General features: G+C 37.3%; 1 protein-coding gene and 1 long non-coding RNA gene across 3 annotated transcripts; one reads left to right on the top strand and one right to left on the bottom strand.

The window, feature by feature from the left end:
• Positions 1-16,408: 16,408 nt before the first annotated feature.
• Positions 16,409-20,760, top strand: LOC147616376 (uncharacterized). Of its 2 annotated transcripts, none has more exons than XR_015262488.1 (2): positions 16,409-17,069; positions 17,192-20,760. It is a non-coding gene; the product is annotated as an uncharacterized LOC147616376 (long non-coding RNA). The 2 variants fall into 2 exon arrangements; XR_015262487.1 differs by having other exon boundaries at positions 17,187-20,760.
• A 12,164-nt stretch (positions 20,761-32,924) lies between these two features.
• On the bottom strand, positions 32,925-37,416 carry LOC147616375 (BAG family molecular chaperone regulator 1-like). The gene is made up of 3 exons (XM_086777442.1): positions 36,687-37,416; positions 34,706-34,965; positions 32,925-33,285 (listed from the first exon to the last, which is right to left on the bottom strand). Exons 1-3 carry the CDS (start codon positions 36,982-36,984, stop codon positions 33,163-33,165), a joined length of 681 nt encoding a protein of 226 aa, XP_086633568.1. The 5' UTR covers positions 36,985-37,416; the 3' UTR covers positions 32,925-33,162.
• Positions 37,417-72,089: the final 34,673 nt, after the last annotated feature.

The raw sequence follows: 72,089 nt of genomic DNA, 5'->3' as shown, positions 1-72,089 counted from the left end.
GTGGATAGACAAGTTGTCATTTTCTGTGACAACATTAGCAGCATACAGTTGGCCAGGAACCCAGTTTTCATGCTCGCACGAAGCATATAGAGGTCCACTACCATTTCATCAGAGAGAAGGTCTTGAACACTATATTGGGGAATATGGGAATTTCCCACAAGTTTGGGACACGTGGTCAAAAGTTTGGATTAACCATAACTTGAACACCACTAATCCAAAATGAGCACTTTATAGCTCTTTAGATTCCATTTTTCAAGCGCTTTCCAACGACACGTCATATGATAGGGTTTTGAGAAACTTACAAACATGTTATCCATGTCCCCTTTTTTAAGTTATCAAAAATGGGAATTGGGAAATTCCCAAATTCACTAATATGGTGTTCTTGGCAAGAGACCTTGACCTTGTTTATGTCAGCACAGAAGATCAGGTAGCTGACATCTTTACCAAAGCATTGGGTACAGAGAAGCTCCGTAGATTCAGGGCTTCACTTGGTGTACATGAGATGGAGTTGAGCTCGAGGGGGAGTGTTGAGATATCGAGCTCATCTAATGAGGCGGTGGACACTGACAACCCGCCTGGGGGATAGGCCCCACACTTACACCACTGACATGGTTGGTGAGATCTTGGGTGATATGTGGCCAGTGGGATGACAGGCTGTGTGACAGCCATTCTAGAGACTGGCATAGTTATAGCGCCAGCTCATTTAGTTGGGTTCACACTATAGAGAACCCTTGTATATATTTGGTTGAGTACCTTTCATATTATGTGTACTCTTATCTTGTATATGGTGTGTTGAGTGTTGAGTGAAGAAGAAGAAGATTTTCAGCCTCTCACCTTGTGTGTTCTCTATTAGGGTTTTGTGAGTGTGTGTGTGCTTGCAAGTGCTCAAGCTCTCTTCCCCCCTGCATCTTTTCATGAATTTGGGCATGGATCTGGTTGATTGACCTTGCTGGTCCTCAATGGATGAGTCCATGGCCCTTTTATATGGATCCGTTGGTTGATCTTGCTGATCTTCAACAGAGTTTTTATTTTGATATGTGAATATATTGCCGGTTACTATGAGCTAGGAACTATCAAAAAGGCCCCTGAGTGGTCAAGTGGTGAGCGTTCTGGTTGCCAATGATGCCATAGATACACCAATGAAGGAATGATTGGAAATAAGGATTCAACTAAAGATTTTAAGGATTATGATCAGTAAGACAATGGTTTTATTAAATGATTGTTTTTAAAGATAGATAATGCTGAAAAAAAGGCAATTTCATATTGGGTGTGTAAGTGGTGTGACTAGTTTTAAGTTTGCATGAATATCCAGGCTAGGGGGCCTAGGAACTCTTTTCCCCAGTATTGGGGACAAAACCTAACCAAATTTTTAATTGGATCCCATCACTATAGTGGGTGGGCGGTTGGCTAACCCATTGGACTGGATGGGGTTAGGCTGGACTGATGGATCCCTAAATTGAGACTCAATTCTATTATGGTACGATAGATGAAGTAAATCCCGGACAAAAGTTGTTCTATGGAAAGAATCAACGGCTGTGCCTCTCAATGAGGAAAAAAGCGTTGGTCTCTATGATCCAAGTGCAATATTTTCCGTGATCTGACTATGGGACTTACGGGTTTAGTCAGATGAGTTCTGTTAGATAAGGCTTTTGACTATGTTAGAGAAAAGTTGTCCTCGAGGAATCTCCTGTGCTTTCTGGGCAAGGAAAGTTTTTCTGGGTACGATTTTGGAAGAACCGATGGATTAGTCTGTTGTCCAGATATCCGTGCACGAGGCCCCGAGTGTGGGACCCTACCCCGTGCAAGAAGTGCTACTTCCACTGCTAGCACCCCTGAATACGTTGTGCGGTGGGGACAAGGATCTCACAGCAGGTATGCCTTGATGGAAAGGCCACCCCCTTCTCTTCTTTACAATTCAGCCCTTCTTAAGCCTAGAAAGTTTAATTAGAAGATTGATTAAACTTATTTCATTGTTTACTCTCTTGATTTTTGGAAAATGGAGTAGATTAGAGATATTAGAATTAAAATTAGATTAATTAAAGTCATAAATTGAATGTTAAAATTAGATTAATTAAAGTCATAAATTGAATGTTAAAATTGAGAAATGGTCAGCCATACAAAGGAGGTTATGGCAAAATTTTCTTAAATTTTGTGGAACTAAAGTTTATCATTAGGTTATTCTAAATAAGTAATTCCTTCTGTTTGTGCATTCTAAAAGATTTGTTTTTATTTGAAAAGTGTCATTCCCATTAAATGATATGGGATATGAGTGAATCAGAATGTAAATGAATGATATGGGATATGAGTGAATGGATGTGATGATAATGGATGTGAATGTGTATGAGAAGAATGGATGTGAATAAGTATGTGAAAGAATGGATAAGGATGTGTATGAGAAGAATGGATGTGAATGTGTATGTGAAGAATGGATGTGAATAACACTTTTATAAAAATCCTTTTATGCATAAATTCAATATTACGAAAAAGAACACTTTTGAAATAAAATTAAATCCTTTATGCATCTTTCTATGCATAAAATCAATTTTAATGAGAATAACACTTTTGAAATAAAAATAAATCTTTTATGCACCTTTCTATGTATAAAATCAATTTTAATGAAAATAACACTTTTGAAAGAAAAATAAATCCTTTATGCATCTTTCTATGCATAAAATCAATTTTAATGAGAATGACACTTTTGAAATAAAAATAAATCTTTTATACATCTTTCCATGCATAAAATCGATTTTAATGAGAATGACACTTTTGAAAGAAAAATAAATCCTTTATGCATCTTTTTATGCATAAAATCAATTTTAATGAGAATAATACTTCCAAAATAAAAATAAATCTTTTATGCATCTTTCTATGCATAAAATCAATCTTAATGAGAATAACACTTTTGAAAGAAAAATAAATCCTTTATGCATCTTTCTATGCATAAAATCAATTTTAATGAGAATAACACTTTTGAAATAAAAATGAATCTTTTATGCATCTTTCTATGCATAAATCAATTTTAATGAAAATAATACTTTTACTTATTGTTTACTCACTAGAAAGTGAAAATTGAGTAGATTAGAGTACTTTACTTCAAATTGGGGTTAATTTTAAATTGAAAATAGAATGTTAAAATTTGAGAAATGGTCAGCCATACAAAGGAGGTTATGGCAAAATTTCAGTAAATACCATCATATCTAGACCTCAAGCAAATCAGGGATTCCATACAATTGTGGTACTTCCATCTGAAGACCTAATTTCCAATTTATGAATCTTCATTCTGAGTATCAATTTGTATGAATTTCATCACACAATTACAATCTTTTACTGGCACTTCATAAATTTTTGACATTTCTTGCTTCTCCGTTGATCCACTTTAGCCAATTCGCTCTGATACCAGCAGCAGCAGCTGAAAGATCCCTGCCCCCTCCACGCAACGAATTCTTGGATACTAGCAGCGGAAGTAACACTTCTTGTGCAGGGTAGAACCTCTCGCTCGGGGCCTCGCCCACGGATATCCAAACAAGAGACTAATCCCTTAGTTCTTCCAAAATCGAACCCGAAAAAACTTCCCTTGCCCAGTAGACATAGGCGATTCTTCCATGATATCTTATTCTAACGTAGTCAAGGTCTTCACTAACCAAACTGATCCAACCAAATCCGTAAGTCTTATGTTCAGATCAAGGAAGAGACTTGCACTTGGATCATAGAGACCAACGCTTTTTTCCTCGTCAAGAGGCACAGCCATTGATTCTTTTCCATAGAACAAGGACTATTCAGGATTTACTTCATCTATCGTAATATAACAGAATTGAGTCTCATTTTAGGGATCCATCAGTCCATCCAATCCCATGGGTTAGCCAATTGCCCAACCACTGTAGTGATAGGATCCATTTAGAAATTTGGTTATGTTTTGCCCTGTGGGTACCAGGGAAAAGAGTTCCCAGGCCCCCTAGCCAGTGCTTCAAACAAACTTCAAGATAGTCACACCACTTACACACCCAACATGAAATTGCCTGTTTCACAGATTCAGCTGTGAAACAGCTGAATCTGTGAAACAAACTTCAAGATAGTCACACCACTTACACACCCAACATGAAATTGCCTGTTTCACAGATTCAGCTGTGAAACAGCTGAATCTGTGAAACAAACTTCAAGATAGTCACACCACTTACACACCCAACATGAAATTGCCTGTTTCACAGATTCAGCTGTCTTTAAAATAATCTTTTAATGAAACCATAGTATCATTGATCATAATCCTCCAAAATATCCAACTTGAATTCTAAATTCCAATCATTCCTTCATCGGCGTACCTATGGCATCATTGGCAACCAGAATTCTCACCACCTATTCAGTCAGGGGCCTTTTCAATAGTTCCTAGCTCGTAGTACTCGGAAATATAATCACATAGAAAAATGTAGATAGACTCTCCACTAAAGATCAGCAAGATCAACCAATAGATCCATATAAAAGAGTCATGGACTCATCCGTTGAGGACCATCAAGGCCAATCAATCAGATCCATACCCGAGTTCAAAAAACAACTCTAACTCCTTATTCCATTTTCCTCCCCCACACACACATGGGTATATTCGGTGAGCCAGAGCTCGAGCACCGTATGGTCAGCACCCTCTAGGCTCCTTCGCGCAGGTCACCTAGCGGTTCACTCATAGGCCGCTTCCTTGGTCCCTCCTCCATCGTACCGGACGCTCACCATTTAAATCAAGGCTGGTCAAGACCTCGGCCGACCTTGCTATGCGATACGTCCTCCATTGACTCTCCATCAGTTGTTGCTTAGGTCTCCACCACGACCTCATTCACAAGATGGTCAAAATGCTTTCCCAGCATTCTTGACATAAAACAATCATTTAAAAATAGGTTTCATAAATACAAATTCTAACAAACTCTCATCTTTCCACATTGTTCCACATTATTTCTCGTTATTCCACATTCTTCTACATCAATTCACATTGCTCATTCGGCATCCAATCATATGTATTCCCATCGTCTTTCATCCATTCTCATCCAATCACATCATATTACATCTCATCGCATCTATCCACATCTATCCTCATCACATCACATCACAACATATCCACATCACATCTCATCCATTCATATCACATCACATCCATCTACATTCATTCAGATCCGCAACACATCCACATATCATCACATTACGTTCACATCTATTTACATCACTTCACATCCATTCACATCTATCCAAGTCCACATCACATCACATCTCATCTATCCACATCATATCTCATCCATTCATATCTAACCAGATCCACATCACATCACATCTATTCACATCTCATTACATCACATTCACATCTCACCACATCCACTCACATCTCATCACATCCATCACACCCATTCACATCCCACATTCATTCACATCTCGTCACATCCATCCTCATCTTATCACATCTCGTTCACATCCATCCACACCATTCCATCCACATTACATCACATCCACATCTATACATATCACACCATATTCATTCCATCCACATTACATCACATCACATCACATCACATCTCATCACATCTCATCACATTCACATCCACATCCACTTACATCCACATTCATTTACATCACATCTCATCTACATCTCATCACATTCACATCCACATCCATTTACATCGCATCACATCTCATCTCTCATCACATCCACTCACATCTCATTCACATCTTATCACATCACATTTACATCTTATCACATCACCACATTTACATCTCCTCTTATCACATCACATCACCACATTTACATCTTATCACATCACCACATTTACATCTCCTCTTATCACATTCACATCTCATCTAATCACATCGCATCCATTTACATCTCGTCACATTCATTTACATTCATTTGGCTCCACATCACATCTTATAACATCCACTTTTAGTACTATTTTCTACTTTCGATACCGATGGGACTTTTCTAAGTTTCTACCAATTACTTGGCCTAGTTAAAGGTATTTTTTCTCAATGGATATTTTCATATTCTTTCTCAAATTTCTCATATGAATTATATTCAATATTCTTCTTTTTGAGTAAAAGATTCATAGGATTTACAAAAATCAATTCTACCCATATTTCCCATAAAATTAATAATGCTCAAAATTTCACTTTGATAAATACTCATAATTTGAATTATGCCAAAAATTACTCTTTTACCATTTAATTAATTGGATCTCAAATATCATGGAAATTCCTCTTTTTGCATAAAAATAAATTTACCAAAAAATCCCCTTTTACCATTTAATTATTTTATCTCCAAGTTTGGCTTGATTCTCTAATTGCATTGAAGCCCCCGACCAATCAATTGGTCCACCAACAGGACAAGAACAACTCCAAGAGTTGTTGTGGAGAGAGAGAGCTCCAAGCTCCCAAGAGAGGAAAATTTAAGAGATAATAGAAAATATGATTATTTTAATATAATACTGGCATGGTATAGATCCAATATTTAATTACAAATGACTGAGGGTCTATTTATAGGTGAGGGAGGCCACTAACCAAGTAAGTCCAACTGGGTTCTAGAATTTTCCAGGTTCAATTTGACTCAATTTGGACAAGATTTGGACCATCCCTTTTTTATTTGGTTTGATCAAGGAGAGAGGAGAGATAAAAATATCACAAATTTTTTTAAATTAAAAACCCTTCCACACATGTGAAATAGGCGCCTACCTCAAGAGTCCCCCTTTCCTTACCAAGGTGTCAAAAATGCATCATTATTCCAAAATATCTCATTTTTTAGTAATATCTCATAATTTTTAACTAATAAACCTTGTACTCATTCAACTCTTCATCTTATGTGAGCATTTACTCATTTTTGGGTATTTTCTTTTATTCTTTTGGATTTATCTTATCCCAACACTTAGATTAATCCAATTGGCCTATTAGAACCTTAATTGGACCATAATCCAAAAATTTCTGAAAATGTAGACCCTTAGGCTAAGGTCCCTTATACCATTTTCAATTAATTCCTAATGCACATTGGAAAGTTCATTTTGAACTTTTGTTTTAGGGGAATCCATTTTAGACACTAGGAGGAATTTTATATCCAAAGATATCTTAATTTTGGATTCTCTCTCTAGACATTTTCTCTCTCTGGCCGAAACAGGGTAAAACAATATCTTTCTTCTATTTCAGAGAGGGGAATAATTACAAGAATAGAAGGAGAGGTTCGTACACCTTTACGCCTCAAAAGGTGAAGGGATGAATCTTACAAGAGGGGAAGGGAGAAAGGGAAAGAAAAGGGAGAGGAAGGGGAAGAAAAGCTCACATTGAGCTATGTCCAAGATTTCCATGAAAGCTTGGAAGAAGACAAAGATTGAAGAAAACCATTAAAGCCTGAAGAAAGCAAGAAAGGGCTTACCTTGGAGAGGAAACTTGATTGATGCAAAACCCTTGAGAGGTGTGGTGGGAGGAATAGTTAGGCTACAAGCGTAGGTTGTGCATGTGCAGGATAGGGAAGTAGGGGTATTGACACCCGTTATAGCGGTGATTTAGGCGGGAGTCACAATTCACAAGTCGCTCTGCTCAGCAACAAAATTTCTCTACTAGCTTCGTTGGCTGGGTAGCGTATTGGTTGATGAAGTGGCATTTGGTTGATAAATTGGCATTGTGTGGTGTTGTTCATGTTCGATAGATGTTTTTCCTTGAAAGGTTCATGAAAACCTTAAAGGACTTTGTGAGACAAAGAGCAAGGCCAGAAGCAAGCATGGTAGAGGGATGGTGATGCAAGAGTCTCTTGTGTATATCTCAACACATCTATCTCGCATAGATCCTTCCATGCCACGTGCGATTGTGGAGCAACAAGGGGTTGATGATCGACTAATCACTAATGTACCTCATGGAAAAGGAAGGCAATGAAGATTGGCGTTAGGAGAATTTTAGACTCAACTTAGGGCCCTCTAAGAAGTGCCAACTAAGCTTAGAGAGCGATAATCCAAAAGGCCTAAATAAATAAGGTGAAATTGATTTTGGCGTATTTTCTCTTGGTAATTTCTTGAGATATAAAAAATACATTTTTATCCTTAAATGTACATAAAAATGATAGAATATTGCTAGTTCTCCAAGTCTTCAATCTGTTCATGTACTATATGTACTACGTGAACAATGAATTGGTCAATTCTCCAAGTTTAGTGGCTTATATCTCAAAATCTCTATGTACAAGCCGAAATAGAATATTTCTTGAAATTTGAACCAAGGATCATCCAAAAATAGTTTGAGTTCTCTCCCTGCAAGAAATTTCACCTCAAATTTCAAAGGTTTTCGAGTTCCCTCCCTGCAAGGAACATTACATCAAATTTTAAAGATTTTACATATCAAAGTTTATAGGTATTGCAATGTAACTTCAAAATCAAGGTTTTTTCTTACAAATTAGTTGGACTCTTTACTTCTTTTACTATTTTGGCACCTTTCTCTTTCCATTCAGATTTTTCTACTAATCAAGAGTAAGGAGGAACACAGAGAAAATCAAGAGGATGGCAGAGGGATCAAGAGCAAGGAGGAATACAGAGAAAAGAGACATTTACAACCTGTACATCGAGCTTGATTATGAATATGAACCTCTAAGTAAGAGAAATAAACCTAATACTTTGTGTACTGCTTCTAAAGAAATGTTGAGGATGCAAGGGAGAAAAACATAGATTTATGGATTGATGGGAGGTTATATCCAAAAGACCCTTTTACAAACTCCACACCCCCATTTAGGAATACGACATCTCTACTTAACTTTGTTGGAGATGGCCATAATGGGCTCCTAGGATATACACATCATTTGGAAGCAACAAGCAATGTTCTTGAATTAGAAAGAGATTTGTTTGAGAAGGACAACATTCATTTGAAGAAAACCATGGAGCATTGTGTGCAAAAATTATTAAGTAATAAGGAAACCATTTCAGGGCTTGAAAAGCAAATGTCTGAATTAAGACATCAGTAGACCTTATTAGGTCTCCATTAACGACAAAAAAAACTAAGGGATATTGAGCAAATGAAGCTAGGAGGTGGTGGCATCAAGAAGAGAATACATACAATCAAGTAAGCTCCTTTCTATTAACTAGTTTATTGTTTCTATTGTGATATTTTATGAATAACAATCATTATTGCATATGTTCATATATATCAATTTTTGCATTTCAATATGATATCAGATCTAATTACACCCTAATAAAGAATCAATGACAGAACCTTCTGGCGCACATTTAAGTCTTCTTTTTTAGATCGCCAGTATGTAGAAGCACTGATGAACGAGAAGAAATATAAGAAGGTCTCAGAAAAGCAAAGAGAATCAACTCAATCCATAGGATATCTGGGTAATACTTGATGAGGCTGGTATATCACACAGAGGGTACTCAGCCATTTATAAGACTTTGCATGAAAAGATGAAGGATTCTAGTAGGATCCTTATTGCCAAATCCTTCTTTGGTTTTAAAAAAAATGCGTAAACAAGTAAACGAAGAGGTACTGCAACTTGGAGGCCTTACAATCATATGATGTTCAATTGTTTGAAGTTACTCATGAAGAATGTGATGGTGTCCTCAAATTTGTGCTAAAGCTTGATGAGTGTCAAATTGTGAAGGAGAGAAAGTTAGAAAGGGTTACCATCACACTGATGAATAGGGCACTTGATACATCTATTCTAAAAGATTATCCTAGATGGTTTAGTGTTCAATCAGATAATAATATATTGTCATTGGGATCATTTGAGGTAAAATTTATTAGACTCAGATATGTTTGTGAAAAAAGAATTACATATAAAAAACACTAACGAGTGCTGCATTCCTATGTTTCTTATGTATTGCAGGTAGAATCAGAGAATTTTGATGTTCTACATTGGGTCTTTCATAAGACATTGATACCCGAGATCATCAGCGTGAGCAAAGAAATGGCAAAATCTTGGATGTGGAAGGCATGGGACAATATAAGGTGGAGTGGCATATGGCGGGTGATATTAAAACTCTGAAATGTATGCACAATGTGTCAAAGGGTGCCAATTCAAAAAGTCCCTACTTATATTGCATGTGCAGTACAAAGGTGTTTGATAAGAGGTATTGGAAGAAGGCACCGGATAGGCACTTTTGAAAGACCCAAACTTCAAGCCAATTCTCGATATTCCATTGTGTCAAGTGTCCATTGTCAAGTGTCCACATTTGTACAATGCATGCTCTTTGCAGAATCATTGAAAAACTCTTGTTTTAATACATATGTTTTGCATGGACTCTACAGCCTAATACAACAAAGTTTACATCCATCAAAGCACTAAAGAATGTTCTATTAGACATTGGTTTGCATGGTGGACATGCAAAAATTGAACAAGAGGAAAAAAGGTCTAAGGATGGGAAGAATGTACTTAAAAAACCTTCCATTGGGGGTGTTAAAGCAAGAAGGTTTCTATTTGAACCAACACCAAAAGGTCTAGAAGAAGACGATCAGTGTAGGATCATAAAATACAATAGATGGAAGTGCGTTCACAATGCAGTAGTAGACCATGCAGACAATGGTCAAGCAAGAACACGGAAAGCCAAGGTGTGGAAATCTCTAGACACTATGTTTAAGTTCTGTGACAAGAAAGTGTGGACAAAAGAGGACCATGAGATATTTCAAAAGTGCTAGATGAGTTCAAGAGATCAATGATTGATGCATGGACGGATCAACACATCACCCACTATATGGTATTAGATTGATTATGCATTGAACTAGCTTTTATACCGTATATTGAAAAATATACTAATTAATGTATTCTTTTATTCTCTTGAAGCATATTATATACCATCATACCCCTTGGTTTGTAAAGAAGTATGGTAGTTTATCAATATGGTCAACCCAGGGAATGGAGAAAACACATTATCAAGCACACTCTGGGTATTTCAATTATACATAAGACATGGTGGAGGAGCAAAAAAAGCTAACAGTTTAGAGGAATTACATCAGTGGACATATAGAAAGCTTGTACACAAAGCCAAAAAGAAGCAGTAGCTCAAATCATCTGAAATTAATCAAGCAGTAAAACTTGTGAATAAAGAAAGAAAACAAGATATATGGAGGAGATCTAATGCAAGTATTAAGCATGCAGAATGGCGAGGAACAAAACAAAGAAATGGGAAGATTTGGATACCCATAGATCCATGATTAACATTTCAAATTCAAAAATGATTATATGCAAAACTGTCATGACATTACACGAGAGAGAATATTATTACAAGAGATAGGAATATACAACTACTCCTTAACCTTCTCACTAACATCCTCGGGTGCATGAAGCCTTGCCCTTTTTGAAGATGGCTCTGCAACATCCTGTAACTTATAAACTGGAGGAACCCTCGGTTTTGTGAATCTGAGAAGCTCCCTTTTGCCATAATCACTTAGCATATTGGGATCCTTAATCCCACACGCCAATCCACAAGCAGTATAGGCTAAGTAATATTTACTCCTTAGTGCATAAACTCCAAGGCCCTGCCCAAGGATTCGCAACGCTAACTGCTTCTCCAAAAGTATGACTTTGTCTGCATTCCACCACCTGAGAGGATATGCCCCAAGGCATCCGGATAATGTCTTGATTACAAACAAAGGAAATTTTGCATTGTCTTTCGAGAATTTCTTGTGGAATATAATGAATTATGGAAACTTCAATCGGTTTATGTACTCTCCTAGTGGTGCTGAGTCCATTCCAAGTCCTCCCATGCGTTTGCCTGCTCCACGCTCGAGAAACTCATCCTCAAACACAACCAGCTACAAAACAATATTGTTGATGAGACAACACAACAAATAGAATAAGCTACTCAGAATGATGAAAAGTAATTAACAAGTAAACACACCTTCTGATTTTTGTCATTAACAAGTAAATCATCTGTCCATATATTGATTGTTGAGTTGGTGTCCTGGACCGCCGATGAGGACACCCCTTACACATGTGTGAAATATTAAGTCTTTGCTGAATAGCCTAAAATTTCCCTTCAGTGGGGAAGGTTGGATTCATAGCTTTTTTCATCCTTGTACATCATAGATAATGTGTCGGCGGCAACATCCCTGTTTAACTTTTGTTTCAAGGTTGTTAAAGGCACAATATCATTCACGTGCACGTACTGGGCGCCGTGACTGTACCACTCAAAGTGATCTGCTGAAATTGCTGCCCTTTCTCCTCAAGATACAAACGAGTAGAAACGATCATGTCTTCGATGGAGAAATTGAAATTAAACATGTGTGAGATTTCAGGATGGCAATGATGCTGTTGAAATTTATAAAGGAAGTCAAACAACTTTTCATCTGGGGTTTCTTGAAGGCCAACACATCAGACTCAACCTCAATCTCGAAAGGTTCCATCTACAAGCCAGGAAATATGTTAGGATGACGAAAGTTCTGTGTAAGATAATAAAGGATTAGGCAAGATCAGTATAACGTGATAAGCGTTGGACAAATCTCATCAACATCTCTAGTCACGTTATAGTAATTTGATGAAATATTAGTGAGAAAATGAAATTGCAAAGAAAAATGTGCCAAAATCACTGTAACACGATACGTGTGGGAGAATTCCCAAGGAGCCCTCTCTTCATGTTATAGTGATTTGGTGCAATATTTCAAAGGCAATGACGATTGTAAGAAAAATCACTACAAGAACGATAGTAGGACAAATCACTATAATGCGATATGGGTGGGAGAGTTCTCACTGACTCCCATCTTTGCGCTGTAGTAATCTGATCAAATATTTGTAAGAAAAAAATTAATTTCTTAAAAATCTAAACGACGAAATCTTTGAAAAAGAAAAAAAAGAACGGCAGTATGACAAATCACTATAACGTGATATGCTTGAGAGAGTTCGCACAAGACCTCTTCTCACGTTGTAGTGATTTCAAGAAATTTATGCAAGAAAATTACCACTCTGGGCAAAATCACTACAACGCGACATGGGTACGTTAGTTCTCACCGAGATCCCTCTTTGTGTTGTAGTGATTGATGAAATATTTGTGAGAAATAAATGAAATTATTAAAAATGTAAAAGCCGCAATCTTTGATGGAATATTTATAAAACAATTATACAACAGCGGCTATTTGGGAAATGCATGTCCAATGTGAGAGCTTTGAATTATTTTATCCTCTCGATTCACGTTAGACTTCCGGTGCGAGCCACCGGGTAATTTTTTCCTTTTGATGTGGCAGTGATTAATGTTTTATCCAATGTTTTCCAATTAACCCATTTGTCTTTTACCCATTCACACTAGGGTTGGCCATTTACACTACCCATTTACCTTGTCTATTTACCTCAGGGTACATGTTTTTACGTATTGTGGGTTTTATTCACATGCCTTGAGCTTCCCTGGTGATTTTTCATGCGTGCGAGTTGTGCCACACATGTTGATGCATTATTTGGGCTTGCTTACATGTGGTGCATTTTGTGCATTGTTAGTCACGCGCACTTTGGCATTGCTAGCACTTTCTCGCACTATTTGTGCTTTTATAGCCTTGATCACACGTGTTAGCACATTGTGGGCTTGTTTCACACATTTGGGGATTTTGTGAGTTTGTTTACACGCCTTAGGCCTTATTGGTGGTTGTTCACACATGCCTCACACTTTGAGCATTTTGATGTTTGTATAACACCGAGGTGCAACATTGTGTATGTATGCCATACAAGAGAGCTATATGCATATCATGATTATTAGATGTCTAGTTCAGATGAGCAGGCAGCATTATCATGCTATTTTGATAAGCGCAAGGCTATGTACAGGTATGCATCCTTACATCTCTTTGTATGGAATCAGATGAGGAGCTATGGTGCTTACTTGGATTTCATTGGTCGATTTGGGACCCTTTGCACATACCAGCACTTCTGGGAGGAGTGGTGCATGTGCAAGTATGGGTTTGATCCATATCATTCCGCCAAGGATGATGATGATGTTCATGATGCAGCTATGGATGATTATATGGGTGATGATGCTTATGGTGATCATTCATGGGATGCATTTGGTGAGAGTTATGGCATGATAGGTTTGGATCCTTGGAGGACACGTATCGAGCTTGCTTACACGACTCACCCGGTTACTATATGTGCGAGGTTATTTTATGAGTTATTTTTGTTGGCCATGTGCTAAATGTTTGTACTCTGTTTGTACAAATTATTTATGCACACTTGTGCATTGGTGTTGCTATATTCCTAGCACATATGCTAGAAGAGTTTTGTTGATTATTTACACTTAGTGTGTGAACAAGCTCTAGTGCTTGAGCTATTTTTGTATGGGTGGAAAAGCAAGCCCAATTTTGTACACATAACTATTAATAGCTCCTTGGGCTATATATTGAAATGAAACACTTATGTCGTGGAAGTGGAGCTATACGCATGAGGGGGAAGAGTGTCTTGATAGTGATGTTAATCTATTTTTCTCTTGTTTTATGCTATGCTATGCTCTATCATATCAATTTGATTCAAGTCTGTGTTTTAATTTTTGATGTATTTGTGAGTTTTTAATTATTTCTTCAAGAAGAACATAAGGTCTCGTAACATACATGGACTTCATTGAGATGGACACAGACCATGCTCATGATGATGACTTTAGAGATTGTGAGGATGACATGGTCAGTGATTTGGTGGATGATGCCACTTTCATCTCATGTGTGGATACACTATCAATATTTCGTGATGATGATGCATATGGTGATCCTATTGATCATGCTATTGCTTTGGAGGACAACACATATACAGAGGGTTTCACGCATGCCATCATGTTGCATATTTTAGATTGTGCGTATACACACATTGATGCAGTGGATCATGCCTCTGATGATTTGAGCATGCCTCTGATGATTTGAGCTATGCTATAGTAGATGACGGCATTGGTTAACATGGGTTCCTGCACGATGCTGATTCTGAGATGTGTTTCTTTGGCTTCCATGATTGTCTACACAACCCTAGTTTCTTTGGAGCCGGGACATTCATTTTTAGGTGCATCATATGCCACTTGGGATATATGGAAAGTGATTTCATGGCATACCATTTAGATGCATTTGTGACATCTCTTGGTCTTGATCTACATAGACCATTCGATATTCCAGTTAGGAGTTTTGCTTCCATTTGACGGTTACCTTGGATGTTAATTCCATGTTATGGTCACAAGGATGGGCTTATGAGCTATCCCTCGGACTTGAGCTTTCCTTTTAACCTGGGAGCTATTGTTACATTGTATTTGAGGGTCTGTGATGCATACTACATTTCTCCATTTTACCCAAGAGGACTCATACCTAGCCTCCTAAAAAATAGTGACTTATGTCATGATTTTTGGCTTCCATACATAGCCTTTTGTATATGTTTGATTTTTGCACGACCACTTTTTCATTTTGAGGATGAAATCATTATAGGAGGAGATGTTTTGTAATGAAGCAACAACTTTTAGATTAGATCTAGGACCATGGTCATGGGCTCAAGTATAAAAGGGTGCTCATGGGCCACTATTGTATCTTTTGGATATCTTTTGACATGTGACTCTTGGAGCCTCTTGGCTTTCATACATTGGCTTATGGAAGGCTATTTCCATCCTTTTGGTGAGAGGCTAACTCACTGAGGCATCATGGTTTTTGTATGAGATTATCTCCTTAATCTTGTATTGATCCATGGTGATTATCCTATATCTCAGCTTTATGATCACTCCATTTTACGCGATGTAGATGTTATGACCATTGACACCAAAAGGAGCGAGTATTCAAGAAAGTAGCCTTATCAAATCTTACATCACTCCCTTTCATCATAAGTTGAAGAGGAAGTGATATTTTGAATGAGTATTTTCCTCATACTTTCAACCAGTTATAATTGAAACTTGAAAGGTAGAGACGATGGGGATATTCCGAACCTGGAACCCATCAATGAGGAATCCAGAAAAACTTTTTTTGTCCGCACTTTTAAGCAATGGCCTTTATTTCGAGCTGGCTACCTTTATCTTCAAGGGGTTGAAACTATATTTAAAAAAATCCTAATTTAAATTTTGCATTGCCTTTATCTTCAGGAGGCAAAAATGATACGTGTTAGTTGGCAATTGCTACTATTTGGCTCTAAATTTTTAGAATAGAATCTTTTTTCTTGATCACTCAAGCAAGAAGAGAAAAAAAAGGTTTTGGAAGCAACGTTTTTTCATTGAACTTAATTTTTTTTTCTATAATTTGGGGGCACGACTCTTTCTTTTTCTTCAAAATTAGAGTTTTTTAAAAAACTTTTTTTTTGGTCCGCACTTTTAAGTAAGGGTCTTTATTTCGAGCTGGCTACCAACCGCGCCGACTATTGCTGGCATTTTATTTCGAAATCTCATTGGCTGGACTGTATACGTGTCGTTGAGTGACTGGTTTAGCTTGCTTGAAATTCGAATGATGCTCAAGGCTGGATTGTATACGTGTCGTTGAGTGACTGGTTTAGCTTGCTTGAAATTCCAATGATGCTCAAGGCTGGACGGTATACGTGTCGTTGAGTGACTGGTTTAGTTTGCTTGAGGAGGCTAGAGACGCTGGCTTCCACACGCCACACGCGTTTTCCTTTTCATGTTTCATCGTACCTCCCCGCAGAGCATTGTTTGTATTTTGGGTCAGACCGCTCAACTCAGAGCTTGGTTCACCGAATCTGTGCTTGCCCTCAGATAAGTTCATCTCTGTTCAATTTTCTTCTGTAATTGCGATTCTGAATGCAGGTCTCGACTCTTGGCTGGGTTTTGATCTAACGAAGGCTTCTTGGAGAGTTTAGGTCGAAAATACGGATTGAAAAACCTTCTTATCTGACTACAGTGTACACATGCGCGCACATACATACGAGAGAGAGAGAGAGAGAGAGAGAGAGAGAGAGAGAGAGAATCCAGTGTACACACATGCATGTGTGTGTGTGTCCACTGTACACACATGCATGTATGCATGCATATGCATGTGTGTGTGTCCACTATACACACGTGTGTGTGTGTGTGAGAGAGAGAGAGAGAGAGAGAGAGAGAGAGAGAGAGTGTTCTATCCACATCTAATATATGTATGAAAAATGAGGCACCCACATAGACATTGGCTTGCTTGATTGCTTAATTGCAGTGCTTAGAAAGGTATGATTCACTCAAGTGTTGGTAGTTTTCATGTGTGTGTCCTCTGGTACTAGCAAGGGTGCGTGCTTTGGTTATTCTAACTTCGATGCTCTCTTCAGTGCAGGATGCTCTCTTCAGTGCAGGATGCTAAGTCTCAACTTTAAAAGGGAGATGCCAAAGGCATTTATTTGTTCTGATACCTTGGGGAGTCTGGAGAAAAAGCTATTTTATTGATGTCTTGTATATGCATAGCTGTTATTTTCAGATCCTCTAAAGGCATCCATGCTCAGTGGCTCCAAATTTTTGGTGTCTTTACTGAGATTTTTAGAGTAATCCTTCCCCTATGGGTGCGCTCACGGGGTGGATTCACCTGCAATAAAATGGCTATTTCTTTTGGGGAGGGGGGTTTCTACCCCTTCCTTGAGTGCATGGCATGTGAGCCAGCTTGCGTGTCCAAATGCCTTTATCGTGTATATGCATTCCCTTTCATTCCATGAGCATCCACTTTTAAGTTGCTACTGAGAAAGGATTAGCTTTATTCAGTAAGCCCAACATCATAACATGATAAGGGCTTAGGGTATTGAAGGAAATTCTACAGTGGAGTTCAAATGTGGAGGGTGTGGAAAAAGTGAGTGCATGCATGCATGTGATATTTGTGTGCTTGTGCACCCTGGAGCCATGCAGTGTTGCTACAAGTAACCAAGCTAGTTAGGTAATCTTTTGGCTTGCTTAATATGCAAAGCATTAGTAGGTAATATCCTTTCGGGCACTGAAGAAGATTTTTTTAAAAGGTGCTCTTGATGTTGCATAATGTTGCTAACAACTAGAGCATAAATATGAACGTCATTGGTTAGCTTGCGTTTTGTTGTGGCCTTGAAAGTAAGATAAAATCTTGACATACATACATATCCACATACATATACATATGTCAAGATAGAATCTTGACATACATATACATGCTCACCCCTTCCTTTTTGAAAACCTCCTTTTGGTATTGGTCATATACATATAAATGCGCACTCCTTCCTTGAAAACCTTTGGGTATTGGTCTAGATGTGGAGAGTGCAGAGTTTTATGCCACACTTTCGCCACCATGGTATTGGCTACATTATTCCTTGCTACTCTTTTAAGGGTGCAGTGTTTTATCTACATTATCAGTATTATGGTGTTAGGTAGGTACATGTATGATTTCTACAGGATTTGTTGTTGCCACTTAATTTAGATATGAGCATGTGGAAATCCCCTATCTTGCCAATATCACCATCCAAATGCATTTTTACTAGACATATGTTTTTTTCCTATGAGATTGTGAGTGTGAGGAAAAAAGTTGTAGCATGAACATTAGATGATTTGGCATGGCAAATGAAGATGGCATATATGGGAAGGTATGGATAGGCAATGAAGAAACTCTATGAAGGAAATGCTTGTGTAGGCTAAGGTGAGACCGAAAGGAATTTTATGTCAACATGCGAGTGGATGTCACCATCCTTTATACACCATTATATCTCGTCAATAAGATAATACACCATTGACTTTGACTTGGTTCTTCACACAATAATGTAGATGGTTTTTTTAAAGGTATGTAATTTTTTTATTATGAAATTGAAATGACAATTCTCATTCTCTCTACTAAACAAGTAATTTGATTGTGACTTCTCTTGCACAACAAAGAAAATCGAACGAAGATACTTCATGAAAAAAATGCGGAGCACAAGGGTGGAGGCCATAATAGGCCAGGATCCTCTTTAAGGTAATGCTAGGTAGTTGTAAGCTATTGGTAAGGGGAATAACCTCACACAAAGACATGGACTTATAAGACGGTAAGACTGCACGAGACCTACCTCACCTGAGAGGAGTTACCTCGAATTGGGTCTTTGTATTCTGGTGTGCCAGATGCCCCAATCCCACGCACGTCGGCCATGATTCCCCATCAACTCTAGATCCAAGACATGCTCCGTTGCCAACAAGCTACCTTTCCACATGATGTTGATGATGATGTAGATACATGTGATCTTTGTAATGAGGAATTGTTAGATGAGGTAGTAGAGGACAACATGGTCTCTTAAAGAGGACTTCATTTAAACTCTCATAGTAATGGGACAAGAGAGGTTTGTAGAACATAAAGGTGCTTTTGTGAGTCCTAGACTCTATAGAGGAGTTGAGATAGATGATGGTGAATTGAATGATGTGTTGGAGGATTTGGCAATTTTATGTGAAAGAAATGGCTCTCCAAATCTCATGTTGTGAGAATTGAAGACAATCTTGATGCATGCGGGGATGCAATAGAGATGCTTTGTGGTAGTTAATGTGATGCATGTTGTTAAGAGCATGTAGCGGCTTAAAGAAAAGATAGAAGTAATTGTATGAGAGTAGAGGCACATCTAAGGTGATGCAAGTAGTGAAGAGGATGTTAAGGGTCAAAGAAATGACAAGTAATTGTATGAGAGTAGAGATACATCTAAGAAAGTGAATTTTGGAGAGATATTTGGAAGGTTGGGTGTGTCTCGAACCTAAAGAAGAAGAGTGCAAGTAGGTGGCTACCTACGTGGAGCCAAAAGTTAGAAAAAATGTGATGCCAGTGAAGTCAACCTCATAGTTTACAACAAGTGACTTATAATATGGCCATAGTTATGCATATTATAGAATTAGTAGATGATGTATGGATACCATAATCATTTGCGAAATCACTATAAATAGACTGATACTACTAAACGAAATGGGGCTAAGTTCTTATAGCTCTTAGAATTTTATTTCTAAAGCTATTGTTACCCGTAATGATACTTACAAATTAGGGTTTTAGGAGATACCTCATTTAGAAAAGCTACATTTTTAGAACATAAGATTTCAAGCTACATTGAAGAATGGTTACATGTAAACCCTAGGAGTTGTTCTACTTTGCGTAGTCTAACATCCTTGTAGAAAAGGTATATTTTTAGAACATAAGGTTTTAAGCTACTTCTGAAGGGTGTTTACATGTAAACCCAAGGAGTTGTTTTTACTTTGGGTAGTCTAACATCCTTGTAAAAAAGGTGACAAGGACAGAAGGAAGCAATTAAATAAACAGAAAACACACTTTTATTTAGAACGGAGAGAAGGAGCACCATCAGGATACTGCCCATGTTTTATGAGATCTCCTTGAAGGAGCTTTTTGTGGGGTAAGATGTGTGGCTTGTTTCACCCAGAGGTCTTGTTCGATGTATTAAGGATAGGAGTGCTTGTGCTAGGAACTCAATCACATCTTATCATGATGTGCTTTTAATGCATTTCCTACTGAATACTTGCTTAGTACTCGTTTTTGATACACGGTAGAGGATAGCCAGTGAGATTGACAACCAGTGAAGATGCAGTTGCCAAGGGGGAAGAACCTTCAGGGGTTTTGCTTTCACATGGAAAGATCATGGTTTTTCCTCTCTTTGGCCCACGGGCTACATGTACGATAGGCCAGGCCTGTTGGCAGCGATGACGGTGGGGTCAACGGGCGGTGAGCTTGTGGCAGGCGGCATGTACGTACGTATGGCTAGGCTTGTTGGCAGCGACGACGGCACGCACGTATGGCTAGGCCTGTTGGCAGCGGGTTGAAAGCGAGGTATCTTTGGTCCACTTTCGATATTGAGGATTATTTTGTAAATAGGGAAAGAACATGTTCTTTTATGTTTATAAATTATAGGAAGGACTCCTCGTCATACTTTATAAAAATGGTTTTTTTTCCCTACTTGCACAAGTAAGCTCAAAATTCGAATGACTTGAACAATGACATACTACTTGGATTTAGATGTGCTAACTAATTTGTAATTATTCTTCTTGCGAGGCACCTCAAGATCTTCATCAATTAAAAGCATAGGGATGCAGTTCATTCATAGTGGATGTGCCTTTAACACACTTTCCAAATATGTTTACATATTCACTTTTGTTTCATCACTCCGAGATATTTATAAGTAAAACTACACGATGCCATATTAGTTAACAAAAATAACCAAACATTTACCATAGGTAACATAGCAAACCGAACCTTGGAAAATATACGGCTATGAAGAAAAATTGTAGTAGAAATTAGAACTTAGTAAGAAAAGTTGCCAAATGTTTTAAAGTGCTATAACGTGGAGATGTTATGTAAGCAATGGTTTTTGAGTGTGAGTATCGTCGACAATATTGCACTATTTTGTGAATGTGATATATTCATCTTTTATTTTGAACAATACTTTATCTTTGAATATTTTGTGTTAGTATGAATGCAACTTCTTGTATGTTTGAGCACACTCATGCACTTGTATAAATGGATAAGGGTACCCAAGCACTCTAGGATAGAGATGGATGGGGAGTCTAATACTATTACATTTTTTATAAGACCAATGCAAGGGAATCCTCCATAAGAATATGTTAATCTTAAAGCATGGGGTAGCCTTTCACACCTCAGAAGTATGACGAGACCCAATCATACCATGGAGCGATTTTGGCATTCCAAAGGTCTTGCTAAATGCATACGTCTCTTGTGTGGGGCTTGTAAGCTCGTCACTGTTGGCGTATCGCTTGAGGCATATTCGCTTTTGCATTGTATAGTGACTGTAAGGCCCATTTTGAAACTTTTCCCAAGGGCTCTATCACTAGTAAATGGGTGTAGTTTGATAAATGCATATGGTCAATCAAATAAGATAAAACATGTGCTCTTATTATTAGTCATCAATTTCATCTATTCTTACAGTAGTTTTGAGAATATCTATCTTTTGGAAAAAGATCTAAAATAACACTTTGGATCTATAACATCTCATAAGGAAATCATCATAAGCTCAATGTGCATCCGTAGTGGGGGTAGAGATAGGCTAGCACTCGAGTTTATGGAGGTAAGACAAGGTAAGATTGACTGATTGAGTGAATGAAATGATAATAAAAGTGACATGACTTAAACACTTATTTTTAAAGCACATAGAGTTAAGCCAATAGAGCGAATGCAGCAAGAGAGAGGCACTTTTGATACAATTTAATTTGCTTTATAACCTTCTACCTAAAATGTTTCCATTCAGTCTAAATTTAGAACAATTTGGTGTGCCATCTAGTAACAACTCAAGAAATTGATGAATAGAAGGTCTATTTAGAATTACCCATTCAAATATTAAGTTCAAATTAAATTGAGCTTTCTTTTGAATCTTGTGAAAACAATATCCTGCTCTCTCCTCTTAGCATCTGTACTCCAAGCCCATGTATAGAGTTTATGAGGAGTTGCAATGGAGCATTCCTATTGACCTTCTACATGCGTTGCACTTGGGTATATCACCTGTATGTATCTCTTCTTTCACCTTCCATTCAGCTCCAAGAGTAGTATTTAAATAATTCTCTACAAGCATTGCTTTTGAGTACATCACCTTTACGCATCCCTTCCTTCAACTTTCACTCTACTCCAAGAGTAGTATTTAAATAATTCTCTAGCTCTAAGTATCATGTTGTCTTTGTTTTAGGCATATTGGCATGAGAAAAACATGCTAGAAAGGCATGGAGTGGGATTAACCACGACAACTTGAGCCTCTTAGAAGTTCTTCTAAACTTCATGGATATGTGAACATCAAACACCTATCTTGCTTTTGAATGGATCTATTATTCCTTTGTCTAGCAAATCGTAATTAAAAGAGAAGTAGAAATTGTAAGACTTTTAAGCCTACCAAAAGCTTGGGCATAGGAAGGAATATTGTATATTGAGCTATACCAAAATATATATTTATTGATAAAAAAAGAAAAGGGCTTTGCTAAATCAACTTGCATAGCGTTAAAAGTTATAGTGACTGAAAACAATCATTTAGCCACTCACTACTTGATGATAGGTAGACATCTAAAACCATGACAAAGCATGCATGATTGTTCTATATTGCTCTATAGCGATTAGAAAGCAAGATAAAGATCAATATTTTATTGATATCAATCTTGAAGTAGGCATGATTGCTATGTAGCATATATGAGTACTAAAGTAAGCATAAATGTTAGTCATAAAGCAGGCTTGAATGATATATGCGTATAATTATTGGTTTACTTTCTTTTGTAAGATCCCTTACTCTCATTATTGCCAAAGTAGACATATATGCTAGTCATAAGTAGGCTTGAATGATATATGATAGTCTCATTAAGTAAGCGTACTATAGTAAGATTCTCTTTTGTGTCCCTCTCACTCAAAAATAGATATTATTAGTTACCTTCTAATATTTTCATATCAATTAGGTTGTAAGTATTGGATTGGATTTTTTTATTAAACTTTAAATAAAGATAATATCTTGTTTTTAAAGATATTCAGGTTATAAATATTGCGCTTGATAAACTTTACTAGAAAACAAGCTAGAAAAATTCTTAAGTTATGCATTGTAGGGTATCATCTTAATTATAGCTACAAAAAGCAAAACATTATATAGGAGTCACGGTGATAATTCTTGATTAAGCTTAATTGGTTGCTTTTATTCCTTCTTCTTATTTGAAAAAAATTGTCCACTTTCTCTCTCCTTATGTGTGCTTTTGATCATTACCTAAGCTCCTCTCTAAGTGCCTATTGTCTCCTAGAGTTAATCTCCTCCACTCTTGGATGTTAATAGAGCCATTATCATAGTATTTCAAGTAGTCACGATAGGTAAGCTTGTAATAAAATCCATAGAAATTTTCTTCCAAGGCTCAATAGGTATGGGTAAAGGCATTAAAAGACCTTGAGTCTTGCCCTTGTAGCTCTTAATCTTTTGGCATACCATGCATTCAACCACAAATTGAGTAATATCTTTTGTTATAGAAGGCCAAAAAAATTCTTTGCCAACAACTTAAAGAGCAGAGGAAACACCTCCATGTTCCATATATGGAGGTTAATGTGGGGCGGTTGTAGGATTAGGGTGCTCAATTTTGTCCACTCATGCACCTTGTAAACAATTAAAAAAATAGGCATTACTAATCTCTCTTAGCTAATGAAGGAAGTTTCGTTTAAGTTCTTTTGTTGGAACATCACATACAGAGTTGGGAATATAGTTACATAATATAGTTGCATAATGTGATTAATTATTAGATAGTCGAAAGTCTTTATTTCCTTAGATACAAAGTCAATGTATACATATTCTCTCCCAAATTTGGATTGATTCTATAAAATACTAATATCTTTTATATATAAACTCATATGAGATTCCCACTTTGGATGTTAGATCTTCACATCATATAGAGCTTAATTTGATTTTTTGATTAAATTTTAGGTTATCTGTCTATTTTCTTTAAATATTTTAAGATCTTTAAAGTATTATAATATTTGTCACTTTTTGTAGCCATGATAACTACCACTAAAAATGTTCAATCTTGTAGATCAAAAGAGTGGTAGATAGTGAGATATTAGTAGAATGTGGTGGCTAGTCAAAATTGTAAATCCAATAGTTGGATTTTTAATGATCTCTTTTTTAAATTCTTTGAGGTTATTAGAATGTCTGTAAATATTAATAATTTAATTAGTAAAATTATATTTTTAATGTAAATTATCTAAAATCTAGAGACTAGTGTACTTGTAATGGTGCATCTATGAAAAAAAATGGATCACTCTAAATATGGAAAGATCATTTTTTTTGTTTCATCATATTTTTTATTAATTTTAATTAATTAGATTTATTTACATTAATTTAAGTTATATTGGGTTAATTTGAGTGCATGTGTATTTTATATTAGTTGCTTGATTAGCTTTGAAGTACTTGCACCCTAAATTTTATCTCTAAGCATTGTTCCCAATCTAACATAAACTGGATAAAATTGGACATCCTGATTTTGCAACAACTCTGTGTCTCTTCTATGATTATATGTCTAAATAATTGCATTACACACAATTTCTTTTCATAAAATAGATATCTTTTCTTATGTGAATAGTTACCTTTAAGGTTCCAACCATTCTCACATACTAATCTAAACCTCAGAGAACTCTGGAGTATTTGTAAATGTCCTTTCATAGCTTCAAGTGGTTCACTTTCAATGGCAAAAATATGGCTAGTACTAGTCCTCTTACTAAGAGCATTAGTCCCACTACATTTTTTTTCCCAAGTTGATATTGAATCATGGGCTTTTTCACCTAAATGACCATACTTTCTTGCATGAGAGAGGAACAAGAGGAGAGAAGAGAAAAGAGAGAATGCAAGGGTAGGTTCGAGAACACACACTAAACCAACCCTAATGAGGGTTAACCTGGATTTTTCCTTTTCCCTTATCTTGTAGAGTGCTAGTGGTGGCAACAACTTGAGATAGATTGTTGGTGATACAGTGAACTTGGGGGCCAAGACATTCAGCATTGGAGACAGGAAATGGTTTGTTGGCGGTTAGGGTAGCCAGATTAGAAGATCGCCTTCATAGAACTTTTGGGCTTTTATAAGATTTTTAGATAAGTAGTTGTGATTTGAGGATGAGATGGGTTGTGTTGATGTTTTTGTTTCAGTGAGGATCTTAGTTGGATGTTCTCCTTGACTGTGGGCTTGTTGTGGCCTTGGCGGAGGTCGGTGTGAGGTTTGGGTAGTATGTCGATGGGTCGGAACTTGTGGGATTGCCAAGGTTTGAGGAAAAAGGTTGGATGTTCGAGGGATCACAAGGGTGGTAGCACCCTCATAATTGCTCTCTATTGGCTTTAACTTGTAATAATGTTTGTCAAAAATTTATCCAAATAAGTAGATATCTATATTCTCCTTCTCTAGCTACCTAAAGTTATCCCATTAGTACTTGGATTTGCTTTTGTAAGATGGTGATGGTGGTAGAAAATATTTCTTAATCATTCGTTGAAAAGCTTTCCAAGACTCTTTGTCTAGTGACATTCAAAAAGCTTCACTCCCAATCAATTGGCTACTAGCACACTTATCTTTCTTGATCAATCTCTAAAAGCTTAACAAGACTCTTTGTCTAGTGACATTCTACTAGAGAGTCACACTGTCAATCAAATGGTTACACTTATCTTTCTTGATCAATCTCTAAAAGCTTAACAAGACTCTTTGTCTAGTGACATTCTACTAGAGAGTCACACTCTCAATCAAATGGTAACTAGCACATTTAATTTATTCTTCTTTGAGAATTTCTCCTTATAAAAAAAATCATCAAGTTGGCTTAACCATGTAAGTAATATCCATAAATCCTTTTTTTTAATTTTTAGAAAGTAAATGCTTTCTTGTTAATCTGACTCTCCTTTTTGGACTCTTGTGCTTTAATGGTAGCTTGAATTATTCTATAAATACATTCCTCCTCAAGAGTTTGATGAATCAAATCTTGAACATACTTGTCACCTTTTGCATGAAACTTATCTTTCCAAAGATTTTCTTTGTCTCTTCTCACTCAGCAATTAAGCTTGAAGTGAATTCATTTGTTCTTGGACACTGGATTGCTTACTATAATTCGTCCTCATGATGAGATTTTTAAAGAAATAAATAGAGGAAAGATTATACAAATATAAAAATAGTAATAAAATAAGAAATAAATATTCTTTATTTATCAATTAATAGCCCAGATCGAGTTGTCAATCCTACTCAAGGTACATATGAATTCAAACTATTTTTTATGGTGAAATGGTCTCACAAATCTTTGTTATGATTTTGAGTGGCATGTGACATCTAGTCAAACTAGTATTTATTAAACTCTCTTAATTTGATAAAACCTTTTTTAAATATTGAAGCAATGCAATTCTTTCACTTAAAAAAAAACTATTTTCTATAATTTCAAAGCTCGCCTTTGGCTCATATTTTTTAAGAAAATTGGATTTTTGTACGGGTTTTCTGATAATGCTTTTGTACAAGGTTTTGTAAGCCTTAGAGTGGAGATGTGTAAGCCTTTGTTTAAGGCTTTGAATACTTTATGGTCATGGTTTAAATAAGCCTTTTACTCTTAAATATTTAAAGCTTTATTACCTTAAGCTTCCTTCACACTGTAAACGGCACAAAATATGAAAACATGAAGGATCTTGTGGCAAAAAGGCATGCAAGGCCTTGTCCATGATAATGTAAGTAAAGTCTACTATATAGGTTCACAATTTTCAAAAAGTACATCTTAGAAAGCAAGATGATTAGGCATATTACATTTACAAAGAGCTAAACAACTATCTTCACACCCATCAAAGTAAGGTGGTCAATCTCTACCTCCCTGCCTCCTTACCAAATCCATAAGCCATGTAAGTGAAATTCCCTTGCAACTAATAAAGGAGGATCCTCTTCAGGCATTGGATCCAAAGGCAGGCAAAGAGGCCATGTAGGAGTACCACCCTCATTGTTGCAAGAACATATGAGTGTCTAGAGAAGTTGGGCAAGGAATAGATACAAAAAAGAGGTCTAATAAAATCCACCCCAATTTGACCAAAGCCACAACCCACACCAACTACTAAAGAAGAAGAAGATGAAAGATAATAATCTAGAGCCATAGTCTCCACAATATTCTTCTTTGTAAAATTTGAGAATTGGAGTTACAATAATGGTGGATGAGGTAATAGGGTTAGAACATTTAACCTTCTTGGAAGCACAAACTATCACTACTGTACAGATGTACGTAAATGGAATCTAACGAGCGCAAGGAAATAGATATGCATGCAGGTCACAATGCCAATCTTTGTAGTGCCAATAAGTGTGCTGATGTCCATGCTGTAAGTATGCCAATACCCATGCCTATGCCAACAAAAGCTAAATGCATGCTCATGCTTATGCCAAAAACTAAATGCATCAAATAGAACTAGTCTAAGTAGAAAAAAGATCAATCATTGGAAAGTGGGTGGCAAGGTGGACTCAAGATTATGGTTGATACGTCTTCAAAATGAGACCAAATTGTATTTTAGAACGACAAATTTGCAATGAGTAGTCAATATCAATACGCATGCAAAAGGATAGAGGAATTTCCCTCATAATTGAGAAGTCAAGACATCTTTTTGAGCCTCGTGGAGTAGTTTTATGTGAAGGAATCATTTTGCTTTCCTTGTGTAAGGACTATTCTAGTGAGGAGCTTATGGAATAGACAAGCGTTAGGATATTATGATATGAGGCCCTAGGAAAGTCTCTCTAAACCATAGTGTGATTTTTGCTACTAGATTATTATATAGATAGAGGGGTGGGTCTCATAGCTAGTATCAACTAGGTTGAGACTTGAGAATACAATCTTAGGATGTGATTTTGACACACGACTTGTGACCTAAAACTGAAACTTACAGTATTTCATTGGATTTCTCTTTTAGGTGTAGTATATAATGAGGTTGTACCTATCAAGAGTCCTTGGACTCTTGATAGATGATGATATGATAACCTTCATCTTCAAGAATCTTCTTTTTTTAGCTTGTTATTCATGTTAGCTGAGGAAATAACCCGTCACATAACTTTATCACCTTAGCCTTAAGAGTAGTTTAAGAATAAAATTCCAATAATCATAGGTGTCGTTCTGATTTGTTGATAGGACCTTTACGGACTTAGAGAAGGAAACTCTAATTTTTCAACAAAAAAATTAGAACATAACGTATATCTACACATAGTTTAAAAGCATAAACCTTAATAATAAACAAAACGAAATAAACAAGAGAGAGTTGCAGAATAGAGTAGAGGTCATTCTCGACACAAGAGTGGGTTGAATCTCCGCTAGATGAGTGTGGCCTTTGTACCACTCACCTATATTTATATGTATTAGAAAAAGCTTGTTTTTCAAAAAGATAATTTCAAAAACAAAGCACAAGTGCTTTTGAGTTTATGAGCATGCAAGCTCTACAAAAATATAGCAAGCATAAATATAAAGTCATAGGTCTACCAAAAGTATAAAACACTATTTGGTATGTATAAATGTATGAGGCCTTAGCCTTGCAAAAATATTGATGCCTAAATATAAAATTATTAAAGGTATTTATATGTCTTTCAAAATATCTTTTAGTGGTTTGTTCATGATTAACACATAATCCATCACTTATTCTTCACCTATATCCAAAATAATATTAGTCAATGCACATAGTAGATTAAATGTATTAATTCCGATCATATGATACTAGCGTATAGAGCTTAATGAAACACATTAATCTTGATAAATGATATAAATAAAAGATGCATCCAAATAAAATATTATTCAGTTGTTCATTTGCTTGAATCAAAGACTGGGTGGGCTTGAGAAAGTGTGGCTTGATGCACTACAACCGACTGTATTCTTGTTTCGAACAATTGGTCTAGATCGAGTTTGCAACAAAGGTCTTTAGTGCTCTTGAAACATGTTTAAAACTAATTTCAGACACATAAATTCTACTCAAGTCTTTAGGTTCACATCACTAGACTCACGTGTCCAGGCTCACCTCTATAGATTTACGTCTTCAGGTGCATATCTGTAGGTTCACGTCTATAGGATCATGTATGCAAGTTCACGTCTAAAGGCTCAACTCTTTTTTGTATAAACTAAGCTCATGTATTTTATTTTTATGAAATAGGTCTACCTAAGCCTAGGACTTTTAAAAACTAGGCTTATGATAAGGGTGACGTGCAATTATTGGGTAATAGTTGTACTTTAATTTTTTAATAATTACAAAAAACAAGAATTTTCTTTAGAATTTATAGCTAGTACAAATTAATGATGAAAAAAATACTTAAAGGACATGATTAGAATCTATGGCTAGTAGAGATTAATGGAAAAAAAAATACAAGGACAACACTATCACATTGTATCTATCTCAGAATTATAAATTCTCTATCTATTGCATTGTTTATTGCACTTTGTTTTGTTATCTATCTTTTCACTGTGCTATATTCGTATATGGTATCAGAGCTTAGGTGCTTCCTCACGGCTCACGTATCGATGCTCATGTCTCCAAGCTAACATGTGTATTGACTCATTTGTTGACACACACCTTTTTTCACGAGACTACGGACCCATGTCTCTCCACTCGAGAGCTAATGTAGATCTAATTTTTAGAGTTTTTAGAGATTTTTTAGACTTGATAAGGGATGATTAAGAATCCTAATCTTAGTTAATGATGATTATGCAAGTATTTAAATGTTTTTTAATTATGTTTTATTGATTTTGCTTACTTCTAATCTACAAATGCAAACAATGTATGAAAAATATAATATACATGGACACAAATTAACTATCCCACTCTAATCCACACCTAATGGAGCTTAATGCTTACGTTTCTGGAGTGGATTTCACTCTTAATTACAATTGCTAAGCTATTTCTTGGTTTAATACAAAAAGATCAAAGCCTTATAGGCTTCAAAACCATGCAAAAAAGGTCAATGTTAGTCTTCCAAGATATGAAAATAGAATGCCCTAATGCAACAAGCTTTAAAAAAAATAAAAACAACAAAATCAACACATCCAAGACTCCAAAATTGTATATTTTTCAATATACGCCCTCATAATCAACACCGGGCAATATTGTGTAATGCTGGTCATAAGGAATAGTCGTACATAGAGCTAGGAAGACTAGTTTTGGACTCCCAATTGTAAATGGGCGATCAGTCATTGTAAACTATGAGCTCTTGTATATAAAACATTTGATGAAATATGAAAAGGAACAATTCCATTAGTCTCATTTGAGTCTTGCCTCTCTCTCTCTCTCACACACACACACACACACACTCTCATGATCTTGTCGTTGTATGCTTGCTTGCTTGTGCTTGTATGCTTGATTGTTGGTGTGTGCTTGTAGGGATGGTGATGCTCTAGCTTCTCTCCTTCTCTCCCCTCTCTTTGCTCTCTACCAAGTCCCTCTTGCATACATGTAACATGAGGTGAAGGTTGAGCTTTCCATAGCTCCCTCCTTCTTGCTCTCTTCTTAGCCATTGAATCTTTACTTGGGTGACACAAGTAGAGGTGGAGTGAGCCCCTAGCGGCTTCACATTGAGGAGTTAATCCACATTAGGGTTGGCTAAGTACACCTCTTCGAACTCGACCTTTGCATGTTGTTTCTCTTCTCTTTTCTCTCTCTCTTGTGTGCAAGGTAGTACGTTAGGATTAACATTGGCAAAGTGCTTAATGTAAGAGAGACATGGGATGATCAAGCTTACGACTTGTGTGTAATGCTGATCATAAGGAGGAATAGTCGTACATAGAGCTAGGAAGACTAGTTTTGGGTCCCTAATTATAAATGGCTGATCGGCCATTGTAAAATATGAGCTCTTGTATATAAGACATTTGATGAAATATGAAAAAGAACAATCCCATTAGTCTCATTTGAGTCTTGTCTCTCTCTCTCTCTCTCTCTCTCTCTCTCTCTCTCATGAGCTTGTGGTTGTATGCTTGCTTGTTATGCTTGCATGCTTAATTGTTGGTGTGTGCTTGCAGGGATGGTGATGCTCTAGCTTCTCTCCTTCTCTTCCCTCTCTTTTCTCTCTAACAAGTCTCTCTTGCATGTATGTGGCATGAGGTGAAGGATCCTTCTTGATCTCTACCTAGTCATTAAATGTCTACTGGGGTTGTGACGCAAGTAGAGGTGGAGTGAGCCCATAGCGGCTTCACATCGACTTAACCCACATTAGGGTTGGCTAAGTGCACCTCTTTAGACTCGACTCTTACATGTTTCTCTTCTTTTTTTTCTCTTTCTTGTGTGCAAGGTAGTATGTTAGGATTAATATCTTTGGTGCCGCTACCAGGGAATGCATTTAGCTTAGGGTCCTCCACTTTGTTCATTTGCTAGAGTCTTTATTTGGCTTGGTTGAAGTATGAATCCACCGGTTAGTTGCTTGATTTTGAGCTTATTTTGTTTGTTGATGGTGATTCCATGGAACAATGGAGATCAATCGAGCATTGGAGCATCGAGATCTTCACCGAGCACGAGAGAAGCAAGTAAGTGCTTAAACATTGCTCTTGATATTTATGCAAATCTTTGATTTTTTTTTTCAAGTTTGCTTGAGACTAGCTCTAGCTCTCTATTAAATCAAAAACATAAAAAATTACTAGGAAGATACCTAAAATTGTAGAATCTGAGGAAAAAACAAGAGGAAAATCACATTCTGCAAGTAATATTGAGAAGTGAACGACCGTTCCTTCATAGGTGGCACTTTTGCTACGGCCGTTCCATTCTCGCTGGCCAAATCTGGGAAGATCTCCAGCCTTGAATGTGGTAGGGAGTGAAATGCTATAACTGTCAAGGATTTGGACATCGCAGTATGGATTGCCCAACTCCTTTTGGAACAAGGTTTTCAGGGCAAAAAAATCAGGGATTAAGATTCCAGACTCCAGCTTCTTCCTACCAGAAAAATCAGGTTTCTTTCCGCCAAAATCAAAGAAATCCCAGAGGTAGCCCCTGTAACCAACCCTTAGTTTCAATCCAAAGTAATGCAAGACCTCCGCCTCAGGGAAAATCAAAGAAAGATGTTCCCAAATCGGTCGTCCACTTCCAAGGCAGTAACGCTGGAAGTGATTGAAAAAGAAGAAGATGAAAGAGATCATATTCCACTTACGAGATGAGGACATCTCGTGTTTTTTAAGTGGGATGTAAGATTCCTCCCTCCAGCTTTTGAGGTGTACAAGTGTAAGAACATCCTCTTCTGATCTTGTAATTATTCCCCTCTTTGAAATAAAAGAAAGATTCTGTTTTACCTTGTTTTGACCTAGAGAGAAAAAATATATAGAGAGAGGTAATCCAAAGCACGACATCCAACTGAATTGGAAAAAGAGAAGGGGGATCTAGCAAGGACTATCAAATATTCCAGAATTTCCCACATTTTGAATAGAATTGGGATTCATAGAAATTTTCATGGAATCCTCGAGATGGAAGATTGGACTTTCTCTAGGTAGCCCATGGTTGCTTGTGGTTAGGCCACATGTTTTCCTATTGTTGTATAGTAAGAGAGCCTCTCTCTCTCTCTCTCTCTCTCACACACACACACACATACCCTATCGAGAATTTTGGCTCTTGTTTTAATCAAGACGTGTAAGTAAAAAGGCCAACATACATGCAGTATGAACTTTTCTACATCAAAGCTCTTCTAACATTCAATTTTATAACTAAAGATGAGGACAAGAGGAGCAACCCCAGTTCAAAGTCCTACCTTAACCCTAGTACCATATGAAAGGTAGAAACATTGGGAGCCATGTGGATGCAACAATGTTGAGTACAGTTGAAGGAACTGGTAACCCAATCATATCAGTACATTAGGCATTGAGTTGAGAATCTTAGCTGGGGCATAAGGCTTCCTATAAAGCTTCAATAAACAGTGCCAAAGGTTTCCCATTGCAAAGTGAGAACAACTCTGTTGCTGCAAATAGGACTACTGTTACACAATTTTCGACCATCCATATGATCGACAAAGCTCTGAACTCTTCGGACCTGAAAAACACTGAATGTTTTTATAAATCTAAATTTATGCAGGGGATTGCTAGGATGTTACCAAAAGAAATAACTTATTGCCTATACTTTACCTGTGTGAGCACAGAAAATCCAAGCAATTGACATGTATCTACATTTATGCTGTTTATAAGAACCTAGTGTAATGCCAAATCTTCCTTTAATTCCAAGTTGAGATCCAGCTAATCAGCCGGAATTGATGCCTCTCTGGTCTCGACCCTTATTTTGGAGAGTTGGAAGTTCTAAGCCCATCCATAGGTGGAATACGACCCTCATGTGAGGTGTCCATTGGCTGCAGCAAGCAGGAATTGAACTCAAGAACTCTTGCTCAACAGTTCAATCAACTACAAGGTCCCCTAGAAGCCACGGACATGTAATACCAAATCTTGTTCAAAGCAGATTATAGACATGATGCTTCTACTGTCATGCCCCCTATGACCTACACTATCACCCAAATCTAAATCACCTATACATGAGAAGAAAATTCAAAAGCTTTAGGGGGTTTACACACCAGCCCTGTGGTGGAGCACTTCCTGTGCAAAAAATGGGCGAGGGTTCCTGAGTTGGAGGGGGCAGTCCGTCACAGGCTCCCACTTTGACCTTAAATGTTGAGACCTCAAAAAATAACTATTTGACAGCCTGCTTCGCATGTATCCCAAAAGTATGTTTTCAGGATCTGCTTGCTAAGGTCCAGCCTTTTAAGCCCCAACTTGTGGACCAAAAAATATAGGCCGTAATGCACATGAATTATCCAACCACAATCAAGATATGGCCATGACACAAGGGCAGAGCAAAAAGAGCAATTATAAAGGCAGTTCACAACCGTATGTGGACGGGTAAAGCACCCAATCAAGCTATCCAATGTTACAACCACCAAACCTTTGCAGGGCTCTGCCTCCCTTTACCAAGGAGTGAAGCCTTATTTTCAAACCTTTTCAATGGCACTAGGTAGGCCAAGTGGTTATGCCTTCAGCTTGGATAGGCTAAGATCTCTGGTCTGTATCTCACCTAGGCCCACTTGGTGCCATATCCGGTAAATGTCCCACTTGTCCATTCTGGGTGCTTGTTTTAAAAAAATTCATGTCCATATGGTAGGACTGCAGTTCGACTGCGCACGGACAAATGTGAAACGGGGTGGACAACATCTTCTGGAAAATCAACTTTTTCTACTTAGGGGGGGGATCGTGTCCAGGCAGACGCTTGTTAATGTGCATTCCATGTAAAATTCGCAAAAAAGGTTACAAATGCTCACTTTCAGAACATGAGAAAGAGGACTTGAGGGGGATGGATACCTACCATGAACTTAATGAAAACACTCAACACAAGATTTGTAGAGCCTTTTGTATGGTCATCTACTATAAGACCCTACTAGAGATCATTACAGTGTCCACAACAATCGTACCTGTTTTGCTATTTTGTCAGCTTCTGCCCGTGCTTCTGCTACCGCTTGTTGGCATGCTTTACCCACAGTATTACTACTCTTCAGTTCTTTTGATTTCTTCTCTTTGCTTGCAGGATCCTCCACTAAAATAACCTTTGCCATGTCCATCACTCCAGAAATGTGTAGGAACTCACCATCCTCTTTCTCTTTTCCTCGAAACAAAAGACGTTGCTCATGAGGCTGCAACCCAATCTCCTGTACCAACAGCCACTTCATATCCCCTGCAATAATAAGCAAAATTGCATATTTACTTGTCCACAACGCGAGGTATGGTTGTCATAATAACTTCACATGCACTACACATCATTAAGATCATGTAACACAGTATTGTCTCCCTCTCAATGATTCTGCAGCAACACTATATCACAGTATTGTCTCCCTCTCAATGATTCTGCAGCAACACTATATCATGTTTCTCCTCCTCACATGAACATGAACATATTACATGTCCTTGAAATAAGAAACAAGCACTACGGTTAGATAAGGTCACAAGTAAGTAGTGTAGTAGGGCGGTTTGCCCAGATGTATGAGTTGTAGTCTTGGTTGTATTTGAGAAAGCTGTATGTGTGTGAGTTAATCTGTAGTAGGGCGGTTTGCCCAGATGTATGAGTTGTAGTCTTGGTTGTATTTGAGGAAGCTGTGTGTGTGTGTGTGAGTTATCCCATATGCACATGGGTGTGAACATCTTCATGAGTTGCATAAAAGGTGGATGTACTTGAGTTTGAGGGGGATTCCGATGCAATTTAGCTTTGTGCTCTTCTACGTGTTCAGTTCTTCATTCGATTTGCTCCCATTAGTTAGTTAGCTAGGCATTCAATTCTACTACAAGTAGCCAATGAGGTGATAGCTCAAGTGGTGAAGGTGTTTGCCTAGGACCAAGAGATCTTGGGTTCAAAACCCCCTTTGGTGCTTCCTCGACGGCATCGCCTATGGGTGGATAAATAAGCGCCTATGGGCGGCTGTCTACGGGCAGTGAAATTTGGTAACTATGGGAGGATTTTGGGCAGTTGGAAAAAAAAAAAGGGTCACAATTAAGTAAATAACTATTTCATATTTCTTTCTCTCATCTTTTTGCTATACTTATATCTTGTATGATTTTATTTCATTGCAATGTTAATTAGACTAGAGATACACACACAACTCCTTAAGTATAGTTCAACTTATCCACTCATACAATGCACTATGTGTGCATGACCCAGATTCTAACTCATCAAGTCACATACTATATGTTTGCCATACTAACTACAAAAGCCTAGCACGTGTTTTTTTAAAGACTTAAATAGTAAATACAAATGTCACGTGTTGCTTGTACAGATGGTTCCACTACAATTAACCCTAGAATAACTTGTAAATAAAATCAAGAAATACTCGTGTTACCACTACATGCAAATCTTTCTCCTTCTAGATTTTAAATTAACTAGAAGAATTTATGAAAATAGCAAGCAATGCTCATGCACATGCTACCCCTACACACAACTATCGGAAATCATTGCATAAGACCAAAGTGACAAAGGGGATTTCCTTCCTGTCTCAGCTAAATGGCATATTATAAAATTACATACACAAACATGCATGTATAGATATAGAAAATGTATGCATCCAAGCATTACTACGCATGTATGCTTTATCCATGCATGAATGAATATACATAATGCATGCGTGTATCCATACACATGTCCATTCATACATGATATACACAAAACATGTAGAAGCGCATGACAGACATGAGACACATGCAATCTATCTTTGCAGGCATACGAAATATGCTCAAATCCATGCATGCAATATATATATATATATATATATATATATATATATATATATATGTATGTATGTATGTATGTATGTATGTATGTATGTATGTAGAGAGAGAGAGAGAGAGAGAGTGTGTGTGTGTGTGTGTGGTGGGGGGGGGGGGGAAGAGGGGGGAGAGGGGGCTTACCGAAGGTAGCCTGATCTGGAATCGTTATGTCATGCTGGTGAAGGCCATGGAGAACATTAACTCTGATCAACGGACCTGAACTTGAGGTAAGATCTGAGGAGCATTCCCTTCTCTGAACCAGCATGCCACCTGGTCGTAGCTCCCAATCAATAGCCTCCTCCAATCTTTCCTCCACAGTACAGCCATGCACGCCTCTGAAGCTCGTGCAAGCGCCCTTTTTGAGCATTTTGAGCATAGAATCGCTCTTTCCAGAGTTCCATGTGAAGGACTTCTTGCGGAACAGCCTACGTAAGTTCATTACAAGGGTTTGATTATTGAAGCTCAAGAAGAAGAGTGCTCAGCCTGAGAATCAGCATCCTTTGATGCTATATAATGGCATGGGGCATTTTTGACAGCTAATAATCTGGCATTTTATTGCTTAGAAATCTGGACAAAAATGAACAGATTGGGACAGAATGTGAGGTGGGTCTTAGGAAATCAGGATTAAAAATGGTGGGTTTTCGGAATCAGGGCATAAAATTGAAGGTGGGTCTCAGGAATAGGACAGAAATTGAAATGGGGTTTCGGAACTAGGGCAGAAAAAGTGAAGAAAAACCCTTGGAAAATTGAGCAGAATTCACTGAAATTAGGGTTTAATATCGTTTTGGGCAAGAAGCCAAAGGCGGGCGTGAAGCAGGAGCGTGGGTTTCCCTCTGAGTCTTGTGACTTTGTCGCTCGGAATCAGCACCATAGGACAAGCTTTTATTTATTTTGTCTGGAAACTTGCCGCATCGTGACTAATAAGCGGTAAAATAGAGTCCAGAATCAATCCAGATTCTGATGAGAAGCATACTTGTAAGTTGTAGAGCCTGTTTCCACGCACATGTTAATTGACTCCTAGCACAATTCCAATTGGTTTCAATCACCTTTAAACTAGTTCCCATCCAAGACTGGATTCCTACTAGTTGCAATTTTGGAGATATTTCAATAATGCAAGAAGACGAAAAAAAAATGCAGGGTTCTTTGTGGTTGTTGCCGAGTGAATCCATAGGATTCAGAGTAGACAACCTGGCAACTGGTTGTTAGTTTCAAATTGCATGGAAATTATATTTCCTACATGATTGTGGGCCAGTGACATCTAAGCAAATACTTTTACCTTCTACTTCATTTAGAAACCAACCTCGCAAACCTTTTGCAATCCAATTTGTAACTCCACATTGCGTGAAAACACACCCTTCAGCTTCAACCTTGCAAAGTGCCTATGTCGGGGGGTTTCATACAGAACAACAAGTTGTCTTGTCCTTCAACATAGGCAAAATCATGTCCGGTAACAACACACATCCTCTTCCCCTCTAATAAGTTGGTGGGTGAGGCTCCATGGTGAGGACGGTAGCCTTAACCCACCACCATAGTGGGTCTTGACGAGTGTGCTCTTTCTAAAGCCACCATAGTGGGTCTTCAGGAATGTGCTCTGTTGAGAAATGTGGTGCTATTGAGCACAAGGAAGAGGTAGGGAGTGAGTATGAGTAGTCGAGCAAGAGCAAAGTCTAGCATGAAGCCACATGAGCAAAGGGAATTATCCCACATTGATGAGCAAGCCAAAAGGTGTGCCTCCTCATATAAAAGGGGACCATTTTCAAGCAATGAACATATCACTTGCACTTATCTTAAGTCTCTTTATGTATCCGAGCTAATTCATCTTGGTGTCTAATTGTACTTGAGTGCATCTTAATTAGCACACACTCATGAGTTTCTTCAGTTTGATCCACCTTAGATTAGTTTTGTCATCAGTGTAGGATTAGCTTTTGATTAGGTAGATGTGTTTTCTTTAGAAGAGCTGGATTCGTGTTTCTCCACATGGTATCAGAGCCATGGTGAGTCTATCTCTGTTAGCTTAGTTGAAGGTCATTAACATTTGATTAGAGTTTGCTTAGGTTCTTTTTTATCGCTTTAGGGTTTATTAGCCTCGAAGCTTATGGTTGGGAGTAGGATTAGTAAGTATTTAAGCAAAACAACTAGAGATTTAAGTGATTAGAGAGCTCAAAAGAGCCTCTCCATGTTCACACATGTACTCAACTGAGTGACACGTTAACAGGAGGCTTGACGTCTACAATCATGCAAGCGTGAGGTTCAATACACAAGTGACTGTGCGCTTCTCAGATGCCTCACACAGCTATTATCATTCCTATGGCAGCCAATAGAGAAGTGCATGGTGAAGTATAGCGTATGCAAGGCAATTTTTCTCTCAGACTGAGCGTGGTAGAGAGAAGAGAGGCGGCACATTATGTGATCTGCAGAGTAGAACCAGTGCGATCACATCAATGCACCACTGAGAAGAGCAACAAGAAGGCTGACTCCAAGGTGTTGTAGAAGCAGGCCATTGCCAGGGCACTAGCTGCCCGAAGCGATAAGGTTACACTTAAAAATATATAAAAATAATAATTAAAAAAAAGAAACCTAAGGGCATGTTCACATGGAAGTAAATGTTGAGAAATGTGATGCCATGCACACAAAGTTGGGGACAAGGCATGAGTAGAGGACTAGGATCAACCACATCACACTTGGGCATTATTCCACATCACACTTGGGCATTATTCCACATCAAGACATATGCAAAAGCTGTACCTCCCTCATATAAAAGGGGTCATTTTCAAGAAATGTGAACAAGCTACTCTTAAGCCTCTCTATGAGTACAAGTCTTAATCTTATAACCTAATTGAGCTTAAGTCAAGCTTATAATTAGATTAGGGTTTTCATTATGTGTGTAATAAGGTTTCATCCACCATAGGATTAGGACACACTAATCACTTAGATTAGGGTTTGTTTTTGCAAACTTCCATAGCTGCATGCATAGTACCCATGTCTATCAACAAGTAAGAAGCTCTGCATTTATGGGCCTCATGTGCATGCATTGATGTGTACCTATGAAAAAATACTTATTGATGTTTCATTATGATAAGTCATGGATGCATAAGATCTCTTCATACACATTATGCACTTCCGCATCATCATCAACTTGGGCATAACCAAATTCTACCAAATTTTTTGTCTAACTATGAGTCGGAATGTGATTGTAATCACCGGCCAAATGAGCATGCTAATGTATGTGTGTGAGGAAAAGAATAGAAAAATCTTTGTAAAAAGCCCATAACCAAATGAGTATGCGAGTGTGCATGTACATAAGCAAAGCATAAGTGGCAAAGAGCTCAAGGTCTACACCAATGGCAATATATAAAAAAAGACAACACCAAGTGATAGACACAACAAGCAACCAGGACAACGACATCATCAACAACAAGAAGAAAAGAGTGGAGTTAAGTTCAATGCAACCAAGAACGCTACCACATCAAGCCAAGGAAGCAACAAGGGATCTTCATCAAGAAAGAGCAAGAAGATCTCAAGCAAGCAGCAGCACTAAACAACAAAGGAGCTACCAACCACTACCCTAACCTCAATCCATATGTTGTAAGCTACCAAATGAGCAGGCAAGTCTATTTGTTTGTAAGCATTACCACCTAAGAGTAGCCAAAGAGCACCTAGGGGAAGTGATGCAAATGTAAAAATTCCTGACCACATAAGAGTAGCTAATCAAGAACCCAGGAGTGGAGATGTCCGATGTTTAAGCCCAAATGTCAATCCATCTACCACCGACATTAACGGGGTTGAAGTATTTGTAAACCTCACATCTAACCACCTTGCAGTAGCCTAAGAAATATGGCACCAAGGGGGGTGTTGAGAAATGTGGTGCCATTGGGAGTGAGTATGAGTAGTCAAGCAAGAGCAAAGTCTAGGATGAAGCCACATGAGCAAAGGGAATTATCCCACATTGATGAGAAAGCCAAAAGGTATACCTCCTCATATAAAAGGGGACCGTTTTCAAACAATCAACATATCACTTGTATTTATCTCAAGTCTCTTTATGTATCCAAGCTAATTCATCTTGGTGTCTAATCATACTTGAGTGCATCCTAATTAGCACACTCATGATGAGAGCATCTTAATTAGCACACACTCATGGTGATGAGTTTTCTTCACTTTGATCCACCTTAGATTAGTATTTTCATTAGTGTAGGATTAGCTTTTGATTAGATAGATGTCTTTTGTTTAGAAGAGCTGGATCCGTGTTTCTCAACATGCTCCTTCTAAGGCCGCCCTAGTGTAGGTTTAAACATGAAGCACTATTCTTTAGATGAGGAAAACCAATGGATCCCTGGTTTGAATATTTTCAAGGGAAGTTGGGTCGTCTTACAAGCAAGACGCAAGAGGAAGAGGGAACAATCAAGGAATGAATTCATTTCAAATTGGAAAGCAAGAGCCACTGATTTTGGCTATGGGCAAAGCAAGAAGACCATCAAGGAGGTAGACCTACCTGAAAACTTCACATTTTACATTGGAAGAAGACAAGTAAGTGTTGTATTGTTGTTAGAATAACTTAAATATTCACTTTAAAACTTTTTTTTTTTAAAAAAATCTCCTAGGTATCACAAAGACGGGAGAGAATCATATAATGCAAAGAATTATCAACTTTTTCGATCATATTAAATCACGATACATGATAATGCATTTCTGTATATGCAAATCTCTGGAAGGCCAGATGCATAACAATTTTGGGGGAAGCCACATACAAAGTCGACGGGAGGTTTTCTTCAACCTGAGGGCTGGCTGCCCTATTTGGACCTTCATGCCTCGTTGCCTTCTTACTTCTGTTTTTCCCACTCCGCCTTGAGTGGCTTGTACTCGCTAAGCTGGCAGTGGAGCATTGTTACTTTCCTATCTGCTCAATTTTTTGCCAACTATTCTCTTAACTAATTAAGTAATCACGTGATGTGTACAAGACATTTTTGTGCAAAACATTTTCAATTTTCAAAGATTGTGTACAAAGTGCATAAGCTTATTATATTACAAATGAGTGTTTACAAATAATGTGGCCTAGAGTAGACCAAACTAACTCTATGTACATGGTCAAAAAGACCTAAAACTTTGAGCCACCCTCTCCCTCTCCCTCTCCCTTTTGCTCCCCGTTCTCTAGATTTTCAACGTTGTCCTTTCCACTAGTCTCTCCAGGTGTCTTGTCTTCCCTCATCTTCTTGCGCTCCTCTTCATCAATGCCCTCCTCCTCGTCTAAAACTAATGTTCTCTTCTTGAACCTCCTGACATTTGAGTCTATAAGCCTTAGTATCATCTGTGCTCAAAATATCAGGAGGTCCATGGGACCGTAGGCACTTTCAGACATCTACAAAGTAAATAAATATTATTTAATGTCACAATAAATGGTTAATATAGCAAATTTTGATTAACATGTAAAGTTTAACGACACATAGCATACAAACATTACTGGTTTGAATTGGATGCTTGTATATTGCCCTATCATGTATTTCACATGGTAGAGAGTTCGCTATCCACATGTGAAATTGTCGATTTGCCGTGGCACCTATTGTAAAAGCATTTAGTTTATATACAATGCTTACAAAGAGAGTATCTGTGTATACATTATTTTAATATTATAAATTGTGTTTTTTTTCTCAGAATCTAGTATGTTAGTCCCAAAGAATGCTTTGGAGTACTGGTTTACTAAAGTAGAGGAGTATGAGTGCTCAAGCCTTCCTATAATGACAGAGGAATTTGAAGAGCTTCAATGGGCTTTAAAGACTGATCACTTGAAAAAATCAATGACCAAGAAGATTGAGTGCAAAGGTGCCGATGCAAGAGAAGGATTTTCCAACATTTGGACAGATAAGTTATTAGTAGAGGACGAAGGAAACATGGTAAGCTTCTCACCCGTTAGTACAATTATGTATATCTTAAGTATATATTTTTTCTATAATTATTCAGTAAACATGTTTTGTGTTTCTACTTGTTACAGTTGACTGTGGAGGAGGATGACTTCTTATTAAGGGGTGGAGGTCAGAGGGTTCAAAGATTTGGGGGAGACTCCTCAGCCGCATTACCTAAAGGATATAATGGATGCCCCTATATTTATTATACATACAAAATTTACTAATCTTTTTGAAATCTTTTTGTTAGTCTTCAAGAAATTGTCGAAGTACTTAGGTGCATACACCATAGGAAAGTTTTCTCACAAGATTATTCTTGTTGAGAAAATCTTTGCATTACGCACCTTTGGCTACTACCCACGCTTGCAAGTATCAAGAGTAGGGTATTACACAGAATACACTACATATGCTCTCTCACGTGCATTATAAGTCCAAGGGAGCTCCCATACTATGGGAAGCATCACTTAATTCAATTTAAGGATACACAAGTACAAGAGGGTGAACTTGAAGCTCAACAATTTTGGGATGCATGTCAAATGCAAATGGAGGGCCCCAAAACAGATAAGATAGATGTGCCTTTGCAAGAAAGGTATTTGAGATGTGCATACAAAAAAGGAAAATGCTCTGCTAGGCATCGCAAAAGACAAACGACATGAGAAACAACATGCTAGGTTATATTAGAATCCATTCATTTTGTATGAACTTCAAGCTATTGTAACATTAATCCATCTTTGATTAATACAAACTTTTTGTGTCCTCCATTGTGCATGCTTTTCAGTCACATTGGAATTACTATATGCTTCCCTTCTTTTTTCTTTTTGTGCTTGTCGAAATGCTACCATGGGTTTCAATATCTATACTTCTTCCTTAATCCTTATTTACTGTAGTATCCTTCTATAGAACCATTGAAACAATTCTTTCAAACTGTTTGCTCTTAATTTTCCTCTGCCATGTTGTGTATGACGAAATATGCTCCTCTTGCTTGGTAATGGGACTTCTCCATTCCTTGACCATATTGTTGGACTTCCATACTCTTGGATAAACCAAGGGAGGTGATTGTATATAATGTGCTGCAATGAAGTATTGACAAATTTTAGCAATAATTCGATTGTGTTTTTAAGTTGATAGTTTTGGTTTATGTACCATGTAATGTGTGATGTTAAGATCTTTCCATGCATTCTTCATGGACTCCTTAAACTATCCCAATGCTTTCTTCAATTCTTGTATGTCACCGCACCTCCAATTGGTTTTTTCACACATAAATAAAAGATCTTGTCAATTGCCTTCCACATATTAGCTTTTTGTGTTCTTGCACCTCCATGGTCTGCAAGGTCTTTCACAGCATTATGTAAAGCCTTCCACTTTTCAAAAGCAATGATAGTAGGCCCCCTCTTTCTAGGTTTTGTGACCCAATTTGAGAGAAAGCACTGTGCTTTCACACCACCAATTGGATGGCTTTGCAAGGACTTCGACACCATTTTTTGACTTCTTTATATTCATCATGATCTTCACTTTTCCTCCATGTAGCCCAATTTCTGATAGAACTTTTTCTATTGCTTTGATTGCTTTTTTTCTCTTGCATATAGGCATGAGTTTCCAAGGAAAGCCGATGTATAAGAAAACAAGCTTTTCAATTACTCTACATAGTGCATGTAGTACACATATATGTACCCTTGTCAATGGAATATCCAACACAGATCGGAAGTAAGGATCCAGTTCATGTCTATTTGGAGCTTTTTTCCAATTGCTTAAATCCATTATATGTACACAATCCATGCAATATACACATGGACATTTGGCATTGCCTCCTTGTGAGATGTTGAACATGCATTTAATTGTTTTTAGGTCACATACAACAAAAGATACATATTATTGGATTGGCACACTATAACAAAACACTAATATTTTATACATGCATTTAGTTGAGTAGTACCTGCCATGTGCCATTCAACTAAGAAAATCCCAATATCTTCCACATGGTGTTTTACCTTGATTTTTCATGGAGATGATACTTGGAATATTTGTTTGGTTGAATACCCAATACAATGCTTTGTGATCTTCATGAATTACCTACACTAAATACACCATAGTTGTATGAGTGAAAAAAATTTGCATGTAGAGAAGGAGCTGAAATATACATAAATAACATACCTCAAATGAGTCAAGCCACCAGATATTATTCTCAGATTGCACACTAAAGTACCTAGGATCATCCTTTGTAATTGTTTTATCAAGATATCTATTCATCAATGTGATAGTAACTCTTTCAGTCTTCTTCTCCTTGATCACCTCTGTTATGGCTCACCCTAACCCTCCTTGAAACACATCCAAAAAGAGATTACCTAGTGAACCACAACTGTCGTGAGAGGATCTTTCCAATGGCCGAGCTTGTAACCCTTGAGGTCTCCAAGCTCTACAACTCCTTGAGAAGCAATTCTACCGCGTCTCCACGAGCGTTGTCACACCGCCACGTTGCACTATGGGTCCTCATCCCTCCTCTCGCCTCACTTCACTCACACACACTCACTAGCATGCATTAGGAAGAGAGATTAGCAAGAGGATTAGCAAGAGCAAGACTCAATTGCAAAATGGGAGAGTATATTGTATTATGAGAGAAATTCACTTATATATATGGCCATAAGTGTTCACACTCACTTAAACTGTGACCAGCCGGACACTTTAGGCTCATAAGAGGCCTAATGCTATTACAATGACTACTCTCATAATATATCCATGAAGTACATCACTTAGGACTTCATCCTATCTTGCTACACGCTCTTGAAGTGGGAATTGCCATAAATACTCTATCACACCATTACGGGCACCCGTCCAAGTTGTAGCTTTGGACACTATTGCTTCATATCTTGAATGTATGACCCTTTGCTGTATCTACCGTGACTCCTTGATGTAAGATAATGGTGGTTGCTCTTGTTAATACTAGAATTGGATTAACAACCTCACATTCATCAAGCTTAATGACATATTTGAGCACTCTTCTCGTGTCTTCTAGTGTTACAAAGAAAAATTGCACCATCACTTTTTGTATGGATCTAAGATCAAAGAATATGTTATTCGATTAGTCATACTTTAGCTCATCTTGAGGTCTAACGTATGTTGCTTCTATATGGAATGGATGACCAATGAATTCATTAATTCTTGCATTGAGTTTCAAGCATTTTTTTCCAACATGATAAGGTTTTGGCAAGATGGTTGCTTTGATTTTTTTGGCTTTAAGTTTTGCTTTCATAAGTTTAAAAATTTCTAAGTACCCTTTTCTACTAATACCAACATCATCTAGACATTTTTGTATGTCAAGATAAGAAACTTGATTTTGATTCATAAAATCTTCTACAATTGACCTCCTCACCACCTTAAATATTGGGGTTATCATAATTTTCTTCACCATTGCAGAAGATAACAGCATGGAGTAACCGTTATTGGCTTCTAGTGGATCCATGTTCTCTTTGTCAGGATGCAATGAGCCTCTAAAATAAAGTTTGATTGTTACATTTATGATAAAAATAATCATCTTACATATAAACTTAAAACTTTCCTACATTAGTTATTGTGTAGAATTAAGAGTACTTACATTGCTACATGAATCCTTTTCTTTAGTCCACCACTGTTTTGATTAAGTCTTTCAATATTGTTGATATGTCTCTTTCTTTTTCTTCTGCCCAAGATTGTTTGCTTCATTCGTGCCTTCTCCAATTCCTTCACAAGCTCTTTGATAGTTATTCTTGTGATTTTACCTTTTGTAGTTGTATTTGTTGAGATATCGAGCTCATCTAGTGAGGAGGTGGACACTGATGACCCGCCTGGGGGATAGGCCCCACACTTACACCACTTACATGGTTGGTGAGATCATGGGTGATATACAGCCAGTGGGATGACAGGCTGTGTGACAGCCATTCTAGAGACTGGCATAGTTATAGTGCCAGCTCATTTAGTTGGGTTTCCTAGTATGTATCTGGTTGAGTACCTTTTCATATTGTGTGTACTCTTATCTTCGTATATGGTGTGTTGAGTGTTGTGTGAAGAAGAAGAAGATTTTAAGCCTCTCACCTTGTATGTTCTCTTTTAGGGTTTTGTGAGTGTGTGTGTGCTTGCAAGAGCTCACGCTCTCTTCTCCCCTGCATCTTTTCATGGTATCAGAGCCTGGTTCATGAGCCTGGTTCATGCTGAGGGGGCAAAGCTGCAAGCAAGAGAAGCACAGGAAGCGGTACGAGGGTAAGAGCTTCATCTACTCTTCCCTATTTGTGTTGGTGACTACACCCTTGTCGGGAGCTCTACGGGAGGCACCGGTAAACGATCTCTGATTGAGGAGCTTTCTTCACGGGAGTAAAGCTATAGGGCAACTCTATTGTCTTATCGGATGACATTTTTTGGGTCAAAAACGTGTTTCGGGCGCGTTAGGATGTCCATTTTTCAGAAAGCAGGCAATTTCGAGCACTGCGGGTAAGTCATCGATTCTATGCAGAACTCTATTTTAAGAACTGCAGGAAGACAAATTGGTTGTGCAGACGTATGTACTGCAAGGAGGTCAACAGTTGCCATTGGGTGTATGTATGCACATTGAGGTCACTGGTTGTGACATTTGAGTGTAGTACAGTACCGCTGCAGAAAATACAGCAGTTGTGCAGGACAAACCAGAGTGCTGTTTCTGGTAAATTTGTGTGTCTGGTAAGATGTCAAATGATGGCATAAACTAGATTGTTGCTGAGAAGCTTGATACGAACAACTTCCATGCTTGGAGGTTCAGGTTGACAAATTTTCTAATGGGAAAGTGTTACTGGGACTATATAGAAGGTGAGCATGAAAAGGCACCACCAGAGATACCGGAGATCAATCCGACTGCTCTGCAGATGTGAAAGAGTTCAAGGATTGGAACCAAGGAGCCAGAAAAGTTATGTATTGGCTCTCTATCAGTATATAGGACACCATGATTGGGCACATACAAGATGTCAAGTTCTCTTGAAGGAAGAGGGAGTTGGCTTTGGTGAGACTTTAACGTTTAGCGAAGTCCTTCACCATCCTTACAGCTTCAGCCATGGAAACTGGCTTGGCATTCTTGACTAGGGTGTCTAAAGGTTCGTTCATTCCCCGAAAGAACCTGGCCATGAGTTGCTCTTCGTCTAGCGGTGGTGTGAGTACTTGAGGAGAAGAGCGAATGCCTGGTGATATTCTTCAATGTGTTCCTATCCAGATGATTGGTATCGTAATGGTTTCTCCATGCCACCTTGGCTGTTTCCATAATCTTCAACCTCGCGAGAGCCATTTTGCTCCTTTCGAATCCGGTGACATCAAAATATTCCTCCATGGCCTCGACCCACTTCTCCACAGCCTCGCCCAAGTTCTCCCCTTCACCTTTGAAAGGACCTGACTGAGTTCTGTGAAGGGCCTTGCGAATGTCGGGGTCAAGCTCTTCCTCATCAGTGAGAGGATTTGGCCGTCGGCCATGGTTCGCTTGCCTCATGATTTTGCCAAAAATGATACATTATTAAATTTTTATTTGATTTCGTCAATGAGATCCTAAGACTTAAGAGGTTCGGAAAATAATTGCTTAACAAATAAACGATCTTATTGGAGATATATGACATATGTCCGAGTAACAGATCTTGCTTCTTCAATTCATCATATAATAAACAATAACTTAAATATCAAGGAATTTTCCACAAAACATTTCTTTATTTATATAAAGGTTGTAATATGTACATAGAGCATCTCGGCTCCAGAAAGTCAAAACCTCCTCGGGAAATGCATAAGATGGCGATACTGGGCTACAAACATGCCCCGATACAAATGTTCCCTCATTGCCAAAGGAGCTACTATCTTATTACTTGGGATAAAACATCTAAGAAGTCTATAGATATGGTAGGAAAGTCTGAAATCTCGAGGTGTGGGGTGATACATAATAACACCATGAATCACTTTTAACCTCAACAGGACCATGGCCAACGAGATATTCTCCCTCAACATCATGCGCTAGTTGCATTATGAGGCATGGACATATTGCCCTGTGTGCCACTTGTTCTACCGTCTCTCCGTTGGATCTGGAAAATATAAATCCTCGAAATGGCTCGTGAGTCTGGCTCGACTTGTTCGAGTCATAGCAGAAGAGACGATATGCTCGAAGGCGAAGATAGTCCTATCCTGTGACTAGGTGAGATTGGGAATACCGGATAAGCGTGGAGCTTCGATCTATAAAACCAAATTCTTTGATTGAAAATCTTCATTAATGAAGCTTAAGGAATAAAAATACAATACGTAAATGCTCTTTCTGAGTTTTTATCATAAATTTTCTGATAAGAATTTGTTTTTCCTTATTAGCTTTTCACAAGGCTCTAATACCAGCTGTGAGACCCTGCCCCCTCCGAGATGCCCCCTCTGAGGACGCTGGCGGTGGAAGTAGCATCAGCCTCTCGCGTGGGGCGGCAGGGATCCACACTCAGAGCCTCGCCCATGGATATCTAGACAAGAGACTAGCCCGATGGTTCCTCCGAAACCGAATCTAGAAAAACTTCCCTCGCCCGGAAGGCACGGGAGATTCCACCAGCAAAATCATCTAACGGGAGAATTGATCTAATGAGTCAAAGTCTTAACTGACCAAACTGACCCGACCAAACCCAAAAGTCACATGGTCAGATCAAGGAAGAGATTTGCACTTGGTCCATAGAATCACCGCGAGGCATAGCCGCTGATTCCCTCCCACAGAACAAGGGTCTTCCTAGGACTTAATCTACCTAACGTAACTTATCGCAGGAACCCCTCGGTCCAAGCCTCGGTCCAAGCCTAACCCCAACTAACCCACTGTATTGGTGGGATTCCTTTATAAGCATTTGGTTATGTTTTCCCCGGGTACCGAGGAAAAGAGTTCCCAGGCCCCCTAGCCAGCGCTTCAAACAAAATTCAAGGTAGTCATACCACTTACACACCCAATATGAAATTGCCATTTTAATAGATTCGGCTGTCTTTAAAACAATCTTTCAATGAAATCATAGTATCACTGATCATAATTCTCCAAAATATTGAGTCCATTGTTTTACAAAATATATCATCCGGACTTTCCGTTGAAGACTAGCTGGTCAACCAACGAGATCCAATATCAAAATTCAGTTCACAAAAGTAATTCTTTTCAATTCATTCGTATCTTCCTCGACATACGCATGGTGTCCTAGCAACCGTGAGCCCATGCATCACCTAGTCAAAACCCTCTAGGATCCTACTTAGGTGTCCTAGCACTTCACTCAGGGACCGCTTCGTCGGTCCTCGCCCATCGTACAACGGAAGCGTGCCATTTTAACCATACTGAGGCTGGTCAAGACCTGGACATGCTTTGCTTCTACGAGCGACGTCCCTCGACGACAGCTGTTACAACGAGTCTCTCCTTAGTTAATTACATACCAAATGATTCCTCCAGCATTCTGGGTGTAAATCAGTCAGCTGTTACAACAACGAGTCTCTCCTTAGTTAATTACATACCAAATGCTTCCTCCTGCATTCTGGGCATAAATCAGTCCTTTTAAAAGAAAACAGAGGTTCTATGTAAGTAGAATTCCCAATTCAAGTTTGATTCCATAGAACCCTTTTACCATAATCTAGATTCTCTTAATGAGAATCATTGATCTCTCATCATGGTAATCTACTCATCATTGACTGAATTTCCAACTAGATTCTTGGTGATTTCAGTTAAGAAAAAATTACGCGCTAATTTAACAGTAGTCTAACCTTTGTTAAGAATTGGAATTGATCTCGGGGTTTTTGCTTGATTTAGATTGGAGAGATGGGCAAGTAGTTTACTGGTTGCCCCTCTCATAATCGTGGTCTAACCAAAATTATTCGGTTTACTTCTAGCTTTGATCCCTAAGGATTTTCTTCAGATAAAAATCTACTGAACTTCTAACCATAAGGAAAATTTCAACTTTATGAATTTCATTCCTTCCTAATAACCACAATAGATTAAGAAATAGTTCTGTACGAGAATATCGTGATTTTATAAAAATTCTCTTCTTCCATTAATCTAATTTTGGGTAAATATCAATTTGGTGATTTATCCTCACAAAAATATCTACGATAATTCTTTCCACCAATTTAATTATCAACCCTAATTTTCTAGGTGGAATTATGGTAAAAATTCCTCTTCAAAATTAATTCAAACCTTTCCTTACTTAAAATACCATAAAAATTTCTCTTTTAATTAAGTACAAATATCCATTTTTTTTAATATGTTTAAAATTTCTCTTTTTGTATTTAAATGATTGAATTCCAAATGTCATGGAAATTCTTGTTTTATCATCTAAAAAAAGTTCTTATGTATAAAATCAATTTATCGAAAATTTCTTTTTTTTAATTGAATAAAAAATATCCATTATTTTGAATATGCCAAAAATTCATCTTTTTGCGTTTAAATGATTGAATTCTAAATGTCATGGGAATTCCTCTTTTATCATTTAAAAAAATTCTTATGCATAAAATAAATTTATCAAAAATTTCTCTTTTTCTTAATTAAATAATTATGCATAAATCCAACAAAAAGTATTCTTTCCTAAATATGGTCAAAATCATTCTTTTGATTTAAATTTATAAACCTACAATATGGTAGGAGTTCCTCTTTTAGTATTATGCATAAAAATAAGATATGTATTTTTTTTCAAAAAAATTTACCATGGCTTTGCTGCTACTACTGATAATTTTTAATTTTTTCTAAAAGAATAAAACCTTGTAATGAAAATATGATATAAGATCTACTTTTAAACTTAAATCTAAACTATGAATTTAAATCATAATTTTAACCATAATCATAAATTTAATTATGATTATCCCACTAGATTAAGCTAATTCCATTATTCCTCTTTTCCTAATTTGATAGGATAATCTATTTCTCATTTAGAGTCACTTAAAGTAGTTTTTAACTACTTATAAATAATCTAAAAGAAATAACCATTATCCATTATTTTGTTAACACAAAATCATAAAAATACCATTTTCTTAATCTCTAGCTTATCAAGCCTAGAGTTTGGTTTAGAAATAAGAATTTATCAATGAGAAGCATTCTTTTGCTAAAGAATTAGCCATAGAGATGACTATTGTTTTTGAGAGAGAGAGATACATAAGAAAGCATTCTAAATAAGCATAATGATTAATTTTCTCTTAATTAAATATTAAGATTCTTAGGGAAAGCTTCATTTGAACTAAAATAATCATTTAGAAAACTTCTCAACCTTGAGAGGAGTTGAGAAGAGAAGTCATTTGAGGAAATGAACAAAAACCATAAAAATCCATTCTTACCTCAAGGATTAGCTTGTTTCTTTCTCTAGAAGTGAAGCCCCCAACCAATCAATTTGTTAGCAAGAGGAGAAGAGAACTCCAAGAGTTGTTGAGAGAGAGAAGCTCCGAGCTCCCCAAAAGCAGAGTAAAATTAAGGGATAATAGAAAATATGATTATTTTAATGTAATACTGGCATGGTATAGCTCACAGATGAGAATACAAAGGAATGAGGGTCTATTTATAGGTGAGGGAGGCCTCTAACCAAGTCCAATTGGGTTCTAGAGCTTTCCAGCTTCAGTTTGACTCAATTCGGATGAGATTTGGACCAGTTTGGCTCCCTTTTTGATCCAGTTTGGTCCAGGGGAGAGGAGAGAGAAAATATCCCATTTTTTGGATTAAAAAACTCAAGTAATCATGAGAAAAAAACGTGCCTCCTTGAGGTGGCATTCTCTCCTTACTGAGGTGTCAAAAATGTATCATTTCCTCTAAATATCTCATTTTTTACTAATATCTCTTAATTTTTAACTTGTACTCAGTCAACTCTTCATCGTATGTGAGCATTTACACATTTTTGGATATTTTCTTTTATTCTTTGGATTTATCTCAGTCCAACAATTGGATTAATCCTATTGGCCCATAGGAACCTTAATTGGACCATAATCCAAATTTTTTTGAAAATCTAGACCCTTAGGGCGGCGAAGGTCTCTTATATCATTTTTAATTGATTCCTAATGCACATTGGAGAATTTATTCTGAGCTTGTGGTTCAGGAAAATATACTTTAGATTTTAGGAGAATTTTTATATCCAAAAATATCTCAATATTGAATTACCTCTCTCTAGAATTTTTCTTCTCTCTAGGCAAAAACAAGGAAAAATAATATTTTCTTGCATTCAAAAATAGGGAATGATTACAGGGGATTGAGTTAAAAGTTTATTCATTATTCAGGCTGAGGAGGAATTTCACAGCTTGTAAAGATGATCTCCATGCATTACAATAGCTAAGCAGACCTTCTTGGCCATCCCCTACATATCTAATCAATGAAGTTATATTTCTAAAGTGTGGTGGTGATTGGGTGAGGGGATGCTTGGGATACAACTGGCCATCAACCCATAAGTCAATGTTTCTCAATCCTTGATTTCTCATATTCTCCTTCTCTCTGTGATTGAGTGTTTTAGTGTTCCCTCTCTTTTGCACTGGCTCATAGTCACTATCCAAATCTATATGCATGTGATATAGTTTTTGTTTAGACATGCCTCTTTGCAACAAATCCCCTCAAGCTATAGTCAGGAAGATACAATATTATGTGCAATGCATAAGTAAACTAGTAATACTAAAGCGGGCATAAAATAATTCTAAAGAAAGAAACTCAACCAACGAGGGAAATTTAAAAAGAGAAATGAAATTTTAAATTCATTTCATAATCCACTACTTCATTTACAAGAGCAATGCACAAGTAAACAAGTAGTAATACTAAAGTGGACGTAAAACAATTCTAAAGAGGGAAACTCAACCAAAGAGGGAAATTTAAAAAGAGAAATGAAATTTTGAATTTATTTTATAATCCACTACTTCATTTACAAGAACCAAGATCCTATCAGTCAAAAATGTATTGATTATGTAGAAGTTATTATGGAAAGCTCATTCTTCAAAAAGAAGGTTAGTAGTCTTCTTGTATTAATGAAAACGGCCGGGTTATTCTTTGAAAAGGTCAATATTCTTCTTAATTTGTACACATTTATGACCTCTCATTTATTAAAAATGTAAATTTAGTGATTATCTTTCTCTAAGAAAAACAACCAAAATATAGCATAAATGTCATTTTTTTCAAATTCTAGCACCCAAAAAATAAGATGACGTGTATTTTCTTAGAGGGCCCCAGAATAAGTCCTGATTTTCCCTAATGAATAGACTAAGGGTCTAATGTCAAAGGTTGATCTGTATGGTCATTTGTAAAAGGTGAAGTCAAAGGTCAAAAAGGTAGCACATGGGAAGCACAAGGGTGCACATATAGTGTGGGCATTTATTGACACATGCAAGGCACTAGGATGTACACAAAGCATAGGTTGAGAGCTATATAAGCATGTATTTGGATCAAAACTAATGAAATAAGATTATGAGGGTCTACTCGTTAATTGCTATCATTATCTTTATATGAGCTTGATCCTATTTGGTGTATTATCTTAATCAATATGCTTAATCATCTTTCTCATATGTTTTGATCCACCATGAGCTCAATCATTCTTGATTTCTCAACACGGTATTAGAGCCTTTCCCTAGTGTCTAGTAACTAGATCACTACAGCATTAGTTATTCTTTTGGAAAATATTGATTAAACCCACTAATCTCACCTTATCCACTCTTCTCTCTTGTGGCAAAAATTTGAAGAGATTTGTTCTTCCAATCCTCTCCACCATTTGGTAAACCCTTCTAGCCATCTATTTCTCATCTTTAGATGACCCTACAACATGAAGGAATTGATCAAATTTGTGCCACCCTGCTCATAATCTATGCCAATAGGTGACTGTAAATCTGGTTCATTTGTCGCCTACAGAAGTAATTAGTCTGATTCCTTTGAGAGGCATAGTATGAGCAACTTACTCCTCAAAAATCAGCTCATTTGGTGCACGAGATGCATTGCAACAACAACGAAAACACAATCGACAAAATTTACAGCAGAATTGAAGCCACCCCTCTCCATTAGTAAAAATTGGTCTTGCCATTCTCTAATTTACCTTATATGGAATATGCATAGAAGTGTTCATGCCATTTGGTGAGTTAATCAAGCAACTCAACTTCAATTGGCTCTGCTCTCCAAAAGCTGCCTCTCTTATTGCCCCTCAATTCATGAATTTCTTGATGTTTCAGCGCAAGTAAGGGCTAAAGTCATAAAGTTGGAAGTTTCTCTACAAGTCTATATGATTACATTCAATTTCCCCCTTCATTTGAATGACCAATTGTTCACTTGAACATTGTTAGTTTTTTGCATGAAAATAGAGAGCTTGTTTTTAGGATTTCATGAGATTAATCACTTCATTAGCACTAATCATTCTATTCAAATCACTCTTGTGTTAAGATTACACCATTGACCTTGAGTGATAGTCAAGTGTTAAGACCTTCTTAATGACTACTTCATTTGTGATTGAGAAGTTTAAAGGGGAGTCCTTCCACACATGGCAAGTTAAGATCAAATTTATGTTAATGAAGGATGGACTATGGAGCATTGTAAATGGAAGGAAAAAGTGTCTGAAGGATGGACTATGGAGCATTGTAAATGGAAGGAAAAAGTGTATGAAGGATGAAGGGGATGAAAAGAACAAATGGTTAAGCTGGAATGAAAAAGGATTAGCCATCATTGCATTAGGATTGGGAGATGGATTTATTCATTAGATTGCATCACAAGATACATTTAACGGTGATCGGGATGAGCTAGAGAAATTGTTTGGGGCAAAGAAAAATAATTAAAAAAATAAGCTTTAAAATATAATTCTTTGGCTTGGACATTAAAGATAGTGACTCACTTTCAACACACCTTAGCAAAATGAAGAGTATAACACAAGAATTGGCTGGCATTGGGGCACCAATAGAAGAAGAGGATGCCATAGCCATATAATTAAAAAACATGACACTTAGGAGTATGGCCCCTTGGTGGCTACCTTGAAGAACCTCCAAGATCAAATCATTGCAAGAGTGGAAGCAACACTCACATAGAAGAAGAGAAGAAGATTCAAGGGAAGACTGCTCAAGCTAATCAAGTGAGGCAAAAGCACTTTTCTCGTATATCGGGACTAAGAACTAAAGAAGCACCATGGAAAAAGATGACCTGCCATTATTGTAGGAAAATTGGTCACATGGGCAAAGGATTGCTGGCATAAGAAGATAATGTAATGACAAAGAAGGAAGACAATGAGGCCTACCAGGATGGAGAGGCAACATCGAGAATCTTTTCTAGATGATATGAGGTGCATGGCTCCTAACCCCTGGTTGTAACCCCACTCTCCCAGTGTGTAAAGAGTCAAGGCAAAGCCAACATTGTAGCTTATAGACAAACCTAGACAAACCGCTCCAACCATATAAGTATGGAGTGTAGGTCAGGGCAATAACCATATAAGTATGGAGTGTTCAGGGCAATACATGTTAGGTGTTAGACCCTCGTCTTATTGAGGGTTGGTATTGAGAAATGCAATGTGTGAGGGTACAACATGTGTAGAGAAACCAGAGGAGCATGCACATTAGAAAAGGATTAGACTAAGGGTCTAATGTCAAAGGTTTATTTGTATGGTCATTTGTAAAAGGTGAAGTCAAAGGTCAAAAAGGTAGCACATGGGAAGCACAAGGGTGCACATGTAGCAAGGGCATTTATTGACACATGCAACGCACTAGGGTGTACACAAAGCATGGGTTGAGAACTTCATGAGAGCTATATAAGTATGTATTTGGATCAAGACTAATGCAATGAGATTATGAGGGTCTACTCCATAATTGTTATCATTATCTTGATATTAGCTTGATCCTATTTTGTGTATTATCTTTATCAATATACTTAATCATGTTTCTCATATATTTAATCATGTATTATCTTTATCAATATGCTTAATCATGTTTCTCATATATTTTGATCCATCATGACCTCAACCATGCTTGGTTTCTCAATAGTCCTCCTATCCTATGTAGAATGATGGCTAAGTGAGGCCATGGTGTACCTTCGTGGTCTCCTCAAAATCGTATTTTTTTAAAAAAAATTATAGATATGTAAAGCATGTTATCATCTCATGAGCTTTAGATATCTATATCTTTTGATATAGATATGTAAATCTCGTCATCATCCGTGTTCCAACAATAAAGATGGATTGTCATTTGGATGTATGGATCAATAGTTATGCTCACTTTTGTATTTTGTGACTTATTGAGAAAATAAACAACCAGGGGAAGGGGGGATGGCATTAGATTTCTATGGGAAAGAGGAAAGAGAAAAGTAGTGGGGGTCCCAAACCCCGCCCACCTCCCACCCTAGTCGCCTAGGGAGCTAGCACCCTCAAAAGTGTGCACGGGGATAGTGGCCCCTCTCTATTCTCCTTTAGCCCCTTATACGTATAGAAAGAAGTGGAGAGAAAATAGTATTACTGCTTCCAAACTAAGAAGCATCTTCTATAGAAAGCTTCACATTAACCTCCATGGGAGTAACACTCAGCCATGTCAAACATAGCCAACCCTATGCTTATGCATAGCCATAGCCATAGCCATAGCATTGCTTTGGCATAGCCTAAAGATTCATGGTGTGTTCTATGTATCACACCTCAATCTTACTACCTTGGGATAGAGGTATTTGTGCAAGATGAATTATCTCTAGTGAGGAGGGGATGATTGAGTATATGTGCGCTAGAAGCAATTTTGGGTACAAGAGAAAGAGTACTTGGTCAAAAACATTAATGGAGTAGAGTACTTGGTCAAATGGCAAGGGCTACCTAAGGAAGAAGCTGAATCTTGGCAACCGGTGGGTCTACATTTGAAGGATTGTTGGATGCATTTTGGAAGTCCGACGAGGGTCAAGAACAATGAATTAGCTTGTTGGAAATTCCTGTAAATTGACTGTGTGGGCAGTCCTACACCCTTGGAAATTGGATGCATAATGTTTGGAAGTTACTCAAGGTTTTCATGCCATTATGGGGTAGATTTTATGGCTTATTTACTACTAAAGTGCCTTCATAAGATCACATTGGTGGCCACCTATTGTAATCAAGTGGTAATCTCCATTCCTAATCTACTTTATCATTCACTTATATATCCTCATTTTATAAATCTATATCAACAGTTTCCATTCAGCTACCAAAGTTCCTTCACAAGAGCCCATTGAGAGAGAGAGAGAGAGAGAGAGAGAGAGAGAGAGAGGAATAGTGAAACTTAAGTTTCTTTAGTTCTTTGGTAGCTTCACTTTTAAATTTGAATCACTACAAAACTCATTAGCCACTCACATTCCATGGTAGCATAAGATAGGCACGAGGTTTGGTTTTAAAAACATGCAAAACTTTTGCTTTTTTTGTTTCTCTTGTAGCTTCACTTTTCAATTTGAACTACCAAAGTCATGAGCCACTCAGATTCAAGGTTTGGTTTTAAAAACATGCATAGCTTTATTATTTGTTTTTGTTTCTCTTCTACCTTTACTTTTAAGATTTAGATATAAAAAGTCTTTGTCCATACGATTCCTATGTGATATATAATATAAATAAAAAGATTGACCAAAATAATTATCACAATGTCTTTTCATGGCAGACCAAAAACATGGAGAGGATGGATTAACCATATGTTATGATGACATATTAGAAATGTAGACAAGAATCGAAGATATTAATTAATAATGCTCTGACATTGGCCTCAACAAAGTACCATTAAAACATAGGTTAAAAGTAAATCTTCCTCTAAAGCTTCAACCCAAGAAAGATCCTTGAAAAAGAAAATCTTTATCTAAATACTCAAGAAATGTATTTTTCAACTCAAGAAAGATTCTTGAAAAAGAGCATAATCCCTTAGCATCACACTCAAAAACCCCCACTTTTTACGCCAAATCCCAATCCTTGCCATCTTGTCAATTAAAAATTCAAAAACTTGAGAAATGCTCGACCAAGGTGATTTAAAAAAATCATAAAGTAGACCTTAAATTTATTTACATGGCCTTGTGCATACAAAATATTTAGGTGCATGAGAGGAATCTTTGTTAGAAAATATAATGCGTGAAAGAAAAGATATTTGTGCATAAGAATTACAAAAAAAAAACAAACACACTTTGTGGGGGCACATCGATCCACAACTTTCACATCCTTTTTTTGCATTACATGTCAATTATTGTGAGAAAAGTAAATGCACAACCATAATCCCCATTAAAAAATAGGCTAATTTCTCTAAATACTAGCCTTAACCACAATTCCCAATAAAAAAGAGGTGAAAAGTGAATCTTCCTCTAAATACTCGAGAAAAGTTTTCATCTCAAGAAAGATTCATGAAAAAGAGCATAATCCCTTGGGATTACTAAAAAACTCCCACTTTTTACACCGAGTCTCAATCCTATCCATTTCATCAATTAAAAACTTGGAAACTTGAGGTTTTCTTAACCAAGATAATTGAAAAAACATTTATTAAGCCTCAAGTTATTTTAGGTGGCCTTTAATAGACAAGTGTTCGTACAAATACTAAGAATTTCTTTTTGCTAGAGAGATATAAAAACTTAAAGAAAATATGCTTACCTAAAACTCATGAAACATGAATCAAATAATCTTTGTGGTGGCATATCATGTATCAAGCCCTAAATTATATACATGTTACATTATTTTAGTTCTTGTGAAGACAAATGCATACATTACACGTGACATGTCAACATTAAAGGTATGGAAGTTGACGTAAGATCAATATTTATGATGAAAAACATTACAAACATGTCAACATTAAAGGTATATGGAAGCTAACATAAGATAAATATTTTTGAGACAGAATGCTAAATGTTTCAATAACTTTTGTGCATTAAGAAATCATTTATGGGATATCAAAGCATTATAAAAAGGACCCATTGTTTGGTTATTTTCAATACTTATAGGTAGTAAGTGAATTGTGGGATATCAAAGCATTATATACATTGAGACCCATTGTTTGGTAATTTTTTGATACTTATATGTAGTAGGTATACATGCAAACATACATACATGTGATTATTCACATGCACTTGTGAATAATCATACATACATATATGATACTTATATGTAGTAGGTATACATGCATGTGATTATTCACATGCACTTGTGAATAATCATACATACATATATGATACTTATATGTAGTAGGTATACATGCATGTGATTATTCACATGCACTTGTGCCCTTATGTTCCCTACATAAAACACATCTTGCTACCACTACTCTCACGTTGATCTTGTCATGTCTTGGCATAGATATTTCTACCACTACTGAACAATTTCATGTCCTAAAATTAATTACGGATATGTTAATGGATGCCACATCTACCAACCTTTAATACCATTTATGGGATTATATATAGCAATGATTATAGACATCCACATAATTATATATGGATAAATGTAAACCACTTACTTCAATACATGTAAATAACCACAAACATTAATTTTGTCTTCACGAGAATGTTTCTTGTACATACTTACTAGTTGAAAGCATGTGGTTGGTAAGACCTCATCAAATACTTACTAATATTCTGGCATACATGAGAGTTCTCGATAGGTCCCAAATATTTGTATCACATGATATATAATGGATAGCTAAGAATGTTGCACATTATTGTACATGAAGGATAAAATCCATAAAAAATGTATTGATCATGGAGCATGCATGGAGAGAATAGACATAGTCAGTCTTGAAATATATAATTACTTAGGAGTCATGCCATTGTCTCATTATACTTATGTGTTTCTATAGATGATTGGCATGACCATTTAAGATCATATTAGGGAGTTTAGGAAAATCCCAATTTCCATTTTACAAGATCAAAAAATGGGGGGCACAATAAACCCTTTTAAGCTTTTATTAAAACCTCCTCACATGACATATCATTGGAAAGTTCTTGAAGACTAGGTTCTAAATCCACATTCTCTAACAACTTTGGAATTGGTATACTCAAGATACACTAAAAAGTAGATTGAAAAGAAAATTCCCAAAGTAATGGGATTTTTCCAAACTCCCTAATATGGAAGTTCATATGAATAATGGGCCCAAGGCCAATGGACCATGCCCATAGACAATACTTATGATAGTGTGAAAGGGGTGGTCATGTATATATATATCAAATGTGCCATAATTGGGGACTACTTTTGATAGTCAATGGAATACAAGATATTACTCTCTTTTCTCTCTAAACCTAGAATAATATCCTTAATATAGGCTAATCTAGGATAATCAAAGGCTGAGATAAATGTTGCTTTTGTTCATTGGCATCAAGAAAAATTGAGAAATTTTTGGATTTCTTGATCTTTCTTGATTTTCTCAATCTTCTTGAATTTTCTTGGAAATCTTGAAAGAGGTTAGTGGACATGAAGATCATAGTAATTAATCTTGATTTTGATTTTGATCTTGATCTTGATCTATTCTCTTGTATAATTTTCATGATTTTCTTTTAACAAATCCATGGCTACAAATTTCTTTTCACATGATAGAGTGATGGAATGAGCTAAACTTTGCTTGATTTTCTTTGCCAAGATTTGATGGATTTTGAAGAATTTTGAGATTTTGGATCAAATTTATAGTGGGGATCAAATTTTAGAGTGTTTGGACCAAAAATTTGGGGAAAATTTTTAGAGAGAAGAAAATTTGTTTCTACATAGTGAGGAATACTGAGTGTGTGTTTGTTCTAGGGTTGTGGGTACACTTTTTGATTGCTATTGATTAAAGACTCACTTCATTGAATCTTCAATGGTGTTTCTTGATTCATTAAGGGCTTTGACATAGCCTTGAATGCCTTGCACATTCTTATGATGATCTATGTGATTTTCTATTGATGGTTTAATGCTCATCCATGCCATTGGAGTGAATTCATGCCTTAAATGCATGATTATATGAAGCTTAACATGTTTGGAATGTCAATGGAAACACATACTTGCTGCTTATGCCATGGTTGTTATTCATTGGATTTCCTATACTCACATGGATGCATGGGTTGCCTATACTTACATGGATGCCATGGTAAGGGCATATGAGTGATGTTGGGGATGCTATTGGAGAGCTACATTACATGGATCATGTTATGGATCAAAGGGGAATCATATGATATATTCCATGATTTTGTATAGCATGACTTCATGCATTTAATTGTAATTGATCTCTCTGAACCATCTATTTGAGATTCAATTACTCTCCACATCATATTGTACTACACTTTTCATTTCTATTCACTAGTGTGAGGGTACCCCAATATGTGGAGGCGAGACCAAAGGGATCATGGCTTGAACTCACCATGCAGTGAGTGACATGGTAAAGCAGTACAGTGAGGCATTAGATATTTGATGAGAAGACATGGCCCAATCCCTTGCTCTTGGATTCCAAACTTGAGTAAGGGGGTTGGAAGAGCTTGGCCAGGAGATTGGCAAGCTTTGAGGCACTACATCAAATTGACAATTGGCAAGGGCAGTATGCATTGATTTGGCATTGTGTAAATAAGTTGGCATTGTGTAGCCATTGGGTTGCATTTGATACATTGGAATTGGCAAGGGCATTGATTTGGCATTGTATAAATAAGTTGGCATTGTGTAGCCATTGGGTTGCATTTGATACATTGGAATTGGATATTTGAGATTTGGTCTGAATTCCAAAGGAGATGTCTAAATTTGCTCAAAATCCTTGCATGGGTGCAACTTGAAATCCTAATTCAGTCCATAATTGAAGGGTCTAATTTGAAGGGTGATACATATCTTGAAAGCTTGTACCAAGTGTTACAAGTCAAGCTATCAAGCACTCAATTCCAACAACAATTTCTTGTCCAACTAGAAGATCTTGCAAATAGGTCAAAGTGTGGCCCATTCCAAAACAGCACCATATATTGGCATAGGGTTATGTTCCCCATACCCTAAGCTTCCTATCAAGCCTTTAACCTCACCATTCAGACATCGAAGCTAGCCGCTAGGCCCATTTTTCCTACCGTATACCCTATTTCTATAGAAATTTGGGTTTGTAGACTGAATCAATTTCGACATCATAGTTGGGAGAGTACACTCTTTCCTCACTCCAGAAAGCTAAAGAAATCAATAACTAGACTCTGTTTGCTTTTGGTCAAAGTTGCAAATTACTCACCAAGTGTTAAAATCGAGAGTACTTGTGCATTGACCCCACGGCCAAAGTGATCATACATGGGGATTCTATACATGATTACTTCTCTATAGAGCTAAAGAGCTTGCAATTTAGAGTTTGGGATCATATCTAACTTAAAATTGGTCATTTTCCATGATGGCATCAAAGTCACACATCTACCCATATCCATATCACATCACATCACATCCATTTACATTACATCTCATCCATTCACATCTATCCCGATTCACATCACATCACATCCATTCACATCACATCTCATCCATTCACATTTATCCCAATTCTCATCACATCTCATCCATTCACATCTATCTCAATTCACATCACATTTCATTCATTCACATCTATCCCGATTCACATCACATCACATCACATCACATCCATTCACATCTATTTATGTCACATCACATTCACATCCATTTCATTCATTACATCCACATCACATCACATACATCCCATCCACATTACATCATGTCCACATCTCATTACATCACATCACATGTCATCCATTCACATATCATCACATCTCAATCTCATCTCATCACATCCACATCCATTTACATCAATCACATCCATTCACATCTCAATCTCATCTCATCACATTCACATCCATTCACATCTCAATCTCATCTCATCACATCCATTTACATCAATCACATCACATTCCATTCACATCTCTTCACATCCACATCCACATCCACATCCATTTAATTACATGGATCTCCATTATCATGGGAATTTCTCTTTTTGCAGTAATACAATTATGATAGAATACTATCCTTTTACTTAAATCCAATTTATGGAATTAAATCATAAGTTTACCATAATTTTATTAGCATAAAAGCATAAAAAAGCCATTTTCTTAACCTCTAGCTTAACAAGCTTAGAGATTGATTTTAAATTAAGAATTTATCAATGAGAAGCATTCATTTGCTAAAGAATTAGTCATAAGAATGATTATTCTTTTGGGGAGAGAGAGAGATACATAAAAAGCATCCTAATTAAGCATAAAAACTAACTTTTTTGTGATTAATAGAATTCTTATAGAAAGCTTGATTTGCATTGAAAACAATTAATTTGAAACTTCTCAAGCTTGAGAGGGGTTGAGAAGTGAAATCTTTTGAGAATATTAATGAAAACCATGAAATTACTTCTTACCTCTTGATTTGGCTTGCTTCTTTATCTTAGAAGGAAGCCCCCAACTATGTTGAGAAGAAAGCTCCAAGGATTTTTGAAGGGAGAGAGAAGCTCCAATCTCTCCAAAAGTAGAGGATTTTAAAGGGATAATAGAAAATATCATTATTTTAATGTAATACTGGCATGGAAACCGGCTTGACATTCTTAGTCTATTTTTTTCCAAAAGACTAAGGATCTATTTATAGGTGAGGGAGGCCACTAACCAAGTCCAACTAGGTTCTAGAATTTTCCAGGTTTACCTATGAATAGTGAAGGTGAGGGAGGCCACTAACCAAGTTCACAAATTTTTTTACAAAAGACTAAGGATCTATTTATAGGTGAGGGAGGCCACTAACCAAGTCCAACTAGGTTCTAGAATTTTCCAGGTTCAGTTTGACTCAGTTTGGACAAGATTTGGACCAGTTTATCTCCCTTTTTTATTTGGTTTGACCCAGGAGAGAGGAGAGATAAAAATATCACAACTTTTTTGAACTAAAAACTCATCCACATGTGTGAATTCGGTGCCTACCTCAAGAGTCCCCCTCTCCTTACCAAGGTGTCAAAAATGCATCATTATTCCAAAATATCTCATTTTTTTTAGTAATATCTCATTGTTTTTCACTAATAAACCTTGTACTCAGTCAACTCTTCATCTTAGACGGTGGAAGGTTGGAATCACCTTTTGGAGCTAAAAACCTTGTACCCTTATATCCCTTAGACGGTGGAAGGTTGGAATCACCTTCTGGGGCTAAAAATATTTTGAAAGGTGATGGTGCTGGCTTCGGTGGGACCTTGACATCAAAGGCCTTGGCGAAATCCTTCGCCATCCGCACTGCTTCGGCCATGGAAACCGGCTTGACATTCTTCACTAGGATATTCAAAGGTTCGTTCAGTCCCCGAATGAACTTGGCCATCAATTGTTCTTCACCTAGCGGTGGCGAGAATTTGAGGAGGAGAGCGAATGCTTGGTGATATTATTCAATAGTTTTGCTCCCCTGGGTTAACTCTAAGAATTCGTTCATCTTTGTTTCCAAAAAGCTGGGAGAACAGAAGCTCTTCCTTAGGTAAATTTTGAGATCATTCCATGTTTGAGTGTTTCGATCCACACGGTTTGTCTTGCAGTGGTTTCTCCATGCTACTTTGGCTGTTTCTACTATCTTCAGCCTTGCAAGAGCCATTTTTTTCTTCTCATTGTACCCGGTGACATCGAAGTACTCTTCCATTGCTTCGATCCACTTTTCCACAGCCTCACCCAAGTTTTCCCCTTCACCTGAAAGGTCCAAGTTGCAATCTATGAAGAGTTTTACAAACATCCAAGTAGAGCTCTTCCTCATCGAGTTGGGGGTTATCATTCCTACCACAATGACCTCGATCCATGATCCCCTCAATACAAAAATTCTTGTTAAGTCCTTTTATTTACAATTCAAACTCGACTTTAGATCCAACTGATTCTTGGGTTCTTTAGATTGGTCAGCTCTCCACAGAATCATGGAATAAAGATCCCTTATATAGAACTCATTATCCGATATAATAATTCATTCAAAACATATCATTCATATTCTTAACACAATAATGGTCCATCAGACCAAAAATTCTATCTGAACATTCCTCCATGGAAGTTTCAATTATGCAGGTTTTTAATTTGTCATCCCTTAACTGGATCCACTAGGTCTAGTGTTAACAGTAGCAATCTATCAGCACAATCCACTAATCTCATAGTGATTTGCTGAAGTCATTATCGTCATTCCAGTTACGAATATCATCACAGGGACTCGTCCCATTCATCCTCATTGTGGCTTTGTTCAGCTGATCGCTTTTCAACCCAAAATTCAGGAATCATCTTTTTTTCAATAAGAATCCAAATCAACTCATCAATTCTCAAACAGAATTTTAAAATCATATCAACCACATTCAAATTCATCATGTGGATAGCATTTATGCGCTTATAATTTCAAGTCTTAGATTTACTCGTATATGTTGCCAGTAATAAAGAGCTGCAATTATACCCTCGATATATATAGGTAGTCACGGTCCTTGGAATTATAAGGTAAATACCATCATGACTAGGCCTCAAGCAAGTCAGGGATTTTCATACAATTGCGGTACTTCATCCGAAGACCTACTTTCATGAATCTTCATTTTTAATATCAATTTGTATGAATTTTATCACACAATTACAACTTTTTACTGTTACTTCATAAATTTTTGACATTTTTGGCTTTTCAGTTGATTCACTTTAGTCAATTTGCTCTGATACCAACAGACAGCTGAAAGATCCATGCCCCCTTTGTGCAATGGATTCGGGGGGGTACTAGTAGCGGAAGCAGCACTTCTTGCGCGGGGCAGGATCCCTCACTCGGGGCCTCGCCTACTACGGATATCCGGACAAGAGACTAATCCCTTGGTTCTTCAAAAACCGAACCCGAAAAAACTTCCCCCTACCGGAAAGCACGAGCGAGTCCACCAAGATATTTGTACTCTAACGTAGTCAGGGTCATTATTGACCAAACTGATCCGACCAAACCTATGAGTCACTTGGTCAGATCAAGTAAGAAACTTGCACTTGGATCTTAGAAACAAACGCTTTTTTTCCCATCGAGAGGCATAGCCGTTGATTCTTTTTCCATAGAACAATTACTATTTGGGATTTACTTCATCTATCGTACTATAACAGAATTGAGTCTTATTTTATGGATCCATCAGTCCAGCCTAGTCCCAAGGGTTAGCCAACCACCCAACCACTGTAGTGATGGGATCCAATTAGGAATTTGGTTAGGTTTTGTCCCGGGTACCAAGGAAAAAAGTTCCCAAGCCTCTTAGCCGGATATTCATGCAAATTTAACGCTAGTCACACCACTTACACACCCAATATGAAATTGCCTTTTTCACACATTCATCTATCTTTAAAACAATCATTTAATGAAACCATAGTGTCACTGATCATAATCCTCAAAATCTCTGGTTGAATCCTTATTTCTAATCATTCCTTCATCGGTGTATCTATGGCATCATTGGCAACCAGAACGCTCACCACCTGTCCACTAAGGGGCCTTTTCGATAGTTCCTAGCTCATAGTAACCAACAATATATTCACTCATAAAAATCAAGATGGAATCTCCATTGAAAATCAGCAAGATCAACCAACAGATCCATATAAAAGAGCCATGGAGTCATCCGTTGAGGGCCAGCAAGGTCAATCAACCAGATCCATGCCCGATTTCAGAAAACAACTCTTACTCCTTGTTCCAATATCGATGCATGTGTGGGTATCTTCGGTGACCCAGAGCCCGAGCACCGTATGGTCAGCATCCTCTAGGATCCTTCGCAGGTCACCTAGCACTTCACTCATAGGCCTCTTCCTTGGTACCTCATCCACTGTACCGAAAGCTCACCATTTGAATCGAACTGAGGCTTGTCAAGACCTCGGCCGACCTTGCTATGTGAGACGTCCTCCGTTGACTCTCCGTCAGCTGTTGCAACTTTATCAGCTAGGTCTCCACGACCTCATTCACAAGACGGTCAAAATGCTTCCCCATCATTTTTGACATAAAACAGTCATTTAAAAACAAGTCATAAATACAATTCCTATAATGAACTCTCATCTTTCACATTGTTCCACATCTGTCCACATTACTTAATCCATATCCAATTCATATGTATATCCATTCTCATCCAATCACATCATTTTTCATCTCATCACATCTTTCCTCATTTATTCTCATCACATCTCATCCACTCGCATCAACCCATATTCACATCCCATCACACCTCATTCATTTCACATCTATCTCAATTTACATCATATCTCATCTCATTCATTTCACATCTCATCTCATCTCATTCATTTCACATCTCATCTCATTTATTCTTATCCCGATTCACATCACATTACATCTCATTCATTCACTCATATCGACATCACATCCTTTCACATACACATCCACATCCATTCTAACACATACACATCCACATCCATTCTTCCACATACATATCCACATCCATTCTTCCACATACACATCCACATCCATTCTTCCACATACACATCCACATTCATTCTCATTACATTACATCTTATCACATCCTATTTTCATCTTATCATATCCCATACACATCTTATCGCATCCTTTTTTCACCTTATCTCATCCATTCACATGATATTCCCCTTTACTAGCTTTTTCGAGGTTGATCCTGATAATGGGACTTTTTCTAAATTTCTGCCAATTGCTTGGCCTAATTAAAGGTTCTTTTTCTCGAGACGACTATTTCCATATTCATTCTCAATTTCTCAAATAAATTATATTCAATATTCCTCTTTTGAATAAAAGGATTCATGGGATTTACAGAAATCAATTCTACCCATATTTTCACTTTTGATAAATAATCATAAATTGAATTATACTAAAAATTCCTCTTCTTCTCATTTAATTTCTTGGATCTCAAATACCCTGGGAACTCCTCTTTTTACATTTGATTAATTGCATTCCAATGTCATGGGCATTCCTCTTTCATCATCAAATATTTCTCATAAAGTAATCTTAGGTGTCAAAAATGCATCATTTCCTCTAAATATGTCTTCTTTTTTAACTAATAACCTTGTCCTTAGTCAACTCTTCATCTTATGTGAGTATTTACTCATTTTTGAGGGATTTTTCTTTTATTCTTAAATTTATCTCCTCCCTTCATTTGGATTAATCTTATTGGTCCATAGAAACCTTAATCCAAAATTTTTAAAAAATCTGGACCCTCAAGCTAAGGTCCTTTTTACCTATTTTCAATTTATTCCAATTGCACACTGGAAAGTTCTTTTTGAATTTCTGTTTCAAGGGAAATCATTTTAATAAGAAGGGATATTTTTCCATCCAGAGATATCTAGAAACTGAATTATCTCTCTCTAGAATATTTTCTCTCTCTAGGCCAAAACAGATAGAAACAAGATCTGTTATTATTCTGAAAAGGGGATTTTTTACAGGGAGAGAAATTGGACATCTTGAGGGGCTGGGGGAGGAATCTTACACACTTGGCCCTGCGCCACTTAAAGGCTTGGTTTGCCTCGACTGGCCAAGTGGGGTAGATAGCCCCCATGGCGTCGACTAGCCCGATTGTAAGTCCACCTACATAGAAGATTCAAAATTGAGATATTTTTGGATATAAAAATCCTTCTAGTGTCTAAAATGATTTCCTCTGAAACAGAAATTTAAAAAGAACTTTCAGCTGTATAATTGAAAATTCCCATGGAGAACTGTTCAAATGGAAATTTTGGTCTAATGGACCATTATTGTGTTGAAGATATGAATGATATGATCTGAAAGAATTGTTATCTGATGAGATGATGAATTCTATATAGGGATCTTTATCCCAGGATTCTGTTGGATTCATCAGACTATAAGGAACCCCAAAATCAATTGGATCTTAAGGAAAAGAGTTGTCCTCTAGTTTGCATGATGAGGACATCTTGCGTTTTTTAAGTGGGGTAGGATGTAAGATTCCTCCCTCCAGCTTTTGAGGTGTATGAGTGTAATAACCTTCCCTTCTGATCTTATAATTTTCCCTCTCAGAAATAAAACAAAGATCTTGTTTTACCCTGTTTACCCTATTTTACCCTGTTTTGGCCTGGAGAGAGAAAATGTCTAGAGGGAGGTGAGATGTGATGTGATATGATGTAAATTGGGATAGATGTGAATGGATGATATGTGATGTGAATGGATGTGATGTGATGTCAATCGGGATAGATGTGAATGTAAATTGGGATAGATGTGAATGAATGAGATGTGATGTGAATGGATGAGATGTGAATCAGGCATTAGGGCCAATTTGGACAAGAAAAGGGCTGTCTAAGGATCTAAAAAGGGGCAACTTAAAAAAGACCATGAAGATCTTACCAAAACTATTCAACATGGGTACTCATTGGATAGAGCTCATCAAGCGCCACCTGTGGACCATTTGAGCGCTAAATTTGGAGTTCATATGTAAAAGTTATGGCTAAAATAGTGCAAAATGTTCCAAAAGTAAGTGAAGGAGATCTTGACACGTGTACAAAAATGCCATACTTCTTGACATGTGGCTCCTCCTTGACCCTTAGATCAAGAATAGAGAAACCCTAAACAGTCCTTTTTTCATCCAAATTGGCCCTAATGATAGATGTGAATGAATGAGATGTGAGGTGAAATGGATGTGAATGAATGAGATGTGAGGTGAAATGGATGTGATGTGATGTGGATCGGGGTAGATATGAATGGATGAGATGTGATGTGATGTGATGTGATGAGATGTGATGTGATGTGATGAGATGTGAATGAATGTGATGTGATGAGATGTGGATATGGGTAGATGCGAGTGGATGAGATGTGTGTAGGGTGCCTGGGAACTCTTTTCCCTGGTACTCGGGACAAAACATAACCAAATTCCTAAACGGATTCTATCACTACAGTGGTAACCCAAGGGACTGGATGGGGTTAGGTTGAACTGATGGATCCCTAAAATGAGACTTAATTCTGTTATGGTACGATAGATGAAGTAAATCCCCCAGACAGTCCTTGTTCTATGGAAAAGAATCAATGGTTGTGCCTCTCGATGAGGAAAAAAGCATTGGTCTTTATGATCCAAGTGCCTTTTTCTTGATCTGACCATGTGACTTACAGTCGATCAGATCAGTTTGGTTAGTGATGACCTTGACTACATTAGAATAAAAATATCCCATGGAGGAATCGCCTGTGCTTTCTGGGCGAGGGAAGTTTTTCAGGGTTCGTGGAAGAACCGAGGGATTAGTCTCTTGTCTAGATATCCATGGGGCGAGGCCTCGAGTGAGAGGCTCTGTCCCACGCAAAAAGTGCTACTTCCACTGCTAGCACCCCCAAATTCGTTGCGCAGAGGGGGTAGGGATCTTTCATGTCACCTCTTACCAATTACAAAGGAGTGCAAAGGTTTATGGGTCATGTGGGGTATTATCGACGCTTCATAATTTATGGGTCATGTGGGGTATTATCGACGCTTCATAATTTATGGGTCATATGGGGTATTATCGACGCTTCATAATTTTTTATGTTGAGATCGCCAGACCTTTATACAAGCTTCTCATTGTCTTTGAGTGGACTCAGGAGTGTCAAGAAGCATATGATCATCTAAAGCAAGCATTAGCTAGCGCACCAATTCTACAACCCCCCAATTGGGACCTAGTATTTCACGTGCATATTGATGCATCAAATTTTGCAATTGGTTGTGTATTAGCCCAGCTTGGTGAGTTTAAATATCCAGTTTGCTTCACTAGTCTCGTCAGTTAAACGATGCAGAGGTGAATTACACCACCACAGAGAGAGAAGGATTGGTCATGGTTTACGCCATCAAGAAATACCGACATTACCTCTTGGCCAATAAATTTATATTTTTCATGGACCATCAAGCCTTACTATACCTAGTAAATAAACCTTGCACCATAGGAGAATCACACGATGGTTGCTATTGTTGTTGGAATTCGACTTTACAATCACGGTAAGAAAGGGAACACAGCATGTATTAGTCGATCACATGTCAAGAATTCCAAATGGGGAACTAGCAACTGGTGTTAATGATGATCTTCCTGATGCCTGTTTATTTAAGTTAGACATGGTACCCGAATGGAGTGAAGAAATCAGGGAGTATCTAGCTTATGGGATTCCACAGGAAATACAAGATAACGTACTCAAAAGATGCATTAGAGAGAGGATGAGTTCATCACCATATTGGAAGAAACTCATTCAGGGATAGCTAGCAGGCATTTTGCTAGAGAAATCACAGCTCGAAAAGTTCTTCAAGCAGAACTATGGTGGCCTACGTTATTCAGAGACACCATAGAATTTGTCCAAAGATGCGAAGAATGTCAATGTTTCGCTATCCCACAACAAAGGGACAAGATGCCGCTAACCCCATCATTGTAACAACCATTTAAGAAATGGGGGATAGATTTTGTGAGACCTATTAGTCATCCATCCCAAGCCCGATATGTAATAGTAGCCACTGACTATTTCACAAAGTGGGCAAAAGCCAAAGCCTCAAAGAGAGCTGATGCATGAACGATAGCAAGATTTATAAACGAGCAAATCATCTTGAGGTTCGAATGTCCGTTAGAATTAGTCAGCAATCGTGGCTCACATACTTTATGTTACTTTTTCCCTTCTATGAATTACTTTTCAAAAATTAACCTTTTGTGCCCCCTTGAGAAAGCTACCCTATAGTAGATTTGGAGGCCTTGGTTTTCACCATGAACATTCCTCTCTCTCTCTCTCTCTCTCTCTCTCTCTCTCTCTCATGAGCAAAGTTACTCCCTATTATAAGCCTTAATTAAACATGGAGAATGGGAGGTAAAACCCTAAACTAGACCCTAATCTTAAACTTAACCTTGATTAGTACTAGCCCA

The sequence above is a fragment of the Cibotium barometz genome, chromosome 38 (genome assembly GCF_041138505.1).
Source record: "Cibotium barometz isolate CiBa-2024 chromosome 38, ASM4113850v1, whole genome shotgun sequence".
Taxonomy (NCBI): Eukaryota; Viridiplantae; Streptophyta; class Polypodiopsida; order Cyatheales; family Cibotiaceae; genus Cibotium; species Cibotium barometz.
Note: the sequence above shows the minus strand (reverse complement) of the source record. Positions and strands in the feature narration are given on the sequence as shown.

Bases quoted from the DNA above. Each gene is read 5' to 3' on its own strand.
- LOC147616375 (XM_086777442.1), bottom strand. From the start codon at position 36,984: ATGAACTTACGTAGGCTGTTCCGCAAGAAGTCCTTCACATGGAACTCT. The intron at 34,966-36,686 runs GTAAGCCCCCTC...TTATTATTGCAG, and splicing joins TCCAGATCAGGCTACCTTCG to GGGATATGAAGTGGCTGTTG. The intron at 33,286-34,705 runs GTACGATTGTTG...AGTGTTTTTCAG, and splicing joins CTGACAAAATAGCAAAACAG to GTCCGAAGAGTTCAGAGCTT.